Source organism: Callospermophilus lateralis, chromosome 13 (assembly GCF_048772815.1).
Source record: "Callospermophilus lateralis isolate mCalLat2 chromosome 13, mCalLat2.hap1, whole genome shotgun sequence".
Taxonomy (NCBI): domain Eukaryota; kingdom Metazoa; phylum Chordata; class Mammalia; order Rodentia; family Sciuridae; genus Callospermophilus; species Callospermophilus lateralis.
In genome coordinates, this window is record NC_135317.1 from 84230543 (window position 1) to 84302631 (window position 72089).

General features: G+C 37.3%; 2 pseudogenes; one reads left to right on the top strand and one right to left on the bottom strand.

The window, feature by feature from the left end:
- Positions 1-14407: 14407 nt before the first annotated feature.
- LOC143379349 (primary cilium assembly protein FAM149B1 pseudogene) lies at positions 14408-16102 on the bottom strand (annotated as a pseudogene).
- A 28401-nt stretch (positions 16103-44503) lies between these two features.
- On the top strand, positions 44504-62378 carry LOC143637809 (coagulation factor XIII B chain-like; annotated as a pseudogene).
- The last annotated feature ends 9711 nt before the right edge of the window (positions 62379-72089 follow it).

Sequence of the window (72089 nt, forward strand, 5' to 3'; positions counted from 1 at the left end):
ACTGAGTTAGACACAGCAGTGCAGAGAATTTAGCACATGGATAGCATTAGTTCTGGGATGCCATGAAGTAAGTTTGAGGGCTGCTTAACGATCAATTACTTATGCCTTGGGGATGTCTGCTACATCAAATGTACATATGATGAACATTGATTTCTTTGGCCTCCTGAGTTAAAAACAAAAATCTATTACAATGCTTTAAATGTTTTTAATGGCCATTTATCCATTCAGTAATATTTGAATGCTTGCTGTATCTCAGTGCCTCATTAAGTTAGGTTTGGGAAAAAATGCAGAAATATGAAACAGTGCTTCTAGCTAAGGAGGTGGCCATCGGATGTAATTAGAGGTGAATTTTCCCCAGAATAATGGCAGAATTGTTGATGTTATGATGATGTCCTTGTACTATTTCTCTTTTAAGACTTTCAAGAACATCCTTCATTATTTGTAGATAGCATATTCAGCATTTGCTTGAAAATAAGATAGCCAAAGTCACCACATTAGCAATGGCTCAAGGTATTCAATTGATTTTGAATATGATATTTAGTTTTCATTGATATCCTATGATTGACATTTGAGTAGAGGTATTCTAGCTGATTTCATATGGAAGACATTCTGTGATATGTAGACTCATTGTAGTATTAAAATATATTGTTTTTTTGTTTTGATATTTGTAAGATTTATAAAATAACAGAGATTTGGAGTATTCTTTTGCAGTTAAAGATAAATAAGTGTCAGGTTTTTAAACACCTTCAGACAGTTAATACAAACCCTTCTCCTCTTTCACCATTGCTTAGTAATTTTAAAGTTTAGAACACATTGCACTTCATGTGAATAAACTTTCACAATTCCAATTACTGTTAATGGATGATTCTCACCTGTAGTTTTAAAAGAGTAGGCCATTTATTTAATTAATACTATTCTCATTTTTGAAAGTCAGGTCAATGGTTTCAACTTCAGTAATTTTAAGTATATCTCTCATGTTTTATAGGCAGCGTTTAAAAGTAATGCAAGTAAGTCCCCTAGGATTAAAACCATAAAAGGATTTGATCAAGTCAATTAACAACTTAAGAGGTAGTTGCAAAATAGGGAAAATATTTGAATAGCTTTTAGAGTCTGTGCTATTTTACTTATTATAGATTGCAAAATGTATTACTGTGTGCAATAAAATTAAGGGAAGGGGTTTTCCATTGGCATATGGGACAAATTTTATCTCCCAAAATAAATTATATATTGTTTTGCAGAGTAGCCATTTATCATGGAGTATTTATTCTATGTTTGCAAGTTCAGGTCAATAAATACGCTATTTTTGAGTGCCATTAAAATGAATAAACTTTTTTTTTCTTTTTACTATTTAGTTGTATAATGGAATTACCCACACATATGCAATATCTGTAAAAATGACTTAACATTTACTTTTCTAAAAATAATCTAGATAATTGTGTTTATTTAACACTGTCAGTTATACTAAGATCAATTTTTGTGAATAAAGCAGTAAAAATTAGCAACTGAGGTAGACATTGGTGCCAAAAAACCTTTAAATATATACAATGTAATTCAAAAAATGCAGAGAAAAATATAATGATGATTACTCTTTTTCAGTAGTTACCAAAATTTGACATTCATATTTTATATAAAAACAGGATCCTTTCCCTTTGATCAACTCATAAATAAAATTGAAATGTGGGTTTTCAAGTTACTTAGAATTTATTTTAGAAGTTTGAGTCTATTTACCTACTCTCACATACCCACTTTCTGTATTTAGATATGTATTAGTAATCTGTGAATCTTGCACTTTTAACTCTGAAAATACACCTACATGTAATAAGACTTGGACTGGGGAGTTTAGAGTACAATAAATAATTTTCTACTTAAGGATTGTAACATAACACTTTCCAATAAGTAGTCACCTGCAGCTTCAACTGGGTGTTGAGAATGAATGCAAAACATACTTCAAGTGATCCCAAGGAAATTATTTCACTCACTTAATTCTACCAAAATTTTAAAATGCTTTTTTTCCATCTCTGTTATTAATATAAACTTCTTAACATCAATTTCTTCAGAAATAGATTTAAAAGAAATAGATTTATATTTAAAAGGAATATTAAAAAATACATAAATGAAGGGTAAATACTCTTAGCTAAGTGCTCTTCATTTTTGAAATAAAATAAAAATTAAACAATATATGTATTAACATGGACCAGAAACTAAATCATGGTATTATTTCTTTGCTGACCTTAACACTGAATATTTCTGTGGACTATAACAATTCATGTTCCTATTAATTAAACTGCTTCAGAAATTCATAAATCATTTTGTCATTGATGGTCCATCTGTTTTTTATTAGTGTATTTATGTGTTGCTAATGCCATCTTACTTAGGCACCAGGCTTGTCTAATCTATCTTTGGAAGTAAAAAAAAAAAAAAAGAGTTTTATACACTGAAATTTAACCAGTTGCTTTATGTACTTACCATATGAGATTACATCAGTCTGGGCGTCATCCCGCCCTCCAATCCCCCCACCCCCACTGAGGATGGAACCCAGGGGTGTTCTACCACTGAGCTGCACTGCAGGCCCTTTTTATTTTCTGAAGCAGGACCTCACTAAGTTTCTGAGACTGACCTTGGATTTGCTATCCTCCTGCCTCAGCCTTCTGAGAAGCTGGGATTATAGGCCTCGTCTCTCTGGCCTTTTCTAAGTAATATTTAATATTCTTCATCAAAATTTTTTAAAAACTGAGACTTTTCCTAAGTAATTAAATTTTTCTCTGCAAAAGTATTCAAAACCAAAGATAATGATCCAGAAAGACAATTTATTTCACTTTTGACATTCCTTGATTGCAAATGTGATTATGGATACAGATATATATATATATAACGGGATCCTTTCCCTTTTATCAACTCTCTCTCTCTCTCATATATATATATGAGAATAGAACCTAAGGGCGTTTAACCTCTGAGCCACATCCCCAGCCCTTTTTTTCTTTTTTCTTTTGAGACAGGGTCTTGCTAGATTACTTATGACCTTGCTACATTGCTGAGGCTGGCTTTGAACTTGCAATTCTCCTGCCTCAGCCTTCGGAACCACTGGGATTATAGTCATGGGCCACCATGTTTGGCCATATGGGATATTTTTTTGGATCACCAAAGGATTCTAATCATTAGACAGCAATCAAACTGCAGTTTATGAAAAGACATGCAAACATTGTGAACTCTAGTGAACAGAATAAATTATGTCCATGTTGATTGCAATATCTCTTCAAGTTCTTTGAGAATAGGATAAATATGAATGTAGCTATCTTATTGAAGAAAGAGGATTTTTAGATAAAATGCCTAGGAATAAAACTGTAAAATGGGTCAATCCAATGTGGTGAACCTGAAAGTACATTGAAATAGATCAATGTATAGGGTCAGAAAATTGGTACAATCGATATAAAATTGGTGGATGACTGTCATAATAAGCAGGTTAATATTATCTCTATATTAGTAAAGTCAATTCTATTTTTGCTAAATAACCTCTCCCAGAAGAAAATTCTGACAGTTGTGGAGAACTAGGTCTTTCTCTTTTCAAAGTTAATTCTAACACATTTAAAAACATACTATAAAAAACTTAATCCCTCTGGCATTATTCCTTTATATGCATTAAACAACTACCAACCATGAAGAAGGACACTAAGTAGAAGGGATAAAATCATGAACAGAATGGATCTAGTTCTGACAACAGTGAAATTTACAGTAGTAAAAACAGACATTAATTTTTTTTTAATTGCAGACATAGACTTAACTATGATTTTGATGGGCTACAGAGGAAAATTGCTAGATGCTGGGAGAAGGCAAGACCTTGTTTAGTCCAGCAGACCAAACATCTGCATCTCTACAGCATTTATCAAATTACTGGGTCTCTTGAAACATGGGTCTTAGAAGCTCTGTGCCTTTCCTTGGATTTGCACTGTTTGAATTGTTGTTTGCTAGGCATGAAGCCATGATTGACCTATTGGTCAGAACTATCTTGTTTGTAAATGAGAATTCCACAATAGATGCAGATAGCCAATTGCCGCAGTCTCTGGCTGGGCACAAGATCACGAGCCACTCAAACAGGAACAAACTTTATTTGAAAGAACCGCCAATAACACGTCCGCCCGGGAAGCTTCCCGATCCACCCACGCGGCGTTCTCCCGGTTCCTTCCCGGAACTCTAGCGCAAGCGCCTCCCCGGAATTCCCTCCTACTGCACTTTCCCAACCAATGGGAACTCTCCAGGAGTCCCGCAGCAGGAGTCCGGTATCCATATGAATGTAATTTTTAACATAATCATATCATCTCAATGGCTAGCTGGCATCACCTTTCAATCAAAAATGCCATGTATCATATTAATTGGCTGTGGCTCCCAGCATCTCCCCCCTTCTGTTTAATTAAGTAACAAGTAATGTGGCTAGGGACCGTGCCTGTTAGGTTTGTCCAATTCAACATATGGTTCTTACCCGTCATTGGAAAACTGACCTTTAGGCGTCAGCCTCCTGTCTTAGGTTGATACCACTGCAATTGGATCATACCCGTCACTGACTACCGGTCCAGCATATAGCCATACTTGTGGATAGGCCTATGCACCAGTGGGGGGGGTGAGGTTCTTTGCCTCACCTCTGTTGGCCCCCAGATTTGGCCTTGGTGCCAGTGGGGGGGTGAGGTTCTTTGCCTCACCTCTGTTGGCCCCCAGATTTGGCCTTGGTGCCAGTGGGGGGGTGAGGTTCTTTGCCTCACCTCTGTTGGCCCCCAAAATTAGACCATCACTAGTAGAAGGGAGGAGGATACAGAAATGCCACAACACCACATCAATTGACGACTCCTAGGGAAAATTGCATCACTGGTGACACATCAGCAAAGATACGCCAGCATTACCATAATTTGTTGTATCAACAGATAGATCACAGTGCATACAAGTGATACATAGTCCAGGCAAGTTTTGTAAGCAGTTCATAGTGGAGGAATCCATCAATATGTCCATTTCCTCCCAAGATCATTGATGTATCAGTTTATACAGTTTGTTGTGATAATTATCGAAGAAGTTGTAGTTTGGTTTCATCTTTGTCTTCACCGGCACTGGGATGAAAAATAGGAATTCTGACAATGATGTTAAAGAGAGAAAGAAAAAAAATGTAACATTTTAACAGGTACTAAGAAAACATTTTTTTTTTTTTTTAGAACAATTTACATTATCTTGAACAGAATTATTAAATATAATGAAAAGGAAAGATGAAAATAAACAAACAGATTTGTTAACCTGCTTATTTGTACACCTATTAAAATAATTTTTAACAGCTGTTTACCCAATTTAAATTAAACCATTAAAATTACGTGAATAATAAAAAGTACTTGGATCCATTTTTTTTTATGAGCACTCCTCATATATGATCTATGGACATACGCACATATAGACACATAACACAAAACAGAAGTGTGCACATATAACATACAACATATAAGACAATAGTAAAGGCCTTGTAGTTTCACCTAGGTGAAATCTCCATTGCAATGTTAAAAACTCCACAGTTAAAAAATAAAACTGATCAGAAAAACATCAACCTAGGTCTGTATGAGCTCAAAAATAAAATAGAACCTTATGATATGGAAAAATGCAATAATAAAATAGATATTGAAAAAGGCATTCTGGTTAATCACTGTCGCAGATGTAAGAATGGCCAAGCTGGAGTTCTGGATATCAGCTGTTATGGATTTGAGTCAAATCATCTTCTTTTTGATCTGTAGAAATCGTTTTAGTTAGTCTTTCTGGAATCCAGATCGGTTGCTGTTCTCCCTGTGGAAACACACAGACAGAGCCCCGACTCCAGACAATCACTGGATCAGGACCTTTCCATTGTCCTGTTAGAATATCTTTCCAAAGAACTTTAGGCTTATGCACATTTTTTGGATACATATGCCTTTCCGCAGCACTAAGTCCTGATGAATCCAAATTTAAAAAGTTTAGAGTGAAGAGGGTTATTTTAAGTTTATCTTTGGGGGATATATACCCCTTTCCAATTCCCTCCTTTTGTTTTAATAAGTACATTTTAATAGTTTGATGAGCTCTTTCAACTATGCCTTGTCCCTGTGGATTGTATGGAATTCCTGTTATGTGAGTAATGCCAAATGATGAGCAGAATTGTTTAAAAGAGGTAGAAGCATAACCGGGACCGTTATCTGTTTTTAACTGTTTTGGAACGCCCACAGTGGCAAAATTTTGTAAGCAATGAGCTATAACATCTTTAGTTTTTTCTCCGGCATGAAGGGAGCCCATCAAAAATCCAGAAGAAGTATCAACTGTAACATGCAAATATTTTAATTTTCCAAATTCTGGCAAGTGTGTGACGTCCATCTGCCAAATATGGTTAGGTATCAGTCCTCTAGGATTGACTCCAAGATTAACTTGTGGTAAAAAATGTCACACAATTTTGACATTGTTTTATTATATGTCTGGCTTGTTCTTTAGTTATTTTAAAACGTTTTTGTAAAGTATTAGCATTGACATGAAACCTTTTATGAAAATTTATAGCTTCTTTTATTGTGGAGAAAATATGTATGTCATGTGTAGATTTATCTGCTAAATCATTGCCCAAACTAAGGGCTCCAGGCAATCCTGTATGTGCCCTGATATGTCCTATAAAGAATGGATCTTTTCTGTCCCAGATTAGACTTTGTATAGTGGAAAACAAAGAGAAAACAGTAGAAGAAGGGGAAATCCTACCTGCATCTTCAAGGGATACTATAGCATTAACTACATATTGACTATCAGAAAATAAATTAAATACGGAATCTTTAAACATCATAAAAGCTTGTAATACTGCATTAAGCTCTACCTTTTGAGCTGATTGTTTGGGTACTAAAAATGTAAAAGTTTGATCAGGGGTAACTACTGCTGCTGTACCATTATTTGACCCATCAGTGAATATATTTGGAGCATTCATGATAGGGGTCTTTCTTGTCATTTTTGGAAAAACTACAGGATGCTTAGACCAAAAAGACAACAAAGGATTAGATGGCAAGTGATTATCAAATGAAACATTAGATTTACACATGATTATTGCCCAAGTATTTAACTCATTGGCTAACTCATCAATTTGATCCATAGTATATGGAGTAATAATTTTATTGGGAGAAATCCCAAACACTCCCTTTGCTGCTTTTATTCCTTTGAGTATTAATTGTCCTACAGCCTCAGGATATCTAGTAAGAATAGTATTAGGAGAATAAGATAAATGTATCCACAATAATGGACCTTCTTGCCAAAATACTCCTGTAGGAATATTTTTTGTTGGTAGTACAATAAATAATAAAGGCAAACTTATATCAATTCTATCCAAGTGCATATTTTCCATATATGTTTCAATGATTTTTAATGCCTTTCTTGCTTCAGGCGTTAACATGCGGGGTGAATTTGGATCTGATGGACCTTTTAGGATATCAAATAAAGGTCCTAGCTCTCCTGTTGGTATGCCTAGATAAGGCCTTATCCAATTTATGTCTCCCAATAACTTTTGAAAGTCATTAAGTGATTTGAGTTGATCTACTCGTATTTGAATTTTTGGTGGACGGACCATGGTTGAGGATAACAGAACTCCTAGATAATTAATTGGAAGATTTAATTGTACTTTATCTATTGCTATCTCTAGATTATAACCTTTTAATAAATTTGTAAGTGTGGCATAACATTCTAGCAGTGTGTTTTTATCTTTATGTGCCAATAACATATCATCCATATAGTGAAATATTTGTAGTTCAGGATTTTGATTTCTAAGTGGTTGGATTGCTTTGTTAACATAAATTTGACACATAGTTGGACTATTAGCCATCCCCTGAGGGAGTACTTTCCATTCATATCTCTGATCAGGACCTTCATGATTTAGTGCAGGGATAGTAAATGCAAAATGTGGACTATCCTCAGGATGAATAGGAATTGAAAAAAAACAATCTTTAATATCTATAGCTAAAACATACCAGGTTTTTGGTAAAGCAGACAATTGGGGAATCCCTGATTGAGCAGGTCCCATAATAACCATCTCATTATTAATGGCTCTTAAATCTTGTAATAATCTCCATTTACCAGATTTCTTTTTAATAACAAAAATGGGAGTATTATGGGGAGATATGGAAGGTTGTATATGTCCTTTCGCTAATTGTTGTTTAACCAGATCATGGGCTACTTGTATCTTTTCTTTAGTCAGGGGCCACTGAGGAACCCACACTGGTCTTTCTGATTTCCAAGTAATTTTTATTGTCTCAGTGGCCCTTTCTGAAAATCCAACCCATGTCTGTCTGTTCCTTGATCTATTTGAATTGGTGCTGCTATATTTTGTCCTTGTTTTCCTAATCTTTTTTCTTTTTTAAAACCTTGTTTAGCCCTAGTAGTGGGCGCATTAGGATTGATGTTATTTGTTAACGTTAAACCCAATTGATCTAGGACATCTCGTCCCCATAAATTTATAGGAAGATGATCCAATACATATGGCTGTATAGTTCCCTCACATCCTTCAGGATCCTTCCAATCTAATACCATTGCACTTCTATGGGGATTAGTAGCCACTCCTAGGCCTCGAAGCGTTTGAGTGGCTTGTTGTAATGGCCAATGTTTTGGCCATTCCTGACTAGATATGATGCTAAGGTCTGCACCTGTGTCCAGTAGCCCATTAAAGTCGTATCCTTGAATATTTAGTTTTAGCATGGGGCGAGAATCTAAATTTAAAGACAGCATAGCCCAATCTACACCTGTGGAGCCCAATCCCCTGGTACCTCTTTCTACAGTACGACTAGAAAATTTATCATGTAGGCTGGGTATTATTAGTAACTGTGCTATTCTATCCCCTGGTGAGATAACTGATATGCCTCTTGGAGAACTAGCTATAATTTTTATTTCACCTTCATAATCGGGATCAATTACCCCGGGACTTATCATAAGTCCTTTTAGTGTGGAAGAACTGCGTCCCAATAATAAGCCTACCGTTCCTTGGGGAAGAGGTCCTTTTACTCCTGTGGGAATGATTTGAATTCCCATCTCTGGAGTTAGTACTGCTCTTGCGGAGGCGCAGATGTCCAGCCCTGCGCTCCCTCTAGTTTGTCTGATGAGGGATTTAATGGATAATGTGTCCTGGGCACTACCTTGATGGTGCTGCTGGGTTCCTCCATTGCCCCGTATATTTGTGGTTTTGGGCCCCGGAGCATTGGGCCCTCCAGTCCGTTTTTTGGCAATGGAGCCTGATGCCTTTCTCCACGATATCGTGGGTAAACACTTGATCCTTGTCCGTTTTTTGATAACGGAGTGCCCTCTATGGTGGTTTGAGAACGGCATTCATTAGCCCAATGTCTCCCTCTACGGCATCGTGGGCAAATACCTGGTATTCTATTCCTTTGATACCTAGCTTTGTTAAACCCTCCTCCTATGGGGCAATTCCTTTTAAAATGTCCTGTCTGATCACAATTGTAGCATGTTTTTGGCCTGGCATCTAAAGCCTGTTGTACTGCTGCTAAGACTTGTCCTTGTTCATTAATGTCTCTACATAATTTAATATATGTGTTTAAATCTTCATGTTTCCATGGTCTAATGACCTCTCTGCAGCAACGATTTGCTTGGTCATAAGCCAGTTGTTTTATAAATGGCATTGCCTGTTCTACATCTCCAAATATTCTAGAAGCGGTCTGAATAAGCCTATCTACAAATTCAGCGTAAGGTTCGTTAGTTCCTTGTATTACCTTAGATAACTGTCCTTGTAAATCTCCATGCCCCTGTAAAGTTTTCCATGCCCTAACTGCATCTGCAGCAATTTGTGCGTATACACCAGGATCATATTCAATTTGTTGCCGTTGACCCTCATAAGGTCCCTTTCCTAACAACATCTCCAGATTTCTTTGAGGGTAACCGGCTGCTGTATTTCGCCTAGCTGTCTCCATGCAGAATTCCTCATTGGCAACCTTCCATAACAAATATTGTCCTCCATTTAGCACAGATCGACACATGTTAGCCCAATCTGCTGGTGTCATGTCTAAGTTGGTAATAGATTCGACCATGCTTATGGTGAAGGGTGCTTGCGGGCCATAGGTTGTTACAGCCTCCTTTAATTGCTTTACTGTTTTGAAATCTAAAGCACGGTGGATTCGTTGCCCTCCTGCCTGCTCAAGTACAGGGCATGCTAGTCTTTGGGATCTTGCCTTAGGATTTTGTGCATTAACTACAGGAATTGAGGGCCGCTCAGCTGCAGATGGAGCTGTTGGTTGAATTACGCCCTCTGGTGATAGAACGGAGTTAGTAGCAGCCTCCTGTTGTAACTCCCCAACTGATGGTCGTTTTTCCTCTAAGCTTTCTTTCTTCAAATTTTCCTCTGTCTGACTAGCTGGAGAGACCTTCTCTTTTGCTTGACCTGACATGTTTTCTACCACAGTTTGGACCTCTAACAATTTACTTAACAGTTTTTCGGTTTGTTTTTTACTAGTTTCTAATCTACTATAAAGGTAACGCAACCCAGTAAGGTAGCATAAAACAAAGCCGAAACAGAATGAAACAAAAACGGAGCAAAGAATAGTTGTATCAATTTTCTCTTTCTCCGGGCCAAACAACTTCAAGCCTTGAGCCAACCATTTTTCCCAGTTTGCCTGAGAAAATTCTAGGGATAGGCAGCTTGAAACAAAAACAAAATAAATCAAAAGAAGAACACATTGTTTTTTGAAATGGTCACCCATTCTGTCGCCTTCCCTCAGGGGCGAGCAATTTTACTCACCTCCAAGCTTCAGGCGCTCCCCGTACAGGGCCACCAGTTGCCGCAGTCTCTGGCTGGGCACAAGATCACGAGCCACTCAAACAGGAACAAACTTTATTTGAAAGAATCGCCAATAACACGTCCGCCCGGGAAGCTTCCCGATCCACCCACGCGGCGTTCTCCCGGTTCCTTCCCGGAACTCTAGCGCAAGCGCCTCCCCGGAATTCCCTCCTACTGCACTTTCCCAACCAATGGGAACTCTCCAGGAGTCCCGCAGCAGGAGTCCGGTATCCATATGAATGTAATTTTTAACATAATCATATCATCTCAATGGCTAGCTGGCATCACCTTTCAATCAAAAATGCCATGTATCATATTAATTGGCTGTGGCTCCCAGCAGCCAATGTGGTAGATAACAGAGAACCTGATCTCTTGAAGACTATTATAACTTGCATTGAAAACTATCTTAACTCCAATCTTTGTGGAAACCAAATTTCTACATACAGAGTCTTACTTGATGTATTCCCACATTTCTTTCACCATTTTCAATCTGAGTGCATTGCTACTATTGTATTCTAGGATGTGAGGATAGCCTTAGCACCTTGCATTATTTCTGCTCCAAAATTAACATCTTGAGCAGGGAAAGCTTGTTGTCTAAGGTCTTCCACCACAAGGCAGAATATCATGTGGGGAGGGTGTGGTAGAGGAAAGAGGCTCAAGACATCACTCTGAGAAGCAGACAGTTTCCACTCACCTCCTACAAAATACATATCCCTAAGGTATGTCCTCAGTGAACACCTACTTTGTCACACTCTACCTGGCTACAGTTACTATCCTATGAATCCCTATTAGTGAATTAATTCACTGATTGGGTTAAAGTTCTCATAGCCCAGTCATTCACCCTTTATACTTTCTTGCATAGTTCATACATGAGGTTTTGGGGATGCCTCATATCTAAACCATAACAATACCCACATTGACTATTTATATTTGGACTTATTCCTAGACTTTTTTTTTAACAACTAAAAATATATTTATTTATATATTTTTAAAAATATATATATTTATTTTTATTTAATTTTTATTGTTGGTTGTTCAAAACATTGCATAGTTCTTGACATATCATATTTTATACTTTGATTCAAGTGGGTTATGAACTCCCATTTTTACCCCATATACAGATTGCAGCATCACATCGATTACACGTCCACTCGTTTACATATTGCTATACTAGTATCGTATTCTGCTGCCTTTCCTATCCTCTACTATCCTCCATCCCCTCCCCTCCCATCTTCTCTCTCTACCCCATCTACTGTAATTCATTTCTTCCCCTTGTTTTTTTTCCCCTTTGCCCTCACTTCCTCTTGTATGTAATTTTGTATAACCATGAGGGTCTCCTTCCATTTCCATGCAATTTCCCTTCTCTCTCCTTTTCCCTCCCACCTCTCGTCCCTGTTTAATGTTAATCTTCTTCTCATGCTCTTCCTCCCAACTCTGTTCTTAGTTACTCTCCTTATATCAAAGAAAACATTTGGCATTTGTTTTTTAGGGATTGGCTAGCTTCACTTAGCATAATCTGCTCTAATGCCATCCATTTCCCTGCAAATTCTATGATTTTGTCATTTTTTTAAATTAATTTTTATTGTAGGTTGTTCAAAACATTACATAGTTCTTGATATATCATATTTCACACTTTGATTCAAGTGGGATATGAGTTCCCATTTTTACCCCATATACAGATTGCAGAATCACATCAGTTGCACAACCATTGATTTACATATTGCCATTCTGGTGTCTGTTGTATTCTGCTGCCCTTCCTATCCTCTACCATCACCTCTCCCCTCTTCTCTCTCTACCCCCTCTACTGTAATTCATCTCTCCCCCTTATATTTTTCCTCCTTTCCCCTCACTTCCTCTTGTATGCAATTTTGTATACCCTTGAGGGTCTCCTTCCATTTCCATGCAATTTCCCTTCTCTCTCCCTTTCCCTCCCACCTCTCATCCCTGTTTAATGTTAATCTTCTTCTCATGCTCTTCGTCCCTACTCTGTTCTTAGTTACTCTCCTTATATCAAAGAAGACATTTGGCATTTGTTTTTAAGGGATTGGCTAGCTTCACTTAGCATAATCTGCTCTAATGCCATCCATTTCCCTGCAAATTCTATGATTTTGTCATTTCTTAATGCAGAGTAATACTCCATTGTGTATAAATGCCACATTTTTTTTTATCCATTCGTCTATTGAAGGGCATCTAGGTTGGTTCCACAGTCTTGCTATTGTGAATTGTGCTGCTATGAACATGGATGTAGCAGTGTCCCTATAGTGTGCTCTTTTTAGGTCTTTAGGGAATAGACCGAGTAGAGGAATAGCTGGATCAAATGGTGGTTCCATTCCGAGCTTTCCAAGAAATCTCCATACTGCTTTCCAAATTGGCCGCACCAATTTGCAGTCCCACCAGCAATGTACAAGTGTACCCTTTTCCCCACATCCTCGCCAGTATTCCTAGGCTTTTAATTCACTTTTTAAGTAAAATATTTTAGTGTCATAGAAGATACCAATCCTTTAATTTGTCCCCAATCTGGCCAATTTTGGTTAATGGGAACTCCAGCTGCCTAAGTTTGAATAGGGCCCTACTGTTCCAGGTCTGCTATTCTTTTCCCTCCCCATGGATAGCCAATACTACTTCTCTGTGATTATTCCTTTGAATTAACTTCATAAAAAAAGACACATTCAGGGGCTTTTTAAGGTCCCTCTAGAAGTCTGAATGCCTTCAGCCTTCATTTGCCATAAATATGCTTAGCAGTAAATTGTTCCAAATGGTCCTGAAGAAATCTATAAAATTTAATTGAAATATATAAAATAGACAAAAAATGAAAGGTTTAGCTTTATTTCAGTTTTGACCAAATATCAGATGAATTCACAAAAGTCTAATAAAATACTTTTATTGAAAAATCAACACCTCACTATCAAAATAATCTGAAAAATAAATTTTGAGAATTTAAGAGGTCATTTTGAAAAACAGAACACTAACAAATATTAATGCATATTTTAGATAGACCATATGTTCTAAAGAGACCATATGTTCTAAAGTATCCAAATAGAGACATAAAGGAAAACAGTATACAATTCTGAAGTGATGGAATTGATATAAAATTTAATCTCATAAGAAGTAATAAATTAACTTGCAGAGAAATAAGTTTATAGATATAACTGACTATCAAATCAATCACCTCATACATTTTTCAATATAATAAAAAGCTATCTATGAAATAAAAGTCATAGAAAAAGTTATAGAAAATATATATGAATGTTTAGGATATCAACAAAGGGATCAAAACTTTTCATGAGTAAAATTGAAATAGTAGTCTCTTACTACCTCTTTGACTCACACATCTCTTATCTTGGAATACTGTTTTTTTAAAAGGATAGAAAATTACCATAAAAGACAAATATATTAATAGATTTGACTATGCAGACTATGAGTCCTTTGAGCCCAGAGCTGTGAGCTTTACCTCTTTTCCAAGTATGGTGTTTTCTAGAATGCATTCAAGTAACACTTAATGGATGGATTCTAGTTGATCTTGTATACACGCTCTCCATCATTTGATGGTCGAACACTGATTCTTGAAGTCTTCCCACATGTTTGCTGCAGCCTCATAGGTTCTTCTCATTTGCCTTATGGTCCCTGCCTGGTTTTAGAGATTGGCCACCTCTGCTTGGAGATTTTTGTAGAGGCATGCAAATGAGGACCTGCAGATCCCCTACTGGGTCGGGCTTGATGAGGGTGCTCAAGTGCATGTGAAGGATGATACTGTGTTTCTGGCATAAATGACCTAGTTGTATTGGGCCTGGTAGAGAAGTTAGATAAAAGGAGCCTATCTTGAGGCTGCTGATGGTTAGGCTCATCCACCACTGCACTTCGGGCTGGACTTCGGGCTGGACTGGAATCACCATGGGGTTTCATTTGCCTTTGTGGCCCCACAGGGCTCAGGTGTTCCACTTCACTTGTGCCAATAGGTGGCAGCAGATTATTTTGACTCAGGGGTATTGGTGAGCGAGAGGAGAGCCAGTCAACTGCCAAAGGGACTTGTGATCCTCTGAGGATTTCTTCCACAGGTCTTGGTGTTCCAGTGCGTGAGTGGCTTGTGCTGATTGGAGGAAGGGTACGTGGTGGGGGATTACGTCTCCTGGCAGACTGCACTTTATATGACAGACATGATGTTCTAAGCTCCAAGGCTCGGTTTGGCCAATTTCGGGTTGAAAAGATGGTACTGGACCCAGGCCTCATAAGTAGCTTGTCATCAAGATCTAGGAGCTTGTCAATTAGGTAGCGATTTCTTGGCTGTAGAGGCATCCCAAGAATCAAGAGATCATTCGCATTTGGCTGATGACCACTTGCTTGACAGAGACTCATCAGATTCGAGGTGACAGACAGCACCTTGGACTGTGGCACTTGAGGTAACACCAAAGTATGTGGTTCACTCAACACATAGAGACTTTCTGAATCTGGTCTGGTGACTGCAACATTACTCTCATCATCAGAAGCAAATCCCTCCCGGTAACTAAGTGTCAGTTGCTCCAAACAGCTCACAGTTTTTTTCCACACTTTGCGAAACACACAAGCAAGAATGTCCTCTTTCATGCAGTAAAATGGAGCAATGGGAGGGTACCCTAATTTCTGTTTCTTTGTAGCTGCTTCTGATTTATTTTCATGAAATCCCTCTTCCATATCTGTATTGTCGAAAGCTAGGTATTCCTCAACTATTCCTTCTGAGAAGATTATACAGTCTTCTTCTCTTTCCACAGCACACAAACCAGGGGATATTGCTGAATCTCTTTCTTGAGACAAGGCTGCTTCATGTGAAGCTGAAATAGCAGGTGGGGATCTAGGATATAATCCATAACCTTCACTTGGAGTAATTATCTGTTTACCCAGAATCCTGAGGTGAGGAAAGCTAGATGTCCACTGTTGGCACTCTTCTTGTATACTCTTGGTATGCACACTTGACTTTTGCTCATATAAGAGCTCATCAATGGCTGTGAACATGGCCTGGACTTTTTCAGTGGCATTTTTATCAAGTTCACCATATCCCCAGGAGAAGTCTGAGCTGCCTTCTGTAGAGATCCCTGTGCCACTATAACTTGGAAAAGCAGATCCTGAATACCCAGCGTTGCCTGATGTTAAAGGTGATTCTTGAGTGAAGTCAGACTCACTTTGGGAACTTGTGTCTTTTTCATGGCCATCATTAGTAGAGGAAATTTCATCCAGTTGCTCTGGAAGGGGATGATGATTAAGAGCATGTTTTGTTACTCCTTTCAGCTCCAAGGTCTGCGGCACCGCCTTCCAAGTATGGTGTTTTCTAGAATGCATTCTAGTAACACTTAATTATTTGCTTTGCTTATGTTAGAACCTGCAGTGGGAAAGAAAAAAAAAAGTCTATTATGTAACATAAAGAAGGTACTTTAATTTGTGGTAAATGCATATGGAGATTAGTACTCGATATTGAGAGAGAACATCGAAGGGATATTTAACCCAATTGAAAAGGAGTAAGTTTCAGGGTATTTTGTTGTGTTTATTTCTGCTAGAAGCAATGCCTTCTGTGTTCTAATTTTAGATTGAACCCAGGGCCTCACACATGCTGGATGAGCACTCTACCACTGAGCCACAATCCCAGCACTCAGTTTTGTATGTTTTGAGGTATCAAACTAAAATAGAGCTGTTTGGGTGGCAATTTATAATTGAGAGAGGGGACTGGGAATTAGAATGCTATTTCAGTAACCAAAATAAAATATAAAATAAATGATCTAATGACAACTTTGGCATTTTTATTTTTTTTTCCAGTCATTTCTAATCCATTCTTGGAATTTCCCAAACCAGCACACAGTCTTCTCTAACCCCTGCTCCTTCTGTGTCTATTATGACTTTATCTACTCTATTATCCAGTAACTCAGTAGTTATCATAATGCCTATCCTCCCATTATCTAGCTCATCCCCAGATCCTCCTGACCCTACACATGAAGTTTTGACCATACGCACATCTCTTCCTACCACACCAGCCTTATTCCAAGCACCTGTCATTTCTCACCTGAACTCTTCATTAGTCAGGAGAAACAACTATTCCATTTCTAGAATCCATTTTCTCTTTTACAGTCAGAGGGATCATTTTCCCTCTAGAACTCAACACTTTTTTTAAAAATTTTTAATAGACAAATAATAATTGTACATATTTATGGGTTAAAATGTGGTATTTTGATGTGGTTTAAGGTCAAACTAATGAAGCACCTCATATACTTATTCTTTGTGAGAATATTTAAAATCAACCTTTTTACTCATTTTGAAATATACAATCTATTATTAGATCACTAAAAAGAAAGATAACTATAGTACATAAAACTAAGCCTGTCTCTCCCTCATTTACATCATTGAGTAAATACAAGAAAAGCAAAATCTTCCAACCTGGAAACTCTTCACAATGTTAGTAGAAAAAGAAAACATTTATTTATAAATAAGTATTAAGTGAGAATGTGATGCTCATCTTAGGCAGGTCCACTCAGAGACTAGAGAAAAGATAGAACTATCATTTTATTAGGCAATATAACCATTTATATCATAGCTTTCAAATTGATAATAATCAGTCTAAAGTAAGACTAATTGGACTTGGTAGCACCATTTATCACAAGTAGTTCACCTTAACTTTACCTTTTAATTGTGGTGACCATGTATGTTAACTAGTGGCCTTTATCCACAGGGAAACCTAAAAGAACAAACAAGGCTCATCTTCAGAGAAAAAGCCCATTTACTGAGGAACAGCTCTGCTTATTTATAGAGCCAGGGGTGGTTTGACAGTTATGACAGTTTAACAGTTTAATGGTTTGACAGTTGGCATGGGGTACTTTCTGATTGGTGGGTAAGGATCATGTGAGTCAGCAGGGCTCACCATTGGACAGCTCTTCTGGGGGGGTGGATGGGGAAGTTAGTCTTTGGAGCCAGAGCAACTTCCAACAAAACCAAATTTCTTAAAATCTTTAGTATGGGAAGAAGTTCTGTCACCTGGAACAGGTACTCACCAAGAGAGAAGGCCAATATCTCCTTTGATGTTTATTTTTCAAAAAGATAGTCCCTGGTTCTTGGGGAAGATTCCTGGGTTGCAAAACTGACAAAAGGAAAAAACAAACAAACAAACAAACAAAACCCCACAACCTTCCAGCTTTCACAGGAATTTACATTTCAATTGCTAATCTTCTAAAGTAAATATAAATAAAAATGGGCAGAGAAATCATTTCCTTTATTTTCAGCATGGAGAACTAAGCTTCTTATTTTTAGTTTTTAGCTTTTGATGTTAACACCAAAAACATTTTCATATTTTCCTGGCTTGCTAGGATAAAACCCAGGGAAATTTTAAGGGGCCTGTATGGTGGCAGGATCCCCTGGCCTCTCTGGCTATCTTGCTCCATGCTCCCCTCTCAAACATTTTCAGCTACATTATTCTTATTTTATCAGAATTCACCCCACATTGCTTAGCATAACAAAACTACTTTTCTGTTTCACCATCCCTTCACCTGAGTTAGAATTCCTTATCTTTTTCATTTCATCTTCAACATTCCTTTCATTAACAGCTGCCTGTTGCAGGAGATTTTTAGCTTCAAAAACACAAGGGCTGTATCAGTTTTTGTTGTCTATTGCTTTATGCTGGGTTCAAAGTATTTCTTTTTGGCAAATAAAATAAGTACCTTACTAATCTTTTGTGATGAATGGGTAAGAAAGAATAATATGAAAATTAAGTTATTAAAAAAAAGAAAAGATAATATGATTCAATATTTAAAATCTGGAGGTCAGAAACTTCTTAGGATTAAGGGATTGGAAAAAATAAGACTGTAGAACTAATGTCTTTAACAAAGAGAATGACAAATTTGATATAACATGTCTCATGTGTACATAGGCATACTCACACATATAAGTCAAAAGTCAGGTACTAGAGGGAAACATACACCAATGGTTGAGTTGTATTGTGAAATGTTGTATTGTGAAACATTGTCAGAGTTTATTTTATAAATAATTAACTAGAAGATCCAGATGAGTTGAGATAACTTCTAACCATAGAAAAAAATGTCACCTGTAAACTAAGCAATGCACATTAAAACTAGATGCCATATTTAATAGTTCTTATACTTTTTAATATGGATGGGGATAGAGTGAAACAGAAACTTTCTTACATTGCAAACAGAAATATAAATTTGTATAACTGTTTGCAAAATGATTTGTCAGTATTTTTCAGGAACGCTGAAATATTTGTATTCTTTGATCAAGTAAATCAACTTTCTAAAAAAAATAATGTTATTGTATTTTTTATACCTTTATTTTATTTATATGGTACTGAGGATCAAATCCAGTGCCTTACTCATGGTAGGCAAGCGCTCTACCACTGAGCCCAAGCCCCTGCCCCAGTAAATCAACTTTTGACAGTTTACATAAAGGTTGTATTCTGAAACTCAGAATACAACTCAGTGTTTCCTATTTATAATTCACTTATGATAGTATAAAGCTGGAAATAATCTTAATATTCAAAATTGGAAGAATGTCTTATTAGTTTATGAAATTTATATATTAATGGGGTAAATTCCTGTGTAAGCATAAGGTGTTTGAAATAATATGGGAAATTTGTTTTTCTGTGTTATTTTTTATGATTCCCAGATAATGCAAGAACATTGCAAATTAATAACAGAACCAGCATTCTATTTACTGAGACCTGTATCAAAAGCAAAAACATTAAACAGGAAAGACTTCTTGAAAACATACTTTATATACAAGTCGTCTTCAAAATCTCCTACTTAGGTGAGATCATTTTAAGGAAAATATTCAGTGATTTTTTTTTTTTTTTCAGGTAAAACAGTCAAATCAAGGTAACTGCTTGTTGAATTCAGCATGTAGTTTTTTTGCCCTTAGCTAATAGCTTGTTTATTTTTGGTTCTTTTTTCCTTGAAAATTATTGACTAGGTTTCCAAAGACATTAGAGATTCCAGTAAGTGGCACATTACGTGGCTTATTGCACTGGTTGTGAAAATAGTCAAAAAGCCAGCAAAAACTAAGCAGAATAAAAACAACACAAACAAAAATTGTTCAGACACATACACTATCCACCTAAGGCCTGATTTTCAAAATGTTATAAAATTATATCAGATATGGCATTTTTACTTTATGATGTTTAAACAATGATAATAAGTATTTTTTTTAACTTAGCTGTTTGATTCTGTTTGGATTCAATGACTCTAATATGCACATTTATATATGATTTGTGAAAATTATATGTACAATTTCTTCAGCAGTGGTTATAATGTGGAGCTGCTTTCTTTGGTTTCATGACATGATGTCATTTTTCTCATTAGGAATAAAAATCAATCCCTCACTCAATTATACTGTTAGCTTGCAGTTGAAGAGAAGTTTATAGAAAGTGTAAGACATCATCCACTTTGCCAGGTGACAAAAATGAGATAAAATATTGCAGAACATTCCTTGGCAGCATATGCATCACCATTTGCCACATGAGAATAATTAGATCTTATTGTGTTTTTCTTAATAATTTTGAAAGGAATAATTTGATAAAGAAGTTTGATTTTATTGACAGCGAAAGAGGCATCTTGGGATAGTGAATATATTTTCACTTGAAAGAATGTAGATAAATGAACAGCAGATTTGTTGACCTTCTTAAGTAATTACCTGATCTGATTCACCAATAATGCTTCACACATATCAAACTTGTTTTTCACATCCCTTCCTAATCTTATACTTTTCTTTTAGCATCATTTTCATGAAATTAAGTGGGCACATGTATGCAAAATAGAATTACTCTGCTATTAGTGAATAAATATGTGCCTGCTGAGCCAGATAGTCATTTTTCTTTTCAGTGTGTTCTTTTTTTCTACAGAGATAATGTTTAGTTCTAAAGTTTGTATGAGAAGAATATCCACAGGGGCCATGAAAATTTACATCTTTACTATTCCTTAAGTCCAAGCTGCATTGTTTATCACTATGGTTACATTCCTTCAGAAATGGAGTAAGATGTTATTTGCTATGTTTTCAAAATAAATTCACTTTCAAGATTATGACAAAAATTCAAATACTACTAGAATTCTTGGGAAAATGAGATGCAATGCCATTTCTATGTCTTTGCTAAATAGTAATGTTTTAGTTTTATTAACGATATGGAGACTCCTGAAAAGAAAATATCATTCCTTCCCTCCCTCCCTTCCTCCTTTCTTTCCTTCCTTCCTTCCTTCCTTCCTTCCTTCCTTCCTTCCTTTCTTCCTCCCTCCTTTCCTTCCTTCTTTCCCCTCTGTCTCCCCTACCCCAGCCACTTTTGACTCTTTCTTTTTCTTTCTTTCTTTTTTTCTTTTTTTTCCTGCTTATTCTACTTAGGTTTAAGAAAGAGGTTGGTATTGGATAGGCATCTTTGTAATGACCTGATGAAATATGTAGAAAGGACAATGGATTTGGAAAGAGTTTGAAATTCATTGTGTTTATAAGTGTTTCTGATAATCTAAAATTTTTAATATAATGTCCTGTTTCCTATTGCATTCTGAAATCCCCAAATAAATCTCACTTGATTTGATATGTTATAGGCACAATCATGTAAGGATATCAACCAGGCTGTCTTCATAATAAAACAGGAAACTTGATAGCAAAGGATTTGGAAAAATGGATATAGTGAAACTCCTTGGGGAAGTAAGCCTCAGGCCTTTTAATTTGTTGTGAAAGCATTTTTTTTTTAATGTGGCTTCAATTACAACCTTCAATGGCTATTCTATAAATTAATGTAATTGGTAAACTTTTTTGGTTGTTGTTTGTCATGAGTCACAGAAAAACTGAGATGGTAAGGAGCTACAGGAAGAGACTTAGAAGAAGCATTGTTCCATATTTAGGAGGGGACTTAATCCTAAATAGGTGGGTTCCCTGCCACAGGGAACCTTACTGCAAATGCTAAATAATTAATGTTTCATGGGCGATGTCAAAGGTGGCGGTCTTAGGAAGAGAAGGTGATGGTGGCCTCTAAGGGGATTCCTATTTAACTTTGGAACATTCTCCTTTATGTGTCCCTATCATACAAAAACTGCAGTCACTCAAATCTTAATGAAATAGCAAAGTAGTCAAAGTTTATTTTTGTGATTCTCTTACTCCACACCACAATCCCACTCCTTTGAAAACAGTCCTCCCATTTTGAACATCTTCAAAACCCCCACATCTTCCTGCCACAGGCTGATGATTCTCCTACTCCATCTCTTCCTTCTGTTTACACTGACAATTCCAAGTATCAAATCTATGTGTTGGTCTTCAAACAAAAACAAAAACAGCTTTTTTGTTCAGTGTCTTTGTATTATCATCTGAAGAAAATTGAAGCCAGATTTAAAGTTAGGTAGTCAGTGTAGTTAGATAAATCGGGTCTAATACCGAGTGAAATCTAAAATGGAGGCCATGCTGAGAATGATTTCAGGAAATGCAGGACAACTCATGGAATGTTAATGAAGTCCTGAAAAGGCCCTAGGCCAAAGTCCATCCCAAAGGAATGTTAATGAAACCCAGGAAACAGCCCCAACAGATTTGGAGATAGCCCATCCCAGAGAAGTGATAATCCCATCCCAAAAGGTGATAATTAAGCCCCCCCCCCCCCCCCCCGTGTCCCACCCTTCAGGCCTTCCAACCTACATTCCATCACCAAAACTATAAAAAGGGGAAACAACCGCACTTCCATGGATTCCAACTCTTAGGTCTCCTTCTTCCTCCGGGAGAAGTCTTTTCTGCTGTCCTTTAATAAACTTCTAATTTCTACTCTGACCTTTCTGGTGTTATTCTTCAACATTGGGGAAGCAAGGACTCGTCACCAGTCAACAGTGGTAACATATTGGAGGTCCCACTGAGATTCTACACCGAGGTAAGTGCAGGCACCCTATGTCTGTTTGAGGTGCATCTTTCTCTCTCATTCTGGAGGTTAAGGTGTGCACCCGACGGCTACTTAAACGCAATTAGTGTAGCCGCCACTCTTCAAGACTTGGGAGAGAGGTTTTCCAGCCTAGGCAGCTCCCAATCACCTGTTCGGTACAGAGCAGACATGTTGGGTTCTGCCAAAGCCGCTTCCAACTTTTCTGTCTGGGCCCGGAGAGCAATTGGCGTGAGTACACAGTGTCCCGAATCCTGATCTGCCTCGAATGCGTGGAGGTGGAGGAAGGAATTTGGAACAACTGCAGAATTCCGGTCTGGGATACACTCAGACGATTCCTAAGGTTCTTTTCTCTTGAGCCCCCTCCCAACGGCCCTCAGGGGTATCTAGGGTGATCGGTAGATGAATGGCACTGAGGGAAAGCCCCAATCTGCCTTTGTATGGGCTATGCAACACTCCCAACCCCGCATCTATTCCCTCCTGGTTGCTCCCCTTCCTTTGCAGGTCAGAAATGTTAGCAATTCAGGTTGCAGGACTGAGAAAGGCATGAGATAATTAGTAAAATCTGCCCAGGTTCTCTAAGATGCATAGATAAATTTCACTAGTCTGTTTTATTGCCCCAATGTTTAAAATGTGCTGTGGCAATTCCTTTAGTCTACAGAGCAAAGACAACAAAAGAGCACATGATTCTCTTTTGCAATGGGTTTTTAGTGGCCGGGAGGGTAAGCAGTAATGCCCTTAAGTCTGAATCCTCTCAGGGTCTCTGGCACAGGGCAAACTGAGACCCTAGCACTTTGCTAAAGGGCCCAGAAACCCCTTGGCAAAGCAAGGTGAGAGATAGGTTTTCTGGACCGTTTTGGAAGCTCAAGCTTAGGGAGACATCCCTAATGAGAACAGTTTTCTCCAGCACAGCATGGGCGCCTGAATCCTGTTTTCTTCTTACTCAGACGGGAGCTTCTGTCTCTCAAATAAGCCAGGTGCTCCACTAGCCTGCGTATTGAAAAATTGGGATAAATTTGAACCTCAGATGCTCAAGAAAAAGCACCTAATTTTCTTGGCCTGGCCTCAATACAAACTCTCTGATGGAGAAACCTGGCCACCAGAGGAAAATATCAATTTTAGTACAATTTTACAGTTTGATAAAATTTACAAAAAAGGAAATGGTGTGAGGTGCTGTATGTTCAGATTTTCTTTGCTCTAAGGGAAAATCCTAAATTATGCCAACAGTGTAAAGTAGACTTAGCTATGATATCTGCCATGAAGAGAAAAAATCTTGGACTCACTGAGGAAAAAGAATCAAGAGAAAAATTTGGGCCGATCAAAGTAAATATCCCCTTCCCCCTTCAAGACCTAAGGCAGATAAAAACTAACTCTATTAGAAAGTTAGGAGATATGCCAGATTGCCTGGGACTAGATCTATCCAAAGGAGCTAATCCTGTAAGTAAAAGGGAAACTGAGGGACTCCCAGCAGCTGCCAAAGCCATTTTCGCTTTGGGGAAATTCCTCATTTCTTCCCTGCACTGTAAGGATTACTCCATCTGAATGCAGTAAAGTCAGTCACACTGAGACCCTTGATTTTACACCTATAGTTGCCCCTATGTGAGAACATCTGGTCCACTCGTGGGGAAATCTATGGTGCCACTGATGTAGAAGTCATAGTTAAATGGGAGTTAAAAACCTGGAGAGATTTTTCTCTTATCTGGTCTATTTTGATTTTTTATTGTAACAATCTGGTATCTAAATGAGTTTGAAGCATTGCATAATCTTGCAGTTAAAAGTTGGGGTTAGGTAATTGTTTAGTTTGTGATTTCAGATAATTCATGCCATAGAACTTAAATATTTAGGATAGAAGATTAAAAGAACTCTACTTCCAAGTTGGCAAGTAACTCCCAAATTAGTTTTATTTTTTGTTTTTCATCAATTTTGAACTGGGTAGCCTGAAAAGATTTCACTAGGTGTACCAGTGCATTAATTTGGGAAAGGATAGTAAATTATATGGTATCTGTTCCCCTCAGTGTGTAAGATTTAGGAAAAAATGTTGAATTGGAACATTGGTCTGGCTTATTGAAATAACATTGAATAGCAACAGTCTTGGAAATTTTTAAAAGCTTAATTTTAGATATACATGGAAGTGTGTGGTTCTTTGTAAAATTTTTTTCAGGTGATTTAATGTAACTTAATACTACTTTAGGAACTTCAGAACAAAGAAAGTGGCTTAATGATCCTGAAAAAATTTCTTCTATGGTAGCTTCTATATTATTACGATCCTATTTTCAGTTTTGTGTGAGCAAGTTTTTCTAGTGTAGGGAAGATATAAAGGTATGAAATTTTGTAAATTGTATCTTAAACTTGTATCATAATTTTCAACATCCAAACCTGAAAATTGTGACTTATGGTTAAAATGCCTTAGGCATGAGGTTTCTGCTCAGAATTCCAGTTTTCTCAGTTCCCTCCAGATCTCAGCCAGGACTTAAATTGATATGCAAATAGAAGAAGCCTGGAGCACTCAGTAGGAGACAGATCTAAATCCCAAGGGAAAAAAAAAAGAGTAAAAGTGTCTTTTTATGGGAACTCAAACTAGATTAAATCAAAGAGTAAATTGTATCGCATTTACTAATTACTGACTGGTCAATTTTTTCTAGGACTTTTGCCTTTTCTTAGATTCTGTAATTTTTTTGAGCTCATGATTTTGATACTATAGACAAGTTAATGTTTTTCTGATAAGTTCTATTTTTGATCAACTGGAGTTGTTTTTTTTTTTGTTTGTTTGTTTTGTTTTGTTTTGTTTTGTTAAACATTGCAATGAGATTTCACCTGAGAAAGCTACAAGGCCTTTACTATTGTGTTGTGTTACACTTGTGTTACGTGTTGTATGTCGGTATGTCTGTATGTGTGTATGTACATATATCATGCAGTGATATGACAATTGACAGATGAGCGCTCATGAAAAATTAAAAAAAAAATGGATCCAAATATCTTTGATTCACATGATTCAAATGGTCAATTTAAATTTGGTAAATAGATTTAAAAAAGTGATCTTAAATTAAGCTTATAAGTGTTTCTAGGTGTTCAAAATAGGCCCTAATAAAATGTTAAATCTGCTTAAATTCAAAAATTTACAAGTATTGTTTCAAAATGTGAACAGAAGGAGGGTAACAGATAAAAAAGAGAAACTAGAAGGTTCTAGGTATGGATTTAATAGAGGGAAAATGTGTTTCTGTATAAGAGTCTATATGATTAAGTAATTAAGAGGGTTTAAGTAAATGATATAAAGAAGGCCTGTGTAAGTTGCTTATAAGTGTAAGTTTTTGAGCAAGTAATCTTAAAGAAATTAAACAGCTGGTTAAACAAGTGCTGTTGTTTTAGAGAATTGTGCTATGTTATTTCTTTAAAAGCTAAACTTGGTTAATATAAAAACATCAATGTAATTGGTGCTATTAATGTGTTCATATCTTCCAGGTATACAACTCTGTAAGGTAGAAGCTTTAGAAAGAGCATTATATCAAGCTGTGTTCTAAAGTTGTATGGTAATTTTAGGCTTAAAAAAGAAAAACATGTTGGAGATTTATTTATATCATTTGTGTTCTATAACTGGACTTGTTATCAATAAGTTATGTAAAGTTCCATGTTACTTTTTACACTGAGATACAATTTAAATGTATTTTTAAGTTAATGAGAGCCTAATCTATGTAAAGGTTTTATTGCAAAACACAAAAGTACTTTGCTACTTTTCTACAAAAGGTTAAAATCTTTCAGCTTTTCTTTAATTCATGTTTTAGGTGTGATATTATATTGTGTTAGCTAATATTCATGTAAACTTGAACAACAATTTATGTAGGCTTTATAAAATGATGTCTAAAAAGCAAAGATCAGCTTCAGAGCTATAGTATTTAAGATTCATGAAGAGCCCCGCCTTACCTGAGATAAGGCTCTATGTCCCATCTCACTACATGTGAAAGTGACTATGAAAGAAGTAGGCCAGATTTCAGTACATTTAAAGTTGTGTCCAAAAGTTGGTTTTTGTCAAAATTACTAGGATCTCAAACAGGGGACTATAATGTATAACTCTGCCAAAATTCAAGGTAGCTATTACATGAACTAAATATGTTTTTACTCTTGATAATTTTATCTTGTAGTTTTCTTATAAATGGCTTAAAGATTGCCTGTTAATGTTTTGCAGAGGTACTGATTTAAGAACACACAACCTGGGTTAATTTAAGACAATGAGTTATCACCTACAGGATAGAGAGATAGACATTAAAGCCCTGTACTCTTAGTATAAGGCTGTTGAAACTTATTTGCTAGATGTTTAAGATTAAGTTTTAAAATTAGTTAAATTAAAAGGGCCAAGAAAACGAATATTTGGCTCTTGCCCTCTGAGTCAGTCTGAATCAGGGAATAGGGGACTTCTCCAAAGAGCTTTGCAACTCTGGGCCACATAACCTCCCGATCAGGGAGATTAATGAGACCAGTGGAGGACAGAAAGCCAATCAGTGCATTTGCTGTGAAGAGGAGGGTCATCAAAGAAGGGAGACATCCCTGATGCTTCCAAGGGAAGCCACATGGTCAAGCAAGGCCTGGACCCATCCTAGCGCAAATGGCACTAGCAGCGCAAATGGCACTAGCAGAACTGAGAAGCTGCTGTAAGTTCCCAGAGGACTCCCAGGGAAACTCAGCTGACTGTTAACAATAGATAGAAACAAAAGTCAGTTTGACTTGCTTCATCTTAAACACTTAGCAAAGACAGTCAAAGCCAAAACACAGCTATTCCTGGGCATTTTAAATAATAGTTAAATATAACTTCCATAAATAAGTAAACTGGAGGCTGCAAAAGAGATTCTCAGACAGGAATGCCTGATAACTATCAAAAGGAACTGCCAGAGTAGTTTTTAATTTAAGGCCTTTATTTCTAACCTACACAGGTAGGCTTAATGTTTGCTAGAATGGTTATCCAGCCCTAAGTAACAGAATTAAAGATTTCTCTATTAGACACAGAGGTAATACTAGTAAAAGGATTTTTGCAAGATCAGATGACATTAAATTATTAAACTGTATCTTAAGGGAAAGGACATCTGTAACCTTAAAAGTTAAATGTTGTGTTTACATCCCTGACATTTCTGGCAATGTGACAAATATCCCTAAAGATTTATATGCTCAGACAGAAGCCATGTCCTCAGCAACTTTGTCATGGAAACAATATCTTAGCTCCTGGTTCTCTGGTACTTCCTGGTGGAAAACATTGTTAGTCTTTGTCTTTGCCATCATACCCATTGGCATATTCCTGTGCTATGGGATTTATTGCTGCATCAATATGGTTCCAGTACTAATGAATTCTTGTTTCTCTTATAGACCACCCCATCACTCAAATGGCCTTCCAGTCTATTACTTCTCAATCAGACTTCTATCATGGGCCACTCGATAGACCCGATTTTTAAAGGGGGACTCCAAACTGCTTGCCCCACACCGTCCCTTTTCAGCCTGAAGAAGCCAGAAAGATCTTCTTTGCCCCCCTTCCTTACAGCAGTAAGGAGTTCCCAAATTAGAGGGGGGAATGAAGCCAGATTTAAAGTTAGGTAGTCAGTGTAGTTAGATAAATCGGGTCTAATACCGAGTGAAATCTAAAATGGAGGCCATGCTGAGAATGATTCCAGGAAACGCAGGACAACTCATGGAATGTTAATGAAGTCCTGAAAAGGCCCTAGGCCAAAGTCCATCCCAAAGGAATGTTAATGAAACCCAGGAAACAGCCCCAACAGATTTGGAGATAGCCCATCCCAGAGAAGTGATAATCCCATCCCAAAAGGTGATAATTAAGCCCACCTGTGTCCCACCCCTTGGGCCTTCCAACCTACATTCCATCACCAAAACTATAAAAAGGGGAAACAACCGCACTTCCATGGATTCCAACTCTTGGGTCCCCTTCTTCCTCTGGGAGAAGTCTTTTCTGCTGTCCTTTAATAAACTTCTAATTTCTACTCTGACCTTGCCTCGGCATGTGCTTTTCTGGTGTTATTCTTCAACATTGGAGAAGCAAGGACTCGTCACCAGTCAACAGCGGTAACAAAATGACTCAACAGACCTTACAGATTTAAGACAGGATGGAGGATCCCAGGGGTTATTTAAGCCTGAGTTAATTCCCATTCGTCTCTTGAGTAGTCAGCATGGGGGCAGGGACCAAGCAAGCTCAGGCAACTTATACGCTCCATGGGCCTCTTGGAGGTCAGGCTGGCCTCCTGGCTTCCTTCCTTGACTCCCCTGGGGGCAGTGCTGTAAAGACACACACCACCAACTGTGAACTCAAATCATGAATGCCAAACATATAAATGGGAAGAGTTTTTGTATTTAGAAAAATATGATTTGGAACATGATCTGCCCATGTTGCCTTTAAATTTCCCAGGGGCCCACATGACTTTATTCTCAGCATCCTTTTCCTCCATTCTTCTGCTCCCACAGTCTTGGGTTCAGAGAACAGAAAGCAGCTGCCTGGAGGTAACAGGCTCCCATGATAACTAAGCAGAAAGGGAACAGAAGTGAGAAACAGAGGATGTTCAGTTTCCTGATGTCTGCTGGTGATTTATTTTAGAACATCTACAAGGGATCTTGTGCTTATTTTTAAGCTTGTATACATGGGTAAAATATAAATGTGGTCTAGGTTTAAATTCTGAATGGCATTCTGTATGTTAACACAAGGGATATCATATTGAAGAAAGACTACAAGGCCAAAGCTATTTCCTTGATTTTGATAATCACTTATTATAATAATAGAAATTACTTATGTAATGTAAATCTCCACTTTTTTTTAACAGAGCGATCACAAACTGTGCCTTGTTTAAAATAAGCAATCTTCATTATGTGTATTTTCTTACAGATGATACTTGAAGCAAAACAGTGAAGAGGAATCTAGACAATCCAAATGTTTGATTTTCCAAATAATTTGCCAGGATCTTTGGATATAATTTTTTTCTTCTCCTCCTGAGAAAGTGCGCCTACTTGCAATTTAGTCTATTTGAGCAGAGCTTTTTTTCTTCCCTTAAACTGATCATAAGCATATGGGAGTGGGATTCAATTTGGTACTGAAAGGATAAAAGAAACTGAAGTTACAATGTAAAGAACCAGGCATTGTAAAGCTGCTTCTAAGCTGCAAAGCCTGAGTTAAAATGTAAAGGACCATGTATTATAAAGTTTCTAAGCTACACTCAAAGCCTGAAATTCCTGTGGCAGTTAAGACAATTCCTGGAACTGCCCATTAGATGTGTGTTGGATTCCCCGCTTGACTACCTAGTTGCTTAACAACCCCGACCCCGAGCAGCTCAGCATGTACGCACTCCGGGGCCTAAACCAATCAGTTTGAATGTATACCCCACCTTAGGACTAACCTATCACCCCTACCCTGCCGCAGTCTGGCTGGGCACAATTCAGGAGCCACTTGTCAAAAGAAACTAACTTTATTTTTAGAACCACACAAGCCACACAAAACAGCTCCTCAGGAAAAAACCCTCAGAGCCCAACTGCCACCACCGGCTTCCCACAAGCCACACTCCCCCACCACCAGCCTCCACACTTCCCACAATCCTCTTCCTCTTGAGGCCGATTGGCTGGGTTGCATGGGTGGAGCCAAAAAGTCCCCCAATGAGCAGCTCCGTGGTCTGAAAGGGCAGGGAAACAGCCCAATGAGCTTCACCGCAGAGGAGCCAATCAGCTAGATGTTGCTGGGGCCGCTGTGAGCCAGTCATCAGCTGGCAGTCTGAAAGTTTGCTGGGGCCCCTTCAGCTCATCAGCTGGCAGTTTGAAAGTTTGCTGGGGCCCCTTCGGCTATGGCTCTCAACATCTCCCCCTCTCTGTTTAAACAACAAGCATGTGGCTTAGGGACCGTGCCTGCCTTAGGTTGTCCAATAGTACATATGGTCCTTACCCATTATCGGATGAGCTGACCTCAAGGCGTCAGCCTCCTGTCTTAGGTTGGTACCATAGTAATTGGATCTTACCCGTCACTGACTACCAGTCCAGTATACAGCCACACCTGTGTAGAGGTCTTCGTACCAGCTGGGGGGTGAGGTTCTTTGCCTCACCTCTGTTGGCCCCCAAATTTTAGCTGAACGATCATGACAAGCAGAAGGGAGGAAGATACACCAAGCCAGCTGACGGCTCCTTTTGGAAAAATTCTACCACCGATGACACCATCAGCATAAATACCCCAACACTACCAGAAGTCGCTGCACCAACTGATAGTTCACAATGCATACAAGTGAGTTCACAATGCATATAAGTGATACATAGTCCAGGCAAGTTCTGCAAGCAGTTCAGTGATGGCTATTGCAGAAGCTGTAGATTGATTTTATCATTGTCTTCATGCACTGGGATGAAGATAGGAATTCTGGCAATAATGGCTAAAGAAAAATTATATAACATTCCAGAAGGCACTAAAAGAAAACAATTTTCTTAACAATTTACATTGTCTTCACCAGCACTGGGATGAAGATAGGAATTCTGGCAATAATGGTTAAAGAAAAAATTATCTAACATTCCAGAAGGCATTAAAAGAAAACAATTTTCTTAATAATTTACATTATCTTTAAGAGAATTATTAAATATAATGAAAAGGAAAGGTGAAAGTAAACAAACAGATCTGTTAACCTCCTTTTTTGTTCACATTTTAAAACAATCCTCAACAGCTGTTTACCCAATTTAAATTAATCCATTTAAATCACGTGAATAAAAAAAAATTATTTGGATCCATTTTTTCATGAGCGCTCATCATATATGACATATGGACATACGTACATTCAAACACAAAACACAAGTGTGCACACATAATACATATGACACATAACATAATAGTAAAGGCCTTATAACTTTTTACAGGTGAAATCTCCATTGCAATGTTTAAAAACTCTATAGTCAAAAAATAGAACTGATCAGCAAAACATTAACCTAGGTCTGTATGAGCTCAAAAAAACAAAATATGGGAAAGGGCAATAATAAAATAGATATTGAAAAAAGCATTCTGGTTCTGTCACAGATGTAAGAATAACCAAACTGGAGTTCTGGATATCACATCTTCTTTTTGGTCTGTAGAAATCGCTTTAGTTAATCTGTCTGGAATCCAAATCAGCTGCTGTTCTCCCTGTGGAAACACATAAACAGACCCCCGACTCCAGGAAATCACTGGGTCAGGACCTTAGTTAATCTCTCTGGAATCCAAATCGGCTGCTGTTCTCCCTGTGGAAACACACAAACAGACCCCCGACTCCAGACAATTACTGGGTCAGGACCTTTCCATTGTCCTGTTAGAATATCCTTCCAAAGTACCTTGGGCTTATGTACATTTTTTGGACACATATGCCTTTCCGCAGCACTAAGCCCTGATGAATCCAAATTTAAAAAGTTTAGAGTAAAAAGGGTTATTTTAAGTTTATCTTTGGGGAATATATACCCCTTCCCAATTCCTTCTTTTTGCTTTAATCAGTACATTTTAATAGTTTGATGAGCTCTTTCAACTATGCCTTGTCCCTGTGGATTGTATGGGATTCCTGTTATATGAGTAATGCCAAATGATAAGCAAAATTATTTAAAAGAGGTTGAAGTATAACCAGGGGCATTATCTGTTTTTAACTGTTTTGGAACGCCCACAGTGGCAAAATTTTGTAAGCAATGAGCTATAACATCTTTAGTTTTTTCTCCGGCATGAAGGGAGCCCATCAAAAATCCAGAAGAAGTATCAACTGTAACATGCAAATATTTCAATTTTCCAAATTCTGGCAAGTGTGTGACGTCCATCTGCCAAATATGGTTAGGTATCAGTCCTCTAGGATTGACTCCAAGATTAACTTGTGGTAAAAAGGTCACACAATTTTGACATTGTTTTATTATTTGTCTAGCTTGTTCCTTAGTTATTTTAAAACGCTTTTGTAAAGTATTAGCATTGACATGGAACTTTTTATGAAAATTTGTAGCTTCTTCTAGTGTAGAGAAAATATGTATGTCATGTGTAGTTTTATCTGCTAAATCATTGCCCAAACTAAGGGCTCCAGGCAATCCTGTATGTGCCCTGATATGTCCTATAAAGAATGGATCTTTTCTGTCCCAGATTAGACTTTGTATAGTGGAAAGCAAAGAGAAAACAGTAGAAGAAGGGGAAATCCTACCAGCATCTTCAAGGGATACTATAGCATTAACTATATACTGACTATCGGAAAATAAAATACAGAATCTTTAAACATCACAAAAGCTTGTAGTACTGCATTAAGCTCTACCTTTTGAGCTGATTGTTTGGGTACTAAAAATGTAAAAGTTTAATCAGGTGTAACTATTGCTGCTGTACCATTATTTGATCCATCAGTGAATATATTTGGAGCATTCCCGATAAGTGTTTTTCTTGTCATTTTTGGAAAAATTACAGGATGCGATGACCAAAAAGACAATAAAGGGTTAGATGGTAAGTGGTTATCAAATGAAACATTAGATTTGCACATGATTATTGCCCAAGTATTTAACTCATTAGCTAACTCATCAATTTTTTCCATAGTATATGGAGTAATAATTTTATTGGGAGAAATTCCAAATACTCCCTTTGCTGCTTTTATTCCTTTGAGTATTAATTGTCCTACAGCCTCAGGATACCTAGTAAGAATAGTGTTAGGAGAATAAGATAAATGTATCCATAATAATGGACCTTCTTGCCAAAATACTCCTGTAGGAATATTTTTTGTTGGTAGTACAATAAATAATAAAGGCAAACTTATATCAATTCTATCCAAATGCATATTTTCCATATATGTTTCAATGATTTTTAATGCCTTTCTTGCTTCAGGCGTTAACATTCGGGGTGAATTTGGATCTGATGGACCTTTTAGGATATCAAATAAAGGTCCCAACTCTCCTGTTGGTATACCTAGATAAGGCCTTATCCAATTTATGTCTCCTAATAACTTTTGAAAGTCATTAAGTGATTTGAGTTGATCTACTCGTATTTGAATTTTTGGTGGATGGACCATGGTTGAGGATAATAGAACTCCTAAATAATTAATTGGAAAATTTAATTGTACTTTATCTATTGCTGTCTCTAGATTATAATTTTTTAATAAGTTTGTAAGTGTGGCATAACATTCTAACAATGTGTTTTTAGCTTTGTGTGCTAATAGTACATCATCCATATAGTGAAATATTTGTAGTTCAGGATTTTGATTTCTAAGTGGCTGGATTGCTTTGCTAACATAAATTTGACACATAGTTGGGCTGTTAGCCATCCCTTGAGGGAGTACTTTCCATTCATATCTCTGATCAGGACCTTCATGATTCAGTGCAGGGATAGTAAATGCAAAACGTGGACTATCCTCAGGATGAATTGGAATTGAAAAAAACAATCTTTAATATCTATAACTAAAACATACCAAGTTTTTGGCAAAGCAGACAATTGAGGAATCCCCGATTGAGCAGGTCTGATAATAACCATCTCATTATTAATGGCTCTTAAATCTTGCAATAATCTCCATTTACCAGATTTCTTTTTGATGACAAAAATAGGAGTATTATGGGGAGAGGGGAGATACAGAAGGTTGTATATGTCCTTCCGCTAATTGTTGTTTGACCAGATCATGGGCTGCTTGTATCTTTTCTTTAGTCAGGGGCCACTGAGGAACCCATACTGGTCTTTCTGATTTCCAAGTAATTTTTATTGTCTCAGTGGCCCTTTATGAAAATCCAACCCATGTCTGTCTGTTCCTTGATCTATTTGTGCTGCTATACCTTGTTTTTGTTTTTCTAATCTTTTTCCTTTTCTAAAACCTTGTCTAGTCATAATAGTGGATGCATTTTGGTTGATGTTATTTGCTAATGTCAAACCTAATTGATCTAGGACATCTCGTCCCCATAAATTTATAGGAAGATGATCCAATACATATGGCTGTATAGTTCCTTCACATCCTTCAGGATCCTTCCAATCTAATACCATTGCACCTGTTCCCGCCAATGAATGTACTAATCATGTTTGAGAGTTGTTGTTTGATTTTCCTGCTGTGTATGGTGATTTGTTGAAGGGGACTGTGATATATGTAAAGTTCCTGCCCTCCCTAAAAAATGTATAAAAACCCTACTCAACCCCTGCTAGGGGCTCTGGGCTGCTCTCCCTTCTTGAGTGAGCACGGAGCCCCAGCGGGCTGGAAGTTCAATAAACCCCCTTTTGCGGTTGCATGAGTTTGTCTCTTGGTGGTCTCTTCCTCCGTCGTTCGCCGGTCCCTTACATTTGGTGCGTTGGCCGGGAATCCCGCAGTGCCGGACAAGGAGACCCCAACGGACTCCTCTAGGGGTAAGTAAGGCGCCTACTTTTCTCTGTTTCTTGCGATCGCTCAGAGTTTTTCGTTCAGGTTCGGTTTAAGGGTTGGCAGAGTGGCCGCCACCGGAGAGCGTGAGCTCCCCCTGGCAGTGGTGGACAGACGTGTCCTGAAGCCACAGGCCAAGTCCCCAAGGGACGCCTTGGAGTACTTGGGAAATGGAGGGACAGAGGTGCCCTCATCAGGTGGAGGGACAGAAGTGCCCTCATCAGGTGTAGCCACTGATTCGGATTCAATGACTCTGCTGCCAACCCATCCGGTCTTGCCGGCTACTCATTTTCTCAGGATGAGTTTACTGTCTGTCTTTGTGTTCTAACCCATCAGGTTTTTTGCCAGTTACTCAGTTCTAGTTCTTTGTTTTGGACTTGCGTTAAACATTTGCTGTTTGTCTTTGTCTGTGTTGCTTTTGTGTTGTCACTGTCCCTGTTCAAGTAACTCCTATTATGGGACAACGCCATTCCACACCTCTGTCCCTGACCCTTGATCATTGGACTGACGTCCACTCAAGGGCCCAGAATCTTTCCTTTTCAGTAAAACGCCGGACCTGGCAGACTCTCTGTGCTTCAGAATGGCCCAACCTCGGAGTTGAATGGCCCCCAGAAGGATCCTTCCACCTCCCTCTAATCCGCAAAGTCAGGAATATTGTCTTTCAGCTGGGGCCACGTGGCCATCCAGATCAACAGCCATATGTTTTAACCTTGCAGGACCTCTTTGAATCTCCTCCCACATGGGTGAAGCCTTTCCTTGTCCAAGCCCCCATTCCAACCCCTTCCCCCACTATCCTATCACTCAAATCTTCCGCTCCTCCCCCTCATCCCTCCATTCTCCCGAGTCACAGGATTTAACTTTACTGGACTCTCCTCTCCCTCCTTATCCTCCACCCACATTCCCCAACCCCCAACCCGTTCCAGATGACCCTCCTGCCGCTGACTCAGCCTCTCCACCGCTAGAGGTAATTGGGCCAGACCCAGGCCCTCCCGGGGACTTCCCCGCGGTAGCAGCAGCAGCCCCTCCCCCACCGGAGGAAACTGGGCCAGCTAAAGGAACCCACCGGCGATGAATAATGGAGAACTTGGAAGCCCCTGTAATGCTCCCTCTTCGTCCCTACGGGCCCACAATAGGTGATGGCCATTGGGGGGAGATGCAGGCTTACCAATACTGGCCTTTCTCCTCCTCAGATCTATATAACAGGAAAAATAAAATCCCCCTTTTTCTGAGGACCCCACCCGACTCACAGGTTTGGTCGAGTCACTGATGTTCTCACACCAGCCCACTTGGGATGACTGCCAACAACTTCTGGGGACTCTCTTCACAACAGAGAAACGAGAAAGAATCCTCTTGGAGGCCAGAAAGAATATTCCTGGACCAGATGGGCGACCAACCCAACTTCCCAACACCATTGAAGCTGGCTTCCCCTTAAACCGACCCAACTGGGACCCCTATACCTTTGAAGGTAGGGAGCATCTGTCCACTTATCGCCGGGCTCTTATAGTGGGTTTTCGAGCAGCCGCCAGGTGGCCAACGAATTTGGCCAAGGTAAGAGAAATTATTCAGGGGCCTAATGAATCTCCATCAATATTTCTGGAGAGAATTATGGAAGCATATAGGAGGTATACTCCTTTTGATCCACAGGCAGAGGACCAAAAGGCATCTGTTGCAATGGCCTTTATTGGGCAGGCTGCCCTAGATATTAAGAGAAAGTTACAACATTTAGATGGATTACAAGATATGACTTTAAGAGATTTAGTCAGAGAAGCTAAGAAAGTATATTATAAGAGAGAAACTGAGGAAGAAAGGGAACAGAGGAAGGAAAAAGAAAGGGAACAAAAGGAAGATGAAAGGAGCAAAAGGCAGACTAAAGCATTGGCTAAGGTCCTGGTCACAGCCACAGATAGGCCAGAAGTTAGAAAGCAGGGAGACAGGAAAGGATACCTGAGCCCACGCCAAAGGCTGCCCCTGGCCTCAGATCAATGTGCCTACTGTAAAGAAAAAGGACACTGGGCCAAAGAGTGCCCCAAAAAGAAGCAGCCACGCCAGCCTGCCATGCTGACTCTAGAAGATGACTAGGAAAGTCGGGGCTCGGATCCCCTCCCCAAGCTCAGGGTAACATTTGAAGTGGAGGGGACCCAGGTGAACTTTGAAGTGGATACAGGAGCAGTATATTCAGCCCTTAAGACCCCATTGGGCCCTCTATCTAATAAAAGATCCTTAGTTCAAGGGGCTAATGGCAGTAAATATCGGGCTTGGACAACAAAGAGGACTATGGACCTAGGAAGGGAAAAAGTCCACCAATCTTTCCTAGTAATCCCAGAATGCCCGGCCCCATTGATGGGCAGGGATGTACTCACCAAGCTCCGGGCTAGAAGAACTTTTAACCCTGACGGTCCCCAAGTGGAATTTCTAAATCCTTCAGTAAAAACCCCCATAGTCACGGCTTTGACTATGTCAGTAGAAGATGAACATCAACTCTTCACGCCCCCTGGGACTGATCAAACAGGCAAACTACCCCAGAAATGGATAAAAGATTATCCTGATGCCTGGGCAGAAACTGCTGGGTTAGGTCTAGCCATAAAACAACCTCCAATAGTAGTAGAATTAAAAGCCTCTACCTCTCCAATCAGTGTTAAACAATATCCTCTAAGCAAAGAAGCTAGGGATGGGATAAGGCCCTATATTCAGAAATACCTGGCTCTTGGGGTCCTAAGGCCCTGTCAATCGGCCTGGAATACCCCCTGCTACCAGTAAGAAAGCCAGGAACTGGGGACTACCATCCTGTCCAAGACCTAAGAGAGATGAATAACAGAGTGCAGGACACTCACCCCACAGTACCCAATCCATATAATTTGCTTAGCACTCTGAATCCAGAGCAAAAATGGTACACTGTACTGGACTTAAAAGATGCTTACTTCTGCTTGCCCCTACATAAGGACAGTCAGTTGCTGTTTGCTTTCAAGTGGGTAGACCCAGAAACAGGAACATCTGGCCAACTAACCTGGAATAGACTCCCACAGGGGTTCAAAAACTCTCCCACTCTCTTTGATGAAGCCCTCCACAGGGACCTCAACAACTTCAGAACTGCCCACCCCGAGGTCACCCTACTCCAATATGTGGATGATCTCCTGCTGGCGGCCGACACCAAGGAGAACTGTGAGTCTGGGACCCAAGCACTATTATCCGAGCTTGCTCAGCTTGAATATAGGGTTTCTGCCAAAAAGGCCCAAATTTGCCAGCAAGAAGTAATCTTCCTGGGTTATTCTCTTAGGGGTGGCAGACGATGGCTCACTGAGCCCAGAAAATGAACCGTTGTGCAGATACCGCCCCCATCTAATAAGAAACAACTCAGAGAGTTTATTGGGACTGCCGGCTTTTGCAGGTTATGGATCCCTGGGTTTGCGTCCTTAGCTGCTCCTTTGTACCCGCTGTTAAAGAGAGATGCCCAGTTCCAATGGACCCTTCACTCTCTACATTGAGGAAAAGAAAGGAATAGCACAGGGAGTGCTCACTCAGACTTTGGGACCTTGGAAAAGGCTGGTAGCATACTTATCAAAAAAACTGGACCCAGTGGCTAGCAGGTGGCCCCATTGCCTAAGGGCTATAGCAGCGGCAGCCCTTCTAATAAAAGATGCTGATAAATTAATGTTGGGACAGAAGCTGACCATTATAGCCCCCCATGCCCTGGAGAGCATCATCCATCAGCCTCCAGACAGGTGGCTATCAAACTCCAGAATAACCCACTACCAGAGCCTCTTGCTTGACAAAGACAGAATAACACTGGGACCCCCTGCTCCACTCAACCCAGCTACACTGCTGCCAGAAGAATCATCAGGACCCGTTGCTCATGATTGTCAACACATACTGGCAGAGGAGACCAGTGTATGATGAGACTTAAAGGATCAGCCACTGCCTCGCCCTGAGGTCATATGGTTTATGGACGGGAGCAGCTTCCTTCAAGACGCTTCCTGCAGGGAAGCGCTTATAAGGAACCAGACCAGGACAATTATGGGAAGTGGACTTTACTGAAATCAAGACAGCAAGGTATGGACTTAAATATCTCCTAGTCTTTGTAGATGCCTTTTCAGGATGGGTTGAAGCCTTCCCCACGAGGAAAGAAACGGCTCAGATGGTGGTCAAGAAGATCCTAGAAGACATTTTTCCAAGGCTCTGCCTGCCTAAGGTAATAGGGTCTGATAATGGACCAGCATTCATGGCCCAGGTAAGTCAGGGATTGGCCAGGACCCTGGGGATTAATTGGAAGTTACATTGTGCTTATAGACCCCAGAGCTCAGGACAGGTAGAAAGGATGAATAGAACCATCAAAGAGACCTTAATGAAATTAAGCTTGGAGACCGGCATAAAAGATTGGACTATGCTCCTACCTTATGCACTGTTTCGTGCAAGAAATACTCCCTCCACCTCTTTGTGTAACCTCACCCCCTATGAAATTCTCTATGGTGCCCCTCCTCCAATAAGGGACCTAACCCCAACCCTGAGACTTAATGATTCCTTTCACGCCCCCTTGCTTAACAGACTTAAGGCCCTTGAACAAACCCAGTGATACCTGTGGAAACAGTTGGCCACTCCCTACCAGCCTGGAGACGAGGGAACCCCACATCGATATCAAGTGGGAGACTTCATCTATGTGAGACGGCATCAGATGTCATCCCTGGAACCCCACTGGAAAGGACCATACCAGGTGCTGCTTATAATGCCTACAGCAGTGAAAGTGGATGGGATCGCTCCCTGGATCCATGCCTCCCATCTCAAGCCTGTGCCCTGTCCAGACTCTGGCTGGAAACTGGAACAGACTGGTAACCCTCTCAAGTTGCATGTCCATCATGTGGGTAGGGTTATGGATTCTTCCTCTGACCACCAGCAGTCCTAATCCCCATCAGCCTGTTCAGCAACAGTGGCAAGTTATAAATCCTACTGGACAAGTAGTATGGTCTATTTCACATACAGCCCCCTTATGAACTTGGTGGCCATCCCTCCACCCAGACATTTGTCAACTGGCCATAGGCCTCTCTGACTAGGGCCTCCCTGACATAGAGGACCCCACACAGATCCCGCTTGAACCTAAACCAGGGCAACATTCCCCACAATGTCACCATATGCATTATGGATGTCATCACCCCCATCATAGGTGTAGACTAGCCAGTCTTGATTATTACGTGTGCCCAGCTGATTTCCGGAGTCACAAACAGGCCCAAACCTGTGGATGACCCAGTGACTTTTATTGCAAATCTTGGGGTTGTGAACAAACAGGAGCTGCATGGTGGAAACCAAACTCCCCAGACAGCATGATTCAGGTAGGGCGAAATGACACCTGGACAAATTCCAAGAACTGTTTTGCCAGCCAAGTGTCAAAAACTCGCTGTGGAAAAAATAGTCTATGTAACCCCCTCAATATTACTTTCACTTCCAAAGGAAAGGGCTACCTCAGAACAACATGGCTTACGGGAAATACTTGGGGAATGCGATTCTATGTTTATGGCCCCACTTATAACTTTGGCCTCTGGTTCAGCATCTGGCTTAAACAGGAAGAAAATCCCACAGCAATAGGGCCCAATCCCCTCAAGCCAGGAATTAAGCATCCTAAACCTCCCATGCCTAGAACTACCAGAACCCCTCTACCAGCTCATTCCTCCCGGTTTCCATCTTTGTCTACTTCCCCAGTCCGGAGTACAGCTGACTCCTCCCCCTGGGAATTGATTAAAGGAACCTTTGTGGCGCTGAACTCCACACAGCCAAATCTCACCCAATCCTGCTGGCTATGTCTCTCTGCCGCACCCCCCTATTATGAAGGGATAGCAGTCAATGGGACTTATGCTGTGAAAGCGCAGAGTCCCACCTGTAGTTGGGGCAAAAATCCAAAGTTAACTCTCCCAGAATTAACCCGGGCAGGTTTGTGTCTAGGGTCCCCACCCAAAAGTAAACAACACATATGTACCCAGATGGGAGAAATCAATACCACCCAGGGCTTTCTGGTCCCTGAGAAAGGAACCTGGTGGGCATGTGACTCAGGATTAACTCCTTGCATTTCATCCCAGGTGTTTGACAGCTCTGTAAACTATTGTGTAATGGTGCAAATACCCCCCAGGGTGCTTTATCATGATGCAGAATCATTTGAAGGGCTAGTAGGGGGACAAACAACCCGTTTCCACCGGAAACCAGTGTCCCTCACTCTAGCCATCCTATTAGGGATAGGAGCTGCTGCAGGAGTAGGAACGGGAGAGGCTGCAATGATCCGTGGGTCACAACAAATGGCCCAATTAGAAACAGCAATAGATCAGGACTTGAAGACATTAGAAACCTCTATCACAGCCTTGCAGGAGTCTTTAACCTCTCTGAAGGTGTTTTGCAGAACAGGCAGGGGTTAGATCTCCTCTTTATGAGGGAAGGAGGCCTTTGTGTAGCACTAAGGGAAGAATGTTGTTTCTATGCTGACCATACTGGTGTTGTAAAAGAATCCATGAGTAAACTGAGAAAATGCCTTGAAGAGTGCCAGAGAAAAAGGGAAACTCAACAAGGGTGGTTTGAGTCTTGGTTCGCCCAGTTCCCCTGGTTAACTACACTCCTATCAGCCCTAGCTGGACCCTTGATCATCCTTGTGTTATTACTAACTGTGGGACCCTGTTTGCTTAACCGTATAGTTTCTTTCCTCCAGGCTCAGATTGGACAGGTGAAACTCATGGTAATCAGACAGCAATATGCTCCATTGGAAGAGATGAAATATGAGACCCCTCAATAATTATGATTTATCACTTTTAAGATTAAAAATAGTCAGAAAAAGGAGTGGGGAATGAAAGGATAAAAGAAACTGAAGTTACAATGTAAAGGACCAGGCATTGTAAAGCTGCTTCTAAGCTGCAATGCCTGAGTTAAAATGTAAAGGACCAGGTATTGTAAAGTTTCTAAGCTACACTCAAAGCCTGAAATTCCTGTGGCAGTTAAGGCAATTCCTGGAACTGCCCATTAGATGTGTGTCGGATTCCCCGCTTGACTACCTAGTTGCTTAACAACCTGGACCCCAAGCAGCTCAGCATGTACGCACTCCGGGGCCTAAACCAATCAGTTTGAATGTATACCCCGCCTTAAGACTAACCTATCACCCCCGCCCGACCTGTTCCCGCCAATAAATGTACTAATCATGTTTGAGAGTTGTTTGATTTTCCCGAAGCGTATGGTGATTTGTTGAAGGGGACTGTGATGTATGTAAAGTTCCTGCCCTCCCTTAAAAATGTATAAAAACCCTGCTCAACCCCTGCTCAGGGCTCTGGGCTGCTCTCCCGTCTTGAGTGAGCACGGAGCCCCAGCACGCTAGAACTTCAATAAACCCCTTTTTGCGGTTGCATGAGTTGGTCTCTTGGTGGTCGTTCACCGGTCCATTACAGTACAAGCTGTTGATTTATATTGAACACTCAAAGAAAGTAAGGTATCAAAAAAAATTGTAAACTAACCAGTGATGCACTAAAATGTATTGAAAGTTGGATAAATTATGCAAAATCATTGTGATGTGGGGCTTATGGGAAAAAATAGGGTCATGGTTAATTTTGTATAGTGTCTACAGTTATACAGTTACAGTTTTCAGGTAACAGATTTAAGAAACTTATAGAAAAAAAATAAATTCACACAGTGGCAGTAAGATAATTATTATCACGTCTATCATGTCAAGACACTTGCTATCTTGGGGTTTGTTATTTTTGGAAACACACAATTAGGCATAGCATATCTAGAGCTCTATACCTGTAAGAAAGATCTTGAACATATATTGAACATAAACTTGAAATGTTAAGTTTTTTAAATGACATAATTAACAATTTGTTCTATCTGTCCATAAAATGGGCTTCTGAGAAATCAAGTGGTATACTTTAAAGAAACAATCAAGAATTTAGAGACCAGAGTTTCATTTCCATGCTTATGATTTCAGGGAAGCAGTCACACACCTGGTGCTTATTCTCTTGTGAATGGGCTAGACTATGCAAGGAGAATTCTGGGTGGTCTGACTAGAACAAGGGACAGGTCGGTCCTAGATTCTTTGTCACATCCATTCCATCTGTCCTGGGTACCTTCCTACCCTTCTCACCTGGATTCCATTGCCCTATGTCTTCTTGGTCATCCTTTTTCTGCTTAAGACAGCCAGGCCTCAGAGTTCATAAGATTTCCTACTGCATGCTCTCCTTCTTGCAAAGTATTGTGAGTTTTATAGCTTGCTATTTAGTTTCACCTCCATCAAATTACCCACATCCTGTTCAATTAAACTTCATTTTCAACTAGTAATAAAAAGTACTCAGATACAATCTGAATAAGAGATGCACATGGTTCTTAAAATTTAGTGTATATTGCAAGCATCACCCAGATTACCTGTTGAAAATTCACATTTGGATCCTGCTCCTGGAGCTTTTTAGTGTCTTTTGGGGGGGTGGGGATTATAGATGGACACGATGACTTTATTTTATTTATTTATTTTTATATGGTGCTGAGGATTGAACCCAGTGCCTCACACGAGCCAGGGAAGCTCTCTACCACTGAGCCAAAACCCCATCCCCATTAGTGTCCATTTTTAACCAATCTTACCATAAGTTTCTAATGCTAGTTGAGAAACATTACTCCAGAATTTTGTAAACTACCAGAATTTAGGAAGAATTTAAGTCAAGTTACAGGTATATACTCCAGAGGTGGACTATTTGATTTTTGTGGTAAGATGAATCAAATCACATAAGGAAATTGGTTGTGATTTTATGTAGATAGTAAAATAATGAACAATAAAATTCTGTGTGATTTTACTCCATAGCCTGTTTTTGATCTCTTGTGTACAGTGAGAGCTATATGGATTGAACGTGCTTTCCATGTGTTGGAAGCTTCATCCTCAAGGCAGTGACATTGGAAGGTGGACCCAAACGGGAAGTGATTATAGTCCATGCTAACTTCAGCCTAGTGCATGGATCAATTCAGATTGTAAAAGGCCTTGCAAGGGCCTACGTACTCTGTCTCTTGCTCTCATACTCTTGCCCTTTGCCTTCTGCCATGGGATAGATGACACAGCACAATAGCTCTTGCCACACACATGGGCCTCTGCATTTTAGACTTCCCAGTCTCTGATATCATCAGAAATAAATTCCTTTTCTTTATGAATGACACAGATTATGATCATCTACTGTAGTGACACAGAAAAGACTAGGACAGGGACCTATTTACCTGTAGGATAATTCACTGGTACTTTTTTTTGGAGTTTCACAGATGACAACTCAGTTTGGAATATTTAGAATTCACGAATTGAAAAAGAAAAGGGGGGATCATAATAGAGAAAAAGGAAAATAAATGAATTCTAAAAGTATAAAGATCATTGAGTAGAACAGAAATTTTGCTCATCATAACATCTTATCTGAAGGAATGTCTTTTTTTTGGAGAGAGAGAGAGAGAGAGAGAGAACTTTTTAATATTTGTTTTTTAGTTTTTGGCGGACACAACATCTTTGTTTGTATGTGGTGCTGAGGATCGAACCCAGCCGCACACATGCCAGGTGAGTGAAGGAATGTTTCATTCCCCTGAAGGAATGTTTTTAAAGAATTATAAAAGCATGGGGCTGGGGATGTGGCTCAAGCGGTAGCCTGCTCGCCTGGCATGCGTGCGGCCTGGGTTGGATCCTCAGCACCACATACAAAGATGTGTCCGCTGAAAACTAAAAATAAATATTAAAAAAAAAATTGTCTCTCTCTCAATCTCTCTAAAAAAAAAAGAATTATAAAAGCAAATCTTCCTTAGTTATTCCACACATAAAAGGGTTTTACTATTTTTAATTATTAGTTACTGTTGATTTCTTTAATTCTCCTCATATCCTCATTTACATGGTTTATAATGCTCTGCTTATTTAATTAGCAATGTTGTGAAATTCCTTTGACCTATTACTCAAGTGTATAGTACTAGGTGCTTATGAATGTCGACTTTCTGGGCCCACTGCTGACCTACTGAATTGGATCTTGCATTTAGACAATCCCTAACTTATTTGTCTGTTTTAAAGTTTGAGAAGTTCCTTGGACTTTATCACAGTGGAGCTCATTTCTATTTTTTTCCCCTTATGAAATAGGTAAAACTGATTCTTAACAGTTTTAAAAGATAGCTGTGTTATTTTGGTTTGAGTTTATTGTATTGTTTTTGTTTGAAGAAAAGGTCAAACAGGATATTGATGAAATGGATTAATTCTGTACATAATATTTAAAAATAAAATTAAATTTTCTAACTTTTGAATTCAGAGTTGATAAAAACAAAGAAACTTAGGTGAAATTGAAGGTATTGATGAAATTGAAGTAAACGTTTCTTTACAAGAAGAGCTATTAGATTTTTCAAGTCTTCTAAAATGTAATAACATTCTGAGATGGATGTGTTTCAAGTTCAGACATCTCTTGCCTATCCAATGAAGGATGAGGAAATATCCACACTGCCTCACACTCCCACCTCCTGGTTTTGTTTCTTCAAAACAGTTTTTTATAGTGCTAGTTTTCTAATGTTCACATTCCATTATATGATCATAATTTCAATCATTGTGAAGCTTATTTGTATATCTAGATGTATGATTTTCACATTTGTTGTACTTAATCATAGTATGTCCCATCCTGAGATTTAATTTGGAGTCATTTCTTCAATGCAAATATTTCACTAAATATTTTTATTCTCTTCCCAAGCATAGTATAGTGAGTATTGTTTCCTCTAACACGAATGCTAGAGAAGGTAGGCTGCCTTTATACTGGAAAACCAGTGGTGTAGGTATGCAATTCTTTGGTTGCTCTTTGTTTAACAATGTTATATATAAGACTGCATTTTAAGCATTGATTATTTCCTTCAAGAAATCTCAGATCACTCTGATTTTCACACCCTTTGTTTGCATGATGTGACCAGCATTCCAAGGAACTTGACATTCATGCAAGAAAGCAGCTTTCTAAGATAATACTACTTTTTCCTAATTCTCAGCATGCCTGAGAGAAAGTCCCTGTCTTTCAAGTAACACTTATCTCGACCATCTGGCTGGGGCCCACTCATTGTTCCTTTGAGAGGGTTAGATTCTTGGGATATAAAGGAGCATTTGGGGGACATCATGTTTTACTGTTCTTTACTCCAAGACCAACACAAAGGGATTTCTGCATCCATGGGTTTGGATATCTGCTGGACAGCCCTGGAACCAATCTCCTGCTAATTTTGAGGGACAATCCTATGACTGTTGAGTACTTGAAATGTGAATAGTCCGAGTTAAAAGGTGCTGTCAGTGTAAATACAGACAGGATTTTAAAGGGGGTAAGAAGAATGCAACATATTTTAAGGTATTGACCAAATAGAGCATATTATTAAAATGAACTTCAATGCTTCTTTTTTACTTTTAGTAATGTGAGAATTTTAGGAATTTTACAATTACATATGATTTTCATTACGCATCTATTAGAGTTGTTCAGAACTACTAGTATATTAATTATGGTGGAAAAAGAAATGCTTGGATTGTCCAAAAAAATCATCTTAAAATTTTAGGTAATAAAAATAAGTGCTGGATTTAAAAATGTGTTATTGTTGATTGCTAATTCCATGGTCTCAGCTTGAGTTTTTCTTCATTTCAGAGAAACGCTGTGATTTTCCCATGGTAGAAAATGGAAGGCTTGCCCAACATTACTATACTTTTAAGAGTTTTTACTTCCCAATGAGCATAGACAAAAAGTTGCCATTTTTCTGTTTGGCTGGCTACACAGCTGAAAGTGGGAAACAAGAAGAGCAAAGCAGATGTTCAGCAGAGGGCTGGTCTCCAGAACCAAGGTGCTTCAGTAAGTGAGCACGTTGTGTTAACACAACGAGGGATGGCTATGGTGCTCCAAGAAACTAGTTTATTGAAAAAGCTAATTTATTCCTATGAAATATGGACAGTGATTAAACTTTCTGGTATATAAGAACAGAATTATAGCAAACTATCTTTTTACAAAATGCTGTATCTGAAATTATATAAATAATGCTTTCATTTTAAAATGTTATTTTCTATATACTTTTTAAATCATATACTGTGAAGGGAACAAGAGTAATGAATGAAATTTTTATATGGAACATTTTGCATAATAGGCCAGGAAACATACTTATGAAACATTCTCAGCAAGGACAAGGTTGTTATTCCAGGGCCTATCATTTGCAAACTCCTAATTACTTTGAGTGCCATCTTCTAATACCGATTAAAAATTCTGAGTTCAAATTTGTGAGCTGGTATTATGATGGGTTCATCTCATTATTTAATGTCAGGTTATGCTACAAACTATTGGTGAGCTTCCAGTGGTTCAGGTGAACTCTCCTAAGCTAAGAATTCTCTAAGCTCTGTAAAAAGCTTTGGTTGAGTCTATTTCATTTAGAAGAGGAGGTTGGGTATGGTAGTAACTGTGGTTGATATACCACATCTATTTGGGATAATTACCCATTCTGTGACTTCAGGACAGCTCATACTTTAGGCATTGCACTTTTAGTATTAACATAGAACATATATTAAATCTAGTAAATAAATCCTATTTATAACTAAAGCATAGAAATAAATTATAAGCCCTAAATTTATTAACTCTTTTATCTTGGAAAATAGAATATTGAAAAATACGCCAGAAGAAATTAGCATACTAGTTTAATGGCTTAGATACAAATCTCTGCAGTCAAATTGACTGTATGTGAATTCAGCTCTGCTACTGGGAAGTGGTTTGAACATTAGTTTCTTATCTGTACAATGGAGTTGGTATTGCTTCAATGAGATAAGCTTTACATAATGTTGGACATACTGCAAGTATTTAAACTTAACTGCAAGTATTACAAATATTTAAACTTACATGAACCTTGGACAACTTTATTAACCCTTCTGAATTGGTTTGTTATGAAGGTCTAACAGTATGGCTTATAAAAATGACAAACTTCCACAGCATGCTAAAGTAATTTATTATAAGTTCTTGTTGCAAATATTTATCAAAAAATAACTTTGTTGTGTGATTTATTCACAGTTTAAATGATTAAATACTGAATCCTGTTCAGCTAGATGATCCCAAAATATTTGTCAACAGAATTAAAGAATAGTTTTCATATTAATGTAAGATGTTTTTAGAATTATTTAAGGATCCATTAAATAGATATATGTTTTTGTAACATGTTAAAAAACTATTTAGCTGGAGATGTAGCTCAATGGTAGAGTGACTGCTTAGTATGTGTGAGCTTATAGTCTAAAAATAGGTAAGGTAAGATTAGGAATGAGTATAAGGACTAAATTTAGTAAATACAGAGACAGTGTCAAACTGAATCCATTTTCAAAGAAATTTTATGCATGACCTGTAAGATATTTCCAAAATTAAATCAAGGAATTGTGTAGAGAAAAATTATTTCTCTCTCCTCCTTCAAACACCAATTAAGAGTGATATGAAATGTTAGTTTTCATTTTGCAATTTAATAAAGGGCAAACATCATTTCATCACTAAGTTAAACAAAGAAATCTGCCCCCCACAGGAAAATCCACTAAGCCTGAGCTAACAAATGGTTATGTCTCTGATGTAAAATTCTTGTATAACATTAAAGAGAATATGCATTATGGTTGTGCTTCTGGATATAAAACCACTGGAGGGAAGCACGAAGAAGTGGTGCAGTGTCTTTGAGATGGATGATCTTCTCAGCCAACCTGTAGGAAGGTGCATGGTAGGTATCTAAGAATCTTAAGACTGAGGATAAGAGCTTGCAAAGCCAGTGTTCCCTTCTATGGGCAGGCATTATATATATACATATACATATTTTTAGTTGTAGTTGGACACAATACCTTTATTTTATTCATTTATTTTTATGTGGTGCTGAGGATTGAACCCAGCACCTCTCTCATGCTAGGCAAGCGCTCTACTGCTGAGCCACAACCTCAGACCCTGGGCTGGCATTTTTTATTGAATATAATTTTTCATCATGTCTGCAAATGTGAGATGTTTAATATTCTATTGTTTTTCTCTAATGCTAGGTATTTTCTTAATGGGTTCTCAACTCTTACAACACACCTACTCCAGCAGTTCCTATTTTGGACTAATAAGAGGAATTGGAATGAAATTAAATGAAAGAATTTCAATAAAATATTTTGCTCACAATATATATGCTGCTATTTTATTTATTATAGAATAATTGAAAATCATGCACATTATTATATTTTGTTAACCAATATCAGATATAATTAAAATCACTTGAATGTAGATACTTTGTTAATATGTTGAAAGTTATTTAAATTGTCCACCTCCTCAGGTGATTCCAATTTAAAAATTGTTACTTCTTGAGATTTCATTTCAATTTTGGCCTTTGATCAAGAACAATGGACCAGGCTTTTGATAATAAAAGACCGGTAGAGTTAGCCAACAGGTACGTGAAAAAACAGAACACAGGAGCAAAGGCAAACTTTATTTTTCAGTTTTGCCAAAGGTTAATTGTGCCATGCATTCTTGGAATTTGGTGAAAATATATTTTGAGATTTATTTAAACTCTTTTAAGTTATTGGTAAGGTTCATAAAATAAATAACTTTAAATTTTCTAGAAACATGTTTGGCCCCTGAATTACATAATGGAAATTATTCCACAACACAGAAATCATTCAAAGTGAAGGATAAAGTTCGATACAAATATGCTGCTGGCTACTACACAGCTGGAGGAAAGCACACAGAGGAGGAGGAATGCCACACGTATGGATGGTTTCTCATACCAAAGTGCACAAGTAGGTTCTCACGTTCAACACAACTTACTTTCACTCTGAAAAAGTACCTCTCACACTGAACTATTTATGTTGTTATGATAATTATGACCCATTATCATATTTTTTTTTGTTTTTAGTTTTAATTACATTCATAAGAAAATTTGATCATTTAAAGTTTTCAAGTGGGAAAATTCATTTTTGCTTATGGAATTTAAATAACTCTAAAGATATATTATATATCATAATTTATTTCATATATATATGAAATAAATTCAAAAGCTTTTACTAGCTAAAACAGCATAAGAGAAAATTACTAGTTTCTATTGAGATATGGGTTGTAAATAGTATATAAGTTTTAGGAAAAATAAACACTTTGTGTTTTTATTCATTCTTTCAATTTTAGAATTGCAGTGCTCTTCTTTAAGATTAATAGAGAATGGCTATTTTCATCCTATAAAGCAAACCTATGAAGCAGGAGATGTGGTTCAGTTTTTCTGTCATGAAAAAATTATTATCTAAGTGGACCTGACATAATTCAGTGCTATAACTTTGGTTGGTACCCAGAATCTCCTGTATGTGAAGGTAAATTTTTAAATTTTATACCTGGGGAAGTAGCATATCTTAACCTCATATTTTAATAAGTTTTAATCTCTATGAGCTCTGAAAAAATATTTGTGGTGATATCTAATTCTAGTCTCTAGTGCTATTTTTTTTTAAGTGAGAGAGAGAGAGAGAGAGAGAATTTTTTAATATTTTTTTTTTCAGTTTTCGGTGGACACAACATCTTTATTTTATTTTTATGTGGTGCTGAGGATCGAACCCAGCACCCCGTGCATGCCAGGTGAGTGCGTTACCACTTGAGCTACATCTCCAGCCCTCTCTAGTGCTATTTTAAAAATAAATAATGTCATTTAAACCAATGCTCTTTTCAGCAATCTTTATTCCATTTGAAGAAACTTTAAGCTTTAAATTAGTTTGTAGAGAGGGAGTATCTTTTAAATATAATATTCAAAAATCTGTATTATCAATGTTAAATCTCTTCTTATAATAAATAACTTAAAAAAATTGGAAAATATTACAGTCAGTTGCCCCAAGCGAGCATCTTTGTGATGGCATTTTCTCCATTGGTTACATATTTACTGATGTGAAAATTCAATCCCCCAAAGTAGTGAGATAGAGAGCAGAAAACTTGGAAGACTATTACCTCAAAGTGAAAATGGAAAATGAGGTCATCTAGTTAGAGCTACTTCAAAAGTGTAATGTCTGAAGTTACATTTCTATCACTGAATTTGTTCAGGCAGGTGGTATGTTTATCTGTCAGAAAACACCAACTTAATAATTACTTAACCATAACTACAATGTCATTTGAAGAAGGTCTTAATCCGGCAAAGGAAATATTGCTATAAAATCAGGTACAAAATATTTAAATAATCATTAGATTATTATATAGGTATGGTGGGAAATGGTATTTGTTGAGGCAACGGGTCATATTTCACAGAAGTGATGGATAATATTTGGACTGGGTTTTAAGAGATAAATAAGAGCTTGAGAACTGGGAGGAGGCACAGGTTTGGTAGCAACCGTTTTCTCTGTAGTATAGGAAATAATTCATCATCCACAGGCAGGTGAAAGACATGAAGGTAGAATTTGGAAGAGAGCAGTAAACTTTGAAACAGGAGCTGGGAGAATGAACCAAGTTTCTGACCAGGGCTATGCAATGGGATTGCCTGGAACTATCAGAGTTTCCTAATTGCACCCAGTGAAAACTTGGACAGTTTTGTCATTTTCTAGTTGTACGAAATAGCATTGGGACAACAGTGGAGAGGAAGATTGTTAGCAAACTGCCTGAAGCATGTTATTTCAAACATAAGTGGCACAAATATTTAATGTCTATTCCTCACCCTTCCCTTCTCCGAACTGGTATGCCAACAAGCCTGCTATTTGATAATAAATACTCAGAAGATGTAGTATAGTTGGCTTAATAATGCTTCCCCACTCCCCCCAAAGATACCCACATCCTAATCCCTGAAACCAGTAATGTTACCTTATATGGCAAAAGGAACTTTGCAGATGTGATTAAGGATTTTGAGGTTATCTGGGATTATTCATTTGGACCCTAGATGTGATCACAAGTGTCCTTTTTAAGAAACCGAAAGGAGATCTGACTGCAGGAGAGGAAGTAGGCGATTTGAAATGCATAAACAGGCTGGAGTGAACCTGAACCCAGGAATACAGGCAGCCTCCAGAGGGCAGAAAAGTCAAAGTATTGGATCTGCCTTGAAAACTTACCAGAGGAACACAGTCCTCCTGAAACCTCAATTTTAGCTTAGTGAAACTGACTTTGGATTTCTGACCTCCAGAAGTGTTAGAGAATAAAGTTGTGCTGTTTTAATCCACAAAATTATGGCAATTTGTTACTGTACCAATAGTATACCATTAATAAAGTATTTCATAGTTAGGAACAGATTTAATGTGCCACCTACTTCATAAGCTTTAGTGTCTTTATCTGTAATGTGAGAGAAATAATAGTCCCTACTTAAGAAAATTATTTAGGACCTAAGGAGATAATGAATTTAAAAGGCTTGGTGTTTTATTACTTTACTGGTACATAACAATGTAACCATGAATTCAGCCACTTCAGATTGAATCCATGCATTAGTCCCAGTTTCTGTAGCTCAGGAGTCTGGGTTTGGGTAAACTCACTCCTCTGCATCAGTGTCTAACAAAGCCGCAGTGAAGGTGTTGACTGGGCCTGGAGGCTCTCCCAAGGCTTGCCTAGGCAATGATCTTCCAAATTTATTGAGCATGTTGGAAGCATTCAGCACTTTGCAGGCTGCTGAACTTGAGAGTCTCAGTCTCTTGTTGGCTATTAGCTGGAGGCAGCCTTCTGCCCCTTGCCTTGTAGCCTTGTCCATTTGGAGCTCACAACATGGCATCTGTGTTTTCAAAACCAGCAGGGAGAATCTTCCATGAAGAATGGTGTCATAAAATTATGTTGCATAATCACATATTTATAATCACATACTAATCCATCATGTTTGCTGTATTTGATTGACCAGAAACAAGTCAGAGGTCTCACTGGTGGATCAGAATATTACGTAAGGAAGTAAATGTCAAGAGGTGAGGTCCTAGGGGTTCTCCTTGAACCTGTCTGTCATAGTTTCTATGGTGCTTGATACCATAAATGCTCTTATTGAATCTTCATTGTTTCTGTTAATTATATGACTAAATATGCTGATATCTTTCCATAAGGAAGAAGACATCGATGTCCTCCTCCACCTCTGCCCCTAACCTCCAAAACTGAAAAGTATTCAATAGCTTATCGTCACGGAGAAATGGTTTGCATACAATGTGAACTTAATTTTCTGATTCAGGGGTCAAAAGAAATATGCTGTCTAAATGGAAAGTGGACAGAACCTCCAAAATGCATTGGTTAGTAACATTGAGTAAACTCACCCTAAAATGAACTATGCCTGTGTATGGTCTCTTCTCTTCAAATGGTACGTTTCAAAAGAAAAGGAGAAGACCAGAAGAAAAGGAGAAGATGGTCTGTGAGGAACCACCCTTCCTGGGGAATGGCACAGCAAACCTACATTCTAAGATTTATTACAGTGGGGATAAAGTGACATACAGATGTGACAGAGGCTACCATATCCATGCATCAAATGAGATAGCTTGTAATCATGGAAAATGGACAATTACCCCTGAGTGTGTTGGTATGACTGCCATGTTTAACAATAGCTAAGACTATAGTGCAAGATTTTCCATTCTGTTTATTCTACATACTTATAGCTCAAAACCACTGCTTACAAGGGTTAGTAGTACATTGCTACAATACCTCCTTTGCTACTTTTGTGTGTGTGTGTGAGTGTGTGTGTGTGTGTGTGTGTGTATAAGGAGCCATCTTTGGAATTTAAGCCAATGTAAATAATTTAGAAACTAACCAAAAAAAAAAAAGAAAAAAGAAAAAGAAAAAAAGGTTTAAATACATTAGTGCTGGGCACTGTTATCTGATTTTTGTGAGCACCATGACCTATGAGCTTAAATAACTGCAAACAAGTGAGGATGTGCTTCACTGGAGAAGTAAAGGCATGTTGGAGAATGACCGTGAGCGTGATCTACTTCCTTTCTCCACATGTCCTATGAAGTTAGGGTTTAGCATTCTGTTTCTGTCTTTAGGTAAGTCCTACTAATATTACTTTTGCATCTGGCCATTCTGAAGCTTATACCTTCTGAGACAGGTCGCTATTCTTTGGTGTTGCTGAAGAGTACTCCCAGGCTACAGAATTATTCCTAGATGCTACCCTTTTTGTCTTCTTTTTCATTCTTGACCAGATATTGAGGAAAGCTCAAAATGTGTTTATCTAGGATATTTACAACAACTGTAAGTGATGCTAAATAAGTTTGCAGGGTAAGAGAAAGATTCTAAAGAAAGAAAAATAGATATTTCATCCCTGGGTTAATTGAGAACTGAGGTGAACACAACAAGAAGCAAGAAGATAGAGGTGCACTGATGCCAAAGATTGGTTTTAGAATTAACTTTATCTTTAGGTTGAAGAACATCATTTACCTCTCTATACATCTCAAGATTATCTTTATCACAATTCCTTCACAATTAAAAGAAAAGTATGCATACTTTTTCTTGCTGTTTGTTTTTACTTAGGAAATTATAAAAATACCTGAGCTTAACAACATTTCTTTCATTTCTGATGAATTCAGAAATCAGTTGTCCTAAGTATACAGTACTATTGAGATACCATATTTGGGGTAACATTATTATAATATTATATTGTTATGAGTTCATATTAATTGAAATACCTTTTTCTCTTAGAAAATAACAAGAATTGTAGGCCTCCACCTAATATAACAAATGGGGCTGTGGTTGGTGTGTTATTGACAAGCTACACAACAGGATCCTCAGTCGAGTATAGATGCAATGAATATTACTTATTGAGGGGATCAAAAATATCTCATTGTGAACAAGGAAGATGGTTATCCCCACTTGTTTGCTTGGGTAAGAAAGAGAAAACACCGAATTTATTTTACTATTATATTTGCTATTTTTATTTGATTTTCTTTAAATATTGTATAGCATGGAAATTGTATAAATTCTTTTTTTCTGACATGTTATCCCCTTCATTTTAGAAACTCTCTAAACAAGTAGAAAATCTCTAACACTGTAGTTGCATTAACGTATTACAACATTACTTTTTCAAATGTGCAATGCACGCTAAACTTCTTGTAAGTTAAAATATTCATTTAAATAAGTATTAGAATTTTAAACTGTAAAAGCAAAATCAATGTTATTTGCCAAAAAACATTAATAAGCAAATTAAACCAAATAGAAGAAAACCAAAATTATCAGTAACTTGTTTGAAACAACTGCTATTAGTGATTTAGATAATGAAAGATCTTCTAAGCTTTCTTCTATATACATCTAAACACACATATACAACATAAAGATGCTGCTCTACTGTGCAGACATTATATATCTTGTTTTTTCACTAAAAATTTTGTAAACATAGTTAATCTTACTTCTACATATGTATTTGAATGGCTAAATTCTATCCCACAGTGCAGGTACATAAAAATTAATTTAATTGATAACTTTATTGCTGGATGTTTAGCATTCAACATATTTACATTCCAAACAGTACATTTTTGTAACTGAATATTTGTACATTTTTAAAATCTTTATTTTTCATTTAAAAAGTTAATTAAATGTATTTTGCCCATTTTTAGTTTTTTCTTATTTTTCATATTTTCCAATCTGGAATTTCTACATAAAAAGACCTGGAAATTAATTTTTTCTTAATTGCCAATCTGTCCTTCAGAAAGTTTATTCTGATTTAAACCCCTACCATTAGTGAATTAAAGTAGGAGGTTTTTAATCTTTGTCAACTTTGACTATTTTAATCTTCACATTTTATTTTTAATTTAATAAGCAAAATTATTTTGATTTACTTAAGTATCAGCCAATTTGGATTTTTTTTTCCATTTTCTAAGTGGCCACAGATTTGTTTTTTCCACTAGTGATTGTTCATAGCCTAGCCATTTTTCATACTCATAAGGTATATCTACATAAATTAAATGGAGTATTTGAGAATCATGTATACTGCAACCATTTTATTTTACTTTTATATTTATTTATAGTCTTTGAAAATATAGATGCTTAAGTCTTAAGCTGTTTTAAGCCTTTTGTTCATAGTTCCTGTCTTTCAAGCAAGTCTTAGGATGCTATCCCATCCAAATTCAAATATATCTTCACCTATAATTTTTCTATTACTCTCATAATTTTATGTTGAGATACTGGATATTAAGTTTCTCATTATGTGATTGATATTGCATTGAATAGGAGTACAATCATCTTTGAGGACAGAGACTAGATTGAAATAGAAATGGAAAAGATAATAATGAAACAACCTCATAAGGAGTGACAAGGCTTAAAGAAATCTGTCATTCAGTATCTGGATCAATTGCCTCAAGACATTTGGGCATGATGTTGATGAATTGAGGCAAATAGTGATGATCAGTCACTGTCCTCAGGGCAAGAGGAGAGCTTGAATGTCTTGTTTATCCACTGGGATTGAGCATGTTATCTCTATAAATTCACGCAACAGTGTGAAGAGGAACAGATTTTTCTGTCTGAAATATTATTTCAGATGGGAATTTCTGTAACCTCTCCCTACTTGTCTTCCTGCTCTCCTCCACTCTAGCGGTTCTGGATTCCTTCCTCTTCCTCAGGCTGGGCATGCTCTCACCTCAGGGTTGTTCCTCTGTCAGGTACACTGTTTCATCAGATAATAACACTCATCAACCTTCACATTTTTCTGCAGACACTTACTTAGCCTACCCAGCCATCTGACTTGGAGTGTAGCCTCCTTCCCCCCAGCACTTTTGATAGCTCCTTCCCTTCACCCTTTTTCCACCTAATTTCATATGCTGTAGTTTCAGGATAGTTACAAATTACAAAATTCATATATTTAGTATGTCTATTAATTATTGTGGGGGTTTTGTTTAGCAGGTAAGCTCCACAAGGTCAGAGTTCTTTGTTTTGTTCATTGATATGTAACAAGTGGCAGGTTTTGTATAAATATTTACACATTAAGTACATTTTCTTTTTAAGATTATTATTTTATAAAAAAAGAAATAATGATTAACCTGTTTGATTACCTTAAGCAATATTTTTAATGTTTCAAATTGAGTGATTTTGATTTATGGTGTGTAAATCTATAAATTCATTTGATAGTAATAAAAGTGTATGTTTTGTTATCTGTGTGTGAAGAGCTTTAATAATGATAAATATAAAATATAAACTATTGCTTTTGATGCCTGTCATGATTTTCTAGTTGATAGATGAGTAAAGAATTTAAAAGAGCGCTTTGTTTTTCAGAGCCATGCACCGTGAATGTGGATAACATGAACAGAAATAACATAGAAATGAAGTGGGCCAATGAAGGAAAAATCTTGCATGGAGATTTAAAAGATTTTTTATGCAAACAAGGATATGATTTGCCTCCATCAACCCTGTCTGGGTTGTCTGTGCAATGCAATCGAGGAGAAGTGAAATATCCTTTATGTGTTAGAAAAGGTAAAAATAATAGTACTTTTAACAATTTCTTACCTAACTAATGGATATCAACTACCTTGGTTGAAAGCTTAAAGTTATGAGCATAAGCAATTGGGCACCACATCTTCTAATGTCTAAGTTCAGAGTGTTCCAACTTCTAGTTTTCAATCAGTGCATATACTTAAAGAAAGCCTATACTAACAATTTCATTCCAATAGGTCATTTTTATGAAGGGTAAAAAATAAAAGATTTAATAAACATTACCATAGTATCAGTGGATTTATATGTCAGCACACAAGAACACTAAAATATATTTACTAGGGTTTTGCTCAGAAAACTACTTGATGCAGAGAGTGAGAAATTTTGTGTACTCCCTGTAATAGGGACAATTACTTTTAAAAAGAAAAAAAAGGAAGATAAAACATATGGAAGGCAAGTCTTTAAGAGAGATCTTGTATGCCTTCCCTTTCAGCTAGTTTGAAAGGGAAAAACAAAATACTGTCATTGTTGTAAATATGTATTCAAAGTTTATAACATGAAATTCTAACTATAATAGTCAATTTTGAAGTATGAAAATGTTGCCAGATATTTTCAATACTTAAAAAATATTTCAGAACTGCATTAAAAATTCCTTGAAGGCAATAAGATATCTCATTTCCTTTCTGTAGCAATTATCAAAACTCTGGATACTTGTAGCAATGTATTATCTATCTATCTATCTCTCTAATTTTTTGCAGAATCTAAAGGAATGTGTTCATCTCCTCCACTTATTAAAAATGGAATCCTTATTAGTTCAGCAGGAGGCATCTATGAGAATGGTTCTTCAATAGAATACAGATGTTTGATCACCATTTCCTGCAAGGACTTAGGGAGGCCTATTGTGTAGAGGGAGTATGGACTATGCCGCCATTGTGCTTAGGTATGTAGTACTACATATGCCTCTAGCTTATAAAGTAAAATGATGCATGTTTAGCTTTCAGTCATTTTATGCTGATATGAAACTAATACTTAATATGCTGCATTTGTGTTTTTTATTAGTATTTAATCACTGGTTTCTATTCTTTCCCATAGATTTCAAATAACTGTTGTTCAGTTTGCTATAATAAACACCTAGTGCAAACCATGCATCAGGTAGTAGTGAATCCCAATAGAAATTATAACATTTACCAAGAATCTTAGAAGGCATAAAATAGCCATGCTAAGCAGGTACTCTACCACTAAGATACATCTCTAGCTGTTTTTTTTTTTTAATTTATTTTGAGACAGGGTCTCACTAAATTGCCCAGGCTGACCAAGAACTTGAAATCCTCCAGCCTCAGGCTCTCAAAAAGCAAGGATTACAGGCATGAACCATCGAACCATCGTGCCCAGCCAATTCTGGCATTTATTTATTTTTCTTATTTCACTGGCTTCGACTTTAGTACAATGTTGAATGGAGAGGTAATGAATAGTTTTATTTCCCAATCTCATAAGTAAACCTTTAAATGTGGAATTGTAAATAATTTCAAATAGTAGGCTTAAGATATATATACATTCTAATTTGCTAAGAGTATTTCTAATAATCTTCAATGGGTGGTTAATTTTAGCAGTAGCTATTTGAATAATCACAGGATTATTTCTTTTTTCTGTATATTTCATGAATCATATTACTTCTTTTTGAATGCTAACACATGATTGTGTTCTCATAAGAAATTCCAAATAGTTGTGATGAATTATGCTTCTTAAAGGTTGTTGGGTTTTATTTGGTAATATTTTACTTAGGTATTTTGTGTCTATTTTCATATTTTTTTTCAGTTTTGGTATCAAGTTTCTGTTGACCTCATACAATGAATTGGGAAGTGTTCTTTTTCAATTCTCTGAAAATTCTTTAATAATTGTAAGAACTTACCAAAGGAGTTATGTAACACTTGAGTTTCCTTTGTAGAAAGATTTTAATCATAACTTCAATTAGTTCAATAGGTATTAAATCATTATCTCTCCCATCCATTTTGGTAGAAAGTGGTGTCTTGGAATTTGTCCACTACATCTAAATTGTCAAATTAGTTGACATAAAGTGACTTGCGTCATCATTTTATCCTCATTTTCAGTTTTTAGGATGCGTCTATTATTATTGCTGCTATTAATATATCTTTCTTGACATGTGTGGCTGAAAGTTTTATTTGTATGTAATTAATAAAATTAGCCTGTCAACTTTAATAGTCTTTAAAAAAAGTCAATATTTTTATTTACTGGTCATTTCCTCAAATTCTTCTTGATATTTAACTATATTTATGCTCTTATCTTCATTATTCCCTCTTTTATACTTTCTTGGGATTCTTTAATTACTCTTTTTCTGGCTTATTTAGATGTATACTTTTTCATATTTGAATTTAAGGATACAAATATCACTCTGAGTACAACTTCATCTTACACAGTTTGATATTTTGGATTTTTGCTATTATCTAGTTCAAATGATTTCATAATATCCACTTTGCTATCTTCTGTGCACTCTGAATCATTGAGAAGTTTCTAAGTTCTGAATGTTTGGGAGATTTTCTAGTTTTCTTTCAGCTTTTGACTTCTAATTTAGTTCTACTGTGATATGCTTTGAATTTTATCTTTCCTTTAAAATTCACTTATACTTGTTTTATAAGAAACACATATTCACTCTAGTTAATTGTTCCTTTCTCTCTAAAAAAAAATTAAATTTGTCATTGTTGGGTTGTTGATGTATGTCAGTTGGATTGAATTTCATTTTTATTTTATTAAGTTCATCCATTTCTGTTCAATTGTCTTTTTATCAGTTACCAAGAGAAGCATGTTGACTCTCTCTGTGCACTTTGTAGGATTTCTCATTGCTGTTCTGTCATTTTTGCTTTTGTATCTTTACACTATCATCTTAGGTGTGCCCAATCTGCATTAGACTTGTCTATTAAGCTCTTAATTTCAATCATTATCTTCATTTATAGAGTGTCTACTTCATACTTTCTTTTGGTAAATTCATCTTGTCTAATGAAAGATTCCATCTTGACATCATTTTTTTGACCATTTTAATTATACTTATCTTGAAGGCCCAATCTGAAAATTCCAATATCTGAATCATTTTATAGGAAAGTTTCTATATTATAGACCAATTCCTTACTATTTCTATTAGTAATTAATTGAAAATTGAATATTATGGAAAATTTTAGGAGCACAAACTATGTCATCCAACCCACAGAATTCTCATTCTATTCACTGGCTGAAGCGTATGGTAGGGGCAGTCGGTCTCAAACCAACTGGAAATGGAGCTTTCAGTGTTTGCTTTCAGATATTTGGTTGCCCTTAATCACAATATGTAACCTCCAAGGCTCTTTACTGAGCATTTGGGGATATATCTCCTTATACACTGATGATGATATAAGTGGGAGACTGTAGATTGCCGAGTGTAGCTTTTAAGTCAACTTTCTAAGCTCCTTAATTCTCTCTTTCTGTACCAATCAAGAATCTGCAACTGCCTCAAAGGAAAACCCAATACAGAGCACCAGGCTCATTTTTATACTCCTCCCCATTCCTCTCACTTCTTGGTTCCTCAAGCCTTGGTTGCTATAGCAGCCTCCAAACTCCAATTTTTCTATACTCAACCCTATGAGATTTACAAAAAGCTCTACTGGCTCTATGCCTGTTAAGGTCCATTCTGTACTTGGTCTTTTAGCTGAGCTGACAATTAACAAACAGCCTAAGAGGAAAATGATACATAAAATGTTGAACTCATCTAAATTAACTTTTCCAGGACTTCAGCTCATTGACTTCCTTGAAGGTTCTCTGCTGCCTTGAAATATGTGCTTTTTGTCTGTTTTCCAGATTTTCTGATCCTTGGTAGAAGTGCTGGTCTGATATTAGCTACCCATCATAGCAGGAGGTCTATAAGTCAATTTTTAATTTATTTTAATTAAAATCTCATTTTTTTGGTAAAACAATGACATCCTAAATTATATAGCTCCACTTCACCTCATTTTCAAAACTATTTTATAGTGATTCTAAAGTCATTTAAAATAATTCTTCCATTTTTATTATCTGTAGCACTCCTAGCCAAATGAATAAGCATTCAACAAATACTTGAAAAATATCTGAATAAATGTTTGTTAATGTATTAGAGGCATATTAATATACTGTATTGGCAACCCTGAATCTTTTTTTTTAACTTATCTTAGAAGTCATTCTTTAATGTTACATAATCCTGGAGGCAAACAATGATATAATAAAACCAATTTTCTGAAATATTTTATTATTTGAAACTTAAAATGTCAATATTTTTATGATGAAAAAAATCATCATAAAATAATTTTGTTGGAGAGCCTAATGCTTTTAATTTTTGTTGTTTTATTTTAATTCATGTGGAAATGAGCAAGGTAACAAATTTAAAACACTCAAATCTTCCTCTTCCTTAACTGGAAATTTAAAAGAGAAAACTCTTAACTGCTTTGGATGGTATCAGGCCAAAAACTTGTTTGGTCATTGCGAAGAATCATGCTTGTTTCTACATTTCCACCAAGTTATTCATTAATCAATGGTTTATCACATGAATATTTTATGTGAATTTTCTGAAGAAGAAAAAGGAAAAAGATAATTTTAGTGAATACTATTGACTGTCAATACTTCTGAAAAAATAATTTATTGCTATCTTTGAATATCCTAATGGCATAAAACTAAGTGACTGGCAGGGTATACTTTCTCTGAATATAGGACCACAGAGGTAAATGTGTCCTGGGGATCTGAATGTATTTTCTGACTTGAATATTGATTCTAACTAATTTATTTGCCATTCTGTGCAATTGTTAGGTCATCATGAGCAGGCAACATAATTATTTCTGGTAGTACCAAGATATATGAAGATAGTTTTCTTCTTCTTTTTCTTTTTCTTTCTTTTCCTCCAGAAACTTGCACATTATCTTTTTTTTATGGAAAGGAATAATTTACTCTTGAAATGGGATTTTGATAATACACCACACATTTTCCAGGGAGAGTATATTGAATTTCTTTGCAGGAAGGACACTTACTTAGCTGAAGCATCATCTGTTATGGTCTCTGAACTTAGAGTGCAGTGTGACAGAGGGCAGTTGAAGTATCCAAGGTATATTCCAAGAGACAGATAAAAAGAGACTTGCACCCATGGCTACTTGTTTCTTTCTATCAGATTGTTATTCAAGAGATTCATCATGTTATAATTTCAGGAATATGTTCTACAAAATGTCTACTTTATAGCAATTGGAAGGGAAACAGAATTGTATTTTCCTCATTTTTTTTTTTTTACCTAAGAAAATTCCTGAAAGTATTATTTAATTCAGCAAGCTCTCTGAGTTGTATGAACCCCCAGTGCTATTTGCTATTTGTGGCACTTTGATAATAGGATAAATGATCCAATTTATAGGTGCAATATTTAAATATTCAAAAATTAACATACATGTTCTGAAACAAGAAAAAAACATTTTCTTTTGTTTCTCATTGCGTGTAACAAATAAAGGTTTGGTAACACAGTTGTAGAAACCTTTGTACTGAGGAAAGAACATGTTTATAACTGTTTGAAATCATGGTGTTCATTTTCAGGATCACATTTATGTATAAAAATTTGAACTGGGTTGGGATCGTGGCTCAGTGGTAGAGAGCTTGCCTTGCATGTGTGAAGCTCTGGGTTCCATCCTCAGCACCATATAAAAATAAATAAGTTAAATAAAGGTATTGTGTCCATCTACAACTAAAAAATTAAAAAACAAAACAAACAAAAAAGAATTGAAATCACTAATGTGTTTCCTTATATGATATTAACTTATCATATAAGTTTCCTTATATGATATTCCACCACCTGATTAATAAAAATTGTTTTTTCCTAGAAAAATATTGAGAATAAAATAAAATGATGTGTATAATTTAATAGAATCAGAATTTTGATCCTTTTGAAGATATAATAACAATGAAGGCTGGGCGTGGTGGTGCATGCCTGTAATCCCAGCAGCTCTGGAGGCTGAAGCTGGAGGATAGCAAGTTCAAGCAGTCTCAGCAAAAGCAAAGCAGCAAGCAACTCAGTGAGACCCTGTCTCTAAATAAAATACAAAATAGGGCTGGGGATGTGGCTCAGTGGTAGAATCCCCCCGAGTTCAATCCCCAGTACCGCCACCACTCCTACCAAAAAAAAATGGAAATTATTTTTTGTGTTCAATTAAGAATAAACATATTTTTAAAAAGTAATGGCAAACTACATGTAGTTCCATTTTAGCAACTGTTAACAATGATCTATAGGAACTACCTAAAAACAACATTTTGGATACTTTGAAAACTGAGAAAAACATTCGTAAGACACATCATAAAATCAGGGTGGAAAAATTTTATGTTATTTAAGTGTTTTCATTATCTTTGGCTTCTAATTTATAAGAGAAAATAACAGAAAAAGTTACAAATAAAAAAATATTGTTGGAGAAGTAAATGTCATTGGTGTTTTGTTTTGTTTTGTTTTTGTTGTTTTTTTAGATAAAAGGAAATTTACCATTTTACTTATTTTTTATTCGATTTTTTAGAGTTTTTTTTAAATATGTTTTTAGTTGTTGATGGACATTTCTTTTATTTATTTATATGTGGTGCTGAGAATCAATCCCAGTGCCTTGCACATGCCAGGAAAGCATTTTATCACTGAGCTGCAACTCCAGCCCTGGCATTGGGTTTTTAAAAGTGAACTGATGGTTTTATTTACTAAGTATGTTTACGTTCTCTTATTGGTACCTGATTAGAAAAATTATTCAGTATATGAAATGTTGAATAGTTAAGATCATAATAAGCTTGACTATAATTAATGCTTGTTTTATTAAAAAAAAATCTGATCACTTTCTCTCTAATCAAGGATTCTGTCTTATCAAGAACCCTTAAGAAAATGAAAATGAAGGGCAGAAAAAAGAACAGTATTTCAATACATCATAAAATCTCTTTTAAAATACGTTTTAGAAAGGATATATTAAATGAAAAAGTCTTAAATGTTGACTTGCTAGAGGAGATGAATCTTATTTTTATGTTTGTTAATAAAAGCCAAAAATGTTTCATTTCTACTTTGGGTGATCTGACATGTAGCATAACATTTATTGCATATCTTTAACCTGTTAAAAACAATCTACACATCAAAATATCTGTTTGCAATAATACTGGACTATATTATTGTCTTCATATATGTGCAAAAATTTGCAATCCCATTTGTCTTTATTCTTTACATTAATTTTAGACTTTTCTGTTACTTTCAATGCAATATACTTGTAATGGCAAAAAAAACAATCACAGTAGGGAAGATTTACTTTATTAAATGCAGAAGAGACTGTCCTTCAGACTGTTTAATTATAAAAAATTTTTAAATTAATTGTAACTCAAGTGGTTTAAAGACCTAATAATTAGACCATAAACTCTACAACTGCTAGAAGAAACATAGGCTCAACACTCCAACATATTGGCACAGGCGTCAACTTCCTTAACAAGACTCCTAAAGTACAAGAAATAAAACCAAGAACCAATAAGTGAGACAGCATCAAATTAAAAAGCTTCTGCACAGCAAAGAAAACAGTTAAAAGTGTGTGGAGAGAGAGAGCCTACAGAATGGGAGAAAATCTTTGCCACTTACTCTTTAGTGAATTAATATTAAATGTATATATACAGAATTAAAAAACTTAACACCAAAAAAATAACCCAATTAATGGACAAAAGAACTAAACAGATGCTTCTCAGAAGAAGAAAGACAGGTGGCCAACAAATATATGAAAAATTTTCAACATCTCTAGCAAGGAGGCAAATGCAAATCAAAACTACATTGAGATTTTATTTCACATCAGAATGGCAATAATCAAGATTATAAACAATAACAACAGATGCTGGAGAGGATGTGGGGGGAAAGATATATATTGCTGGTTGGACTATAAAGTAAAGCAACCACTCTGGAAAGAAGTATGGATATTCCTGAAAAAATTAGAAATAGAACCATTGTATGAATCAGCTATCCTACAACTTGTTATGTATCCAAAAGAACTAAAATAAGCATGCTATAGTGATACAGCCACATCTATGTTTATAGTAGCACAATGCACAATAGCCAAGTTATGGAACCAGTCCAGATGCACATTCCACAGATGAGTGGGTAAAGAAAATGAGGTATATATACACAATGGAATTTAAAACAACTATAAAGAAGATGATATACATTTGCTGGTAAAAGGATGGAACTGGAGAATATCATGCTAAGTGAAATAAGCACACTCAGAAAGTCAAGGGTCAAATGTTGTCACGGTTTGAAGTGTCCCCCAAAAGCTCATGTGTGAGACAATGCAAGAAGGTTTAGTGGAGAAATGGTTGGGTTATGAAAGTCTTGACTCAATCAGTGAATTAATCCCCTGATGGGATTAAAGATTGATGGCTGAAGGCAGATAGGCTATGTCTGGAGGAGGTGGGTCATTGGGGGAGGCTTGTCTTTGGATTATATAATTTGTATCTGATGAATGGAGTCTCTTTCTCCTTCCGGATCATTATGTGAATGACTTTTCTATGCCTCACACTTCTTCCATGATGTTTTGCCTCTCTTTGATCCCCAAGGAATGGAGCCAGCCTTCTGTGGACTCAGACTGCTGAAACCATGGTCCCTCTGAATAAACTTTTCCTCTTCTACCAATGTTGTGATCTGGTCTTTCAGTTGCAGTAGCAAAAAAGCTAAAACAAATGTTTTCTCTCATAATGCAGAAGCTAGAAAAAAAGGAAAAAAGGTGAGGAGGGATGAAAATAGAAGACAGATCAGTGAAGTAGAGGAAGAGCATTGAAATGGAAGAAGGAGGAACAGGAAATGTGTCTTCTCAGATGTAAATATGTATTCTCCAATATTCACTTACATACAAAAATAATGTATGTTATATATTATGCTAACTGTTGTTCTAAAGCTTCTATTTTCATATAAAATATGATAGATCTATCACCACATTGATATGTGGATTGATTTAATATTTTATAGCTGAGTAGCATTTCATAAGATGGAGGCAAAATAATTTAATTATTCCTTGTGTCATGTGGCCCAGAGATCCAGAGAGACGTGACTGCCACATGGTGGCCCATATATCCGGAAGAGAGGCCCGCCACATGCGGCCAGGAGGTCAGGAAGAAAGGCCTGCCCCGTGCCCAGAGATATGCATTGAGTCACCCCACACTGGGGTTCCTTATTCACCAAAGCATGGCTGCATAGCCTAACATCAGGGTACATATAAGCTTGAGGCTGCCACCACCACAAAACTGGGATATCATCACTTGTATCAAGGGACAACAATAAGGACCTGGTAAGATATCATAAAGGTCCCTGGCTGCACCAGATGTCTCTCTACTAGGGGTGCTAACAGTTATCCTGTTGCTGAGGTAACAGGGAGTCTTGCATGGGGTTACCTATCTCATGTTTCTCCTACTAACAGCCAACTTCTAATGATTACACTCTCACATGTCATATAATCTAATACTTCCATATTCTAATATCCTGCTTCATCAACATCCTAGCCAACCCCCCATTCTCCACTTCTACCATTAGAAACTGGAAACCATTACGCAAACCTATTGACTATAAGGTAGAAGATAACCGAACTCATCAATTCTGATGAGTAAAATACAGCAAGATGTAAAAATAGAAACTTACTAATATATGGCTGCATGTTGGGTACATTGAGTGCTATAATATTGATCTCTCCCTTAAAAGTGAGGTATTGGTAACATATAGGGACACTATAAGAAAATAGGGCAGAAAATGTCATACCTCAGGTCTACACTGCAAGAGAGGAAGACTCATAGGCATCATGGAGAAACCAGGGAAGAAAGTGCCTCAAACAAACCAAGATACTACAACAATAGAATCCATAGATAGTGAAGTAGGTGAAATGTCAGAGAAGGAGTTCAGAATATACATAACTAAAATGATTCGGGAATTAAAGAATGACCTAAGTGAGCAAATACAGGCAAAAACGGATCACTCCAACAAAGAGAGAAGAGAGCAAATACAAGTTGCAGGAGATTACTCCAAGAAAGAGATAGATATTGAAAAAAAAAAGAGAAATCCTTGAAATGAAAGAAACAATAAGCCAATTTAAAAACTCAATAGATAGCATCACTAACAGACTAGATCACTTGCAATTCAGGACCTCAGACAACGAAGATACAATATACAATCTTAAAAATAAAGTTGACCTCACAGTGAAGATAGTAAGGAACCATGAACAGAATATCTAAGAATTATAGGATACCATCGAAAGACCAAATTTATGAGTTATCGGGATTGAGGAAGGTTCAGAGATTCAAACCAAGGGAATGTACAATCTCTTCAATGCAATAATAGCAGAAAAATTCCCAAGCATGAAGAATAAACTGGAAAATCAAATACAAGAGGCCTATAGGAAATCAAATGTACAAAATTGCAACAGATCTACATCAAGACATGTTATAATGAAAATGCCTAGCATACAGAATAAGGATAGAATTTTAAAGGCTACAAGAGAGAACAATCAGATTACCTGTAAGGAAAGTCCAATTCAGATCTCAGCAGATTTTTCAACCAAGACCCTTATGAATCCAAATTTTAAAAGTTTAGAGTAAAAAGGGTTATTTTAAGTTTATCTTCCCAATTCCCTCTTTTTGCTTTAATAAGTACATTTTAATAGTTTGATGAGCCCTTTCAACTATGCCTTGTCCCTGTGGATTGTATCGGATTCCTGTTATATGAGTAATGCCAAATGATGAGCAATATTGCTTAAAAGAGGTAGAAGTATAGCCAGGACCATTATCTGTTTTTAACTGTTTTGGAATGCCCACAGTGGTAACATTTTGAAAGCAATGAGCTATAATATCTTTAGTTTTTTTCCAGCATGAAGGGAGCCCATCAAAAATCCAGAAGAAGTATCAACTTTAACATGCAAATATTTTAATTTTCCAAATTCTGTGAAGTGTGTGATGTCCATCTGCCAAATATGGTTAGGTATCAGTCCTCTAGGATTGACTCCAAGACTAACTTGTGGTAAAAAGGTCACACGATTTTGACATTGTTTTATTATTTGTCTAGCTTGTTCCTTAGTTATCTTAAAACACTTTTGTAAAGTATTAGCATTGACATGGAAGGATTTATGAAAATTTGTAGCTTCTTCTAGCATAGAAAAAAATATGTATGTCATGTGAAGTTTTATCTGCTAAATCATTGCCCAAACTAAGGGCTCCAGGCAATCCTGTATGTGTCCTGATGTGTCCTATAAAGAATGGATCTTTTCTGTCCCAGATTAGACTTTGTATAGTGGAAAACAAAGAGAAAACAGTAGAGTAAGGGGAAATCCTACCAGCATCTTCAAGGGATACTATAGCATTAACTATATACTGACTATCAGAAAATAAATTAAATACAGAATCTTTAAACATCACAAAAGCTTGTAATACTGCATTAAGCTCTTCCTTTTGAGCTGATTGTTTGGGTACTAAAATGTAAAAGTTTGATCAGGGGTAACTGCTGCTACTGTACCATTATTTGACCCATTAGCAAATATATTTGGAGCATTCATGATAGTTGTTTTTGTCATTTTGGAAAAAACTACAGGATGAGAAGACCAAAAAGACAACAAAGGGTTAGATGGTAAATGATTATCAAATGAAACATTAGATTTGCACATGATTATTGCCCAAGTATTTAACTCATTAGTTAATTCATCAATTTTTTCCATAGTATATGGAGTAATAATTTTATTGGGAGAAATTCCAAACACTCCCTTTGCTGCTTTTATTCCTTGGAGTATCAATTGTCCTACAGCCTCAGGATACCTAGTAAGAATAGTGTTAGGATAATAAGATAAATGTATCCACAATAATGGGCCTTCTTGCCAAAATACTCCTGTAGGAATATTTTTTGTTGGTAGTACAATAAATAATAAAGGCAAACTTATATCAATTCTATCCAAATGCTTATTTTCCATATATGTTTCAATGATTTTTATTGCCTTTCTTGCTTCAGGCATTAACATTCTGGGTGAATTTGGATCTGATGGACCTTTTAGGATATCAAATAAAGGTCCCAACTCTCCTGTTGGGCCTTATCCAATTTATGTCTCCTAATAACTTTTGAAAGTCATTAAGTGATTTGAGTTGATCTACTCGTATTTGAATTTTTGGTGGATGGACCATGATTGAGGATAATAGAACTCCTAAATAATTAATTGGAAAATTTAATTGTACTTTATCTATTGCTATCTCTAGATTATAATTTTTTAATAAGTTTATGAGTGTGGAATAACATTCTAGCAATGTGTTTTTATCTTTGTGTGCTAATAATACATTATCCATATAATAAAATATTTGTAGTTCAGGATTTTGATTTCTAAGTGGCTGGATTGCTTTGTTAACATAAATTTGACACATAGTTGGGCTGTTAGCCATCCCTTGAGGGAGTATTTTCCATTCATATCTCTGATCAGGACCTTCATGATTCAGTGCAGGGACAGTAAATGCAAAACGTGGACTATCCTCAGGATGAATTGGAATTGAAAAAAAAAAAAAAAACAATCTTTAATATCTATAGCTAAAACATACCAGGTTTTTGGCAAAGCAGACAATTGAGAAATCCCTGATTGAGCAGGTCCCATAATACCATCTCATTATTAATGGCTCTTAAATCTTGCAATAAACTCCATTTACCAGATTTCTTTTTAATGACAAAAATGGGAGTATCATGGGGAGATACGGAAGGTTGTATATGTCCCTCTGCTAATTGTTGTTTGACCAGGTCATGGGCTGCTTGTATCTTTTCTTTAGTCAGGGGCCACTGAGGAAGCCATACTGGTCTTTCTGATTTCCAAGTAATTTTTATTGTCTCAGTGACCCTTCCTGAAAACCCAATCCATGTCTATCTATTTCTTGATCTATTTGTATTGGCACCACTATACTTTGTCCTTTTTCTCCTAATCTTTTTCCTTTTCTAAAACCTTGTCTAGTCATAATAGTGGGCACATTTGGATTGATGTTATTTGTTAATGTCAAACATAATTGATCTAGGACATCTCATCCCCATAAATTTATAGGAAGATGATCCAATACATATGGCTGTACAGTTCCTTCACATCCTTCAGGATCTTTCCAATCTAATACCATTGCACTTCTATGGGGATTAGTCGCCACTCCTAGGCCTCGAAGTGTTTGAGTGGCTTGTTGTAATGGCCAATGTTTTGGCCATTCTTGACGAGAGATGATGCTAAGGTCTGCACCTGTATCCAGTAGCCCAGTAAATTCATGTCCTTGAATATTTAGTTTTAGCATTGGGCGAGAATCTAAATTTAAAGACAGCATAGCCCAATCCTCACCTGTGGAGCCTAATCCCCTGATACCTCGTTCTATAGTACGACTGGAAAATTTATCATGCAGGCTGGGTATTATTAATAACTGTGCTATTCTATCTCCTGGTGAAATTACTGATATACCTCTTGGAGAACTAGCTATAATTTTTATTTCACCTTCATAATCGCGATCAATTACCCCAGGACTTATCATAAGTCCTTTTAGAGTAGAAGAACTGCATCCTAACAATAAGCCTACTGTTCCTTGGGGAAGAGGTCCTTTTACTCCTGTGGGAATGATTTGAACTCCCATCTCTGGAGTTAGTACTGCTCTGGTGGAGGTGCAAATGTCCAACCCTGCGCTCCCTCTGGTTTGTCTGATGAGAGATCTGATGGATAATGTGTCCTGGGCACTACCCTGATGGTGTTGCTGGGTTTCTCCATGGTGTTGCTGGGTTCTGCCAGTGTCCTGTATATTTGTGGTCATGGGCCCTGGGGCATTGGGCCCCCCTGTCTGTTTTTGGCAATGGAGCCCAATGCCTTTCTCCATGATACCGTGGTTAAACACCTGGTCCTTGTTTGTTTTTTGATAATGGAGTACCCTCTATGGTGGTTTGAGAATGGCATTCATTAGCCCAATGTTTCCCTCTATGGCATCGTGGGCAAATACCTGGTATTCTACTCCTTTGATACCTAGTTTTGTTAAACCCTCCTCCTATGGGGCAACTCCTTTTAAAATGTCCTGTTTGTTCACAATTGTAGCATGTTTTTGGCCTGGCATCTAAAGCCTGTTGTACTGCAGCTGCCAAGACTTGCCCTTGTTCATTAATGTCTCTACAAATTTAATATATGTGTTTAAATCTTCATGTTTCCATGGTCTAATGACCTCCCTGCACCCTTTGTTTGCTTGGTCATAGGCTAGCTGTTTAATTAAGGGCATTGCTTGCTCTGTATCCCAAAAAACTCTGGTAGCTGTTTGAATAAGCCTATCTACAAATTCAGCGTAAGGTTCATTAGCTTCCTGTTTTACCTTAGATAATTGTCCTTGTAAATCTCCATGTTCTTGTAAAGTCTTCCATGCCCTAACTGCATCTGCAGCAATTTGTGAGTATATAGCAGGATCATATCTAATTTGTTGCTGCTGATCCTCATAAGGTCCTTTTCCTAACAACATATCAAGATTTCTCTGAGGATAACCAGCTGCTGCATATTGCCTAACCGTCTCCATGCAAAATTCCTCATTGGCAACCTTCCATAACAAATACTGCCCTCCATTTAGCACAGCTTTACACATACTAGCCCAATCTGCTGGCATCATGTCCAAGTTGGTAATGGATTCAACCATGCTTACAGTGAAGGGTGCTTGGGGACCATAGGTTGTTACAGCTTCCTTTAACTGCTTCACTGTTTTGAAATCTAAGGCACAATGAATTCGCTGCCCTCCTGCCTGCTCAAGTACAGGGCATGCTAATCTTTGAGGTCCTGTCTCAGGATCCCATCTATCAACTACGGGGG